Consider the following 60,315-nt stretch of genomic DNA (forward strand, 5'->3'; position numbering starts at 1 on the left):
ACCTTTTCAACAATGAATGCCGGAAGGGTAGGGGACTTGAGGGCAAGTGGAAGTCGGGAAGGAACTCTCCTCCCCACCTCCCATCCCTCCTCCCTCCAGAAGGGCATTTCTGGAAGTCTCCAGTTGGTCCTGGACCCAGGCAGCTGCTCTAAGTCTGCCAGCCCCTCAGCTGTCACTCTGCTCCCAAAATAGCAGTGGTTGGGGGCAGGGAGAGGAGGTTGTTTATCTGGGATGGAGGGGGACAAGGGGCCTTATAACTGTGCCTAGGGAGGGGGTCTCCCTCCTTTCTGGATCTTTCTCTCACTTTTTGTGGTATGAGTGCCTGAGTCTAGGACGGCCCCTGAACAGGACGCTGGGGCAGAGGTTAGTCAGTGCTCCCACGTGGTAATGGCTGTCCAGTCTGGGGCGGAGGAGGGCCGTGAGTATCAATGACAGACTCCAGGGGCACCTGCCCCTATGGCCAAATATGGTCTGGAGCCACTGGCAAGGGCGATAAAGCCTCTTGGGTGGGGGAGGGGACAGACTAAGGCTTGCTGTCTGGGGGTTCACGAGGGAGCTCAGAGAACAGCATCACAGGAGGACAGACCAGAAGCACTGTCTTCTAAGAAAGTGAGGCCACCTGGGGGGGTTCCTCAGACCAGGGAGGGGGAAGGGGGACCGAGAGGAACTTTTAAGTCTTGCAGTGAGAATTCAAGCCCTTGTCGGGGCGCGGGGGGGGGGGGGGGCTTCACCTGTCCTGCTGGGAGGGACAGAGAGGGAGGCACAGGGACTCTAAGACTCCCTCAACCATGCTCTTCTCCAAGCAAATGCTATAAAGTCCTTCCGGGGTAATGGATTTGGGGGTGCTGCCGGGAGTGGGTCCTTTCCAGGCAGAATCCTCACCTTCCATCCAGGTGGGAGGAGACCCTGGAGCTCCAGACCTCAGGTCAGGAGTCCAGCCCTGGGTCTGGAGGGAGGGGCCGGCCAGACAGAGCTGCTCCCATCCTGACAGATGGCGGAGGTGGAAGCCGTGCAGCTGAAGGAGGAAGGGAACCGGCATTTCCAGCTCCAGGACTACAAGGCTGCCACAAAGAGCTACAGCCAGGCCTTGAAGCTGACCAAGGATAAGTCTCTGCTGGCCACGCTCTATCGGAACCGGGCAGCCTGCGGCCTGAAAACGGTCTGGAGCGGGCAGGGTGGGAGGCCGAGGGCCCAGAGGCAGGGGTGTGGAGGCAGTCCCCCAGCCTGATGGGCATCGTGCATTGTTCCAGCCCTCTCTCCTGGACCCCTCAAATTGGAGAAGGGCGCCTCCCACTGCTTTTCTAGACCCACTGCCTGACCCACTCCCCCGGGAGGCAGAAATTCCTCCAGTTGGGAGTCAGCCTAATGAGCACCGGCATCACGCTGGGGTTTTTATGTTATTTCGAGGCGTCCTACTAACAGCCAGGTTAGCTACCGTTTTGTGCCCATATCGCAGATGACAAACTCAGGGCTCAGAGGGCTCCATAACTTGCCAAGATCTCCCAGGAAATTAGCGGCAGAGCCCGGGTTCAAACCCAAGATTGCCTAATGCCAGAGCTCATCCTCTCCTCCATGCCCAGCCAAGGGGCCACCATTTGGGGCCCCTGCCAGCCAACAGCTCTTCAGCAAACCCTCTCTGGCTGCCTTAACCTTGCCCACCTTAACCTTGGCTCCTTCTTCTTCCTCCGCTCTCAGGAGAGCTATGTTCAGGCGGCTACAGATGCCTCAAGAGGTGAGTGCCCCTCCCCCAACCTCTGCCCCCCTCCAGCATCCCTGTTCTGTCTAAGAGGCTTTTTATCAATGGAAGGAATTACAGATCATGTAAATGTCATCCTGGGCATTGTAGGTGAGGCTTCACATGTCCAGAGAGGCAACCCCTAAATTTTTGCATTTTTGCAACTCGCATTATATATTAAATCATAAGTCGAGGGAGATTCTTTTGTACAAAGATGTTTCCAACAATCCTTATGTCGTGGTAAAGATACACCCTCCTCTGCTGTAAAGGGTATGCTCCTCCAGCGACTCCCAGAACAAAGGCATGAGCTCAGTCCACTCTGGAATTAGGCTCCCCGAGGGAAGGAGAGAGGCAAAGGCCGTTCCACGGGGACCAGAGAGAAATGAACGTTAAAATCAACAACGAACAACAACAAAAACCTTTAAACTTAACTTTCACTTCAACTTAGACTTAAACTTCAGTCGTGCCGGCTTAAGTACATCATCAAAATGGGAAGACTGCTCTTGGCTGCAGGTTTTGGGTTCTGATCTGGTTCCTATTCTTTTAGGAGAAAGAGAGATAGTCTGAAGTGAATTCAGAAGGAAGGCAAGCAGCTTGAGAAGGGCCTGGAAATACATCCTCTGAAGGGCAGTTGAGGGAAGCGGCAGTATTTAGCTCAGGGAAGGCAATTCCCAGGTGAGATGGAGAGCTGCCTTTAAATACCTAAAAGTCTGTGTCACAAGGAGGAAGGATTGGATTTCCTCTCAGGGGTTCCAGGGCCGAACTTAGGACAAAAGGGCAAACTTATAGGGAGATATATTTCAGGTAGGAAGAAGGAAGGGCTTTCTTGATAGAGCTGCTTGGCTGCCTTGAGAAGGAGGGAGCTCTCCACGGCTGGAAGTATGCAAGTACCCGTTGGGTGAGCACTTGGCTGGGATCGCGACGTAGCAGAGACTGAATCATCGGGCGCTAGATGAGATGACCCTTAAGCTCCCCTCTGACCTTGATAATATGATTCTTACTGCCTCCCTGAGAAAAGAGAGCCTTGGGCCAGATAGTCCCCATGGGTGGATAATGTCCACTGAAGACACAGAAGCCCTGGAATTGGGGACAGCGACAGGGAAGGGAGGAAGGTGGTCTGCAGCCCAGGACCCTGAGACCCTGTCTCCCTCGTTAGCTATTGATATCAACTCCTCGGACATCAAGGCTCTGTACCGGCGATGCCAGGCCCTGGAGCACCTGGGGAAACTGGACCAGGCCTTCAAGGACGTGCAGCGCTGTGCCACCCTTGAGCCACGGAACCAAAACTTCCAGGAGACGCTGAGGAGGCTCAACACCAGCATCCAAGAAAAGGTGAGTTGGACCCCTTCCCACAAGCCTTGGCCTGCTTCCCCCCACCCCTAGTAGGGACTAGTTAGGGAAGCAGGACATCAGGGGAGGTCTAACCCTACCTCCCCACTCTTGGATGGAGTAAACACATGGCACAGGCAGGCACCATAGAACAGCCAAGCAGATGCATGCATGCAGCCATCTTCGAATGATCAGAGACGCTTGTTCGAGGGTGCAAGCCGGCCAGGACCAGACCATGGGTTTCTTAAATTTCAGGTGGAGGTTTTAAAAAAAATTGTAACTTAGTATGTAAGCAACATGATCTTCCTTCCTTTCTAGGAGGACCAAGGCAGTATTGAGGAAAGGGTATTGCTGAATGATAAAGAGTCAGGAGTTAGTAGGAACAGGAAATCTCTTCTAGGAAAAATGGACCACAGCACACTGTCCAGAGTGCCGACTCGGGGAGTGCCCCGAGACGGGATGGCAAATCAGAACCCCTTGGTGGAAATGAGCCCAGGATGGAAATAGGCAGGACTGTGGACCAGCAGACCAAGTAGTAGGAGGTAGAGAAGGAGCTGGCAAATGGGGTGTGATGATCAGTTAGGTCATTTTCTGGTAGATTCAGAACACAGGAGTTGGGGCTCAGGGTGCGAGGGATGAGACATCCAAACATGACGGTTTTAACTTGTGTGAGGAGATGTTTCAAAACTGCTTCAGGTTTCTGATCCTGGACACCTAATTCTGTCTCAGCCCACGTGTAAGTATATACTAGCTAATTATTAACTAGACTGCAAAACTGGGTAACAATCTGTAGCTTTCTGAGACTTGTGATGACCAAATGGGATAGCGAACTTGACCAGACTATCAGCCTTTTGGGGCAAGGACTTGGTTTTGTTCACCATTCTACCCCCAGCATCTGCAACAGTGGCTGGCACATAATAGTTGCTCAGTAAATGTTTGTTGAATGAATGAGTGACAGTGTAGGGGCCTAGAGGAGATACCCTAATATTTACTGAGCCGCCTGGAATGTGGACCCCTGGCTGCCTCCTTCCCCACTCCCTCCTCTCTCCTCAGCTCCGTGTGCAGTTCTCCACGGACTCCAGGGTGCAGAAGATGTTCGAGATCCTCCTGGATGAAAACAGTGAAGGTGACAAGCTGGAGAAGGTGAGTGCTGGGCAACCTGCCGGCCAGTGCGCCAGAGGGCGCACGCAGGACTCCCCCATAACTGTACTTCCCCTGCAGGCCCCGCCCCTATCTCTGGACAGTGACTCCCTGACTGGTTGCGGGAGGGGGGGGGGCGCGGAAGGTGTCCCCTTGGGAAAAATGAACAAAAATAGGGCAAAGGTTAAGCACTTGGGAAAATTCCCTCATCCTGGCTAAGGGCCTGGAATAGAGTGAGACCCAGGAGGGGTCGTGTAAGTCGTGTAGCAGGGTTGGAGTCTTTATATAAATTTTTTATTATTTCATCATGGATTTTTTCTTTTTTGCATTGTATTGATTTTGATATTTTAAAATATTGCATTAGATATTATTTATCTTCATTGCTGTTTTTGGTGTCCCTATAAATTTTGCACCCAGGGCAAGTGCCTCACTTGTCATAGCGTGGTTTCCACTGTGAGATTGTTACAAATGGCACGTTAAAATAATGTTCTATTCCATTACAAAATATTAAAAAAAATTTATCCTGAAATATGAAAATATTTGCTCATGATGTCATCCTCTTAGCCAAACTTGTTGCCTTTTTTTTTTTTTTTAACGTTCCTGTCTGGTCTTTCTTCAGAGGAAAAAAGTTGAACATCTCTGAATGTTTTATATTTATTTATTTATTATGATTTTTTAAAATGTTAGCTTCCTTTAAAAAAAATTTTTTTTTTAAATTTATTTAATTGACAGAGACAGAGACCGCTAGAGAGGGAACACAAGCAGGGGGACTGGGAGAGGGAGAAGCAGGCTTCCCGCCGAGCAGGGAGCCCGATGTAGGGCTCGATCCCAGGACCCTGAGATCATGACCTGAGCTGAAGACAGACACTTAACGATTCAGCCACCCAGGCACCCCTTTATTAAGATTTTTAATTTATTTATTTGACAGAGAGGGAGATAACGAGAGAGGGAACACAAGCAGAGGAAACGGTAGAGGCAGAAGCAGCCTCCCCACTGAACAGCGAGCCCAATGCTGGGCTTGATCCCAGGACCCTGGGATCATGACCTGAGCGAAGACGCTTAACAACTGAGCCACCCAGGCATCCCTGAATGTTTATATTTGTAAGAATTTGACAGACAGTGCCTGGGGAATTTGTGTTAGTTTTATGGTCAATAAGTCCGTATAATACGCAGATACCTTTAAAACAAACTGTTGTGAGGATTTAGTGAGTTGTTATTGATAAATGTGCCTGGACAAGTAGAAAGCCCTTGACTGATAGAATGGCGATCGCTCTGGTGGGGTTTGCCTGGGCTTCTCTCACCCCCCTCCTCCCCAGCGTCCCACTCCTCCTCTGCTTGCTCGCCTTCTCCTTCTCCTGCCTCATGAGTTCTTCCTGCAACCCCAGTTTCTCAGGTTCTGCTGAGACTGCCTCTCCTGATCTGGGGCCAAGGTATATGTATCCTCACGGCTTTAGGGTGGGAATACATTGAGGAACTTTCTAGCTCAACTGACTGATTTTGGAATCTGGGATCCAGAGAGGTGCCATGACTTGCCCAAGTTCACGCAGCTAACATAGAGCAGAATCAGAACTCAAACCCAGAACTTTCAAGACCCACCTCCTGCTCTCTCTGCCCGCCACCTTCCACCTTCCTGAGAACCCTTGTAACTTCAGATCGTCCTGAACAGGTACACAAACAAACTCCAAATGCAAGACCATATTCAAGGGAGAATTTTAAAGGAAAATAATTCTCCACGTAAAAACACTTCACTTCTGTTAAAAGATTAAATGGAGCATATTAATAATTTAGAGTTTATTTGAGCAAAATCGATTCGAATGGGGTAGCCCCGAAACAGGAAGTGTTTAGGAGCTCTCTACCCGCAGGAGCTGGAGGAAAGACTTAGAGAAAAGAGGTGGGACCAAAGCAACTAAATTATTTGATTTACTATAGCTTAAGCAGTTACATTACTTGGGAAAGCCTAGTTGGCTGTGATTGGTGTTCTTGAGTTTCAATTTCTTTTTTTTTTAATTTTTAAATTTTAAAAAAGATTTTATATACTTATTTGAGAGGAGAGACGGGGCAGGGGAGGGGGAGCGTAGCAGTCTGCTGGATGAGCAGGGAGCCCGATGCAGGGCTCAATCCCAGGACAGCTGAAGGCAGACGCTTAAACTGCTTGAGCCACCCAGGCACCCTTAAGTTTCAATTTCTTAACCGTGAGACATTGGCTTAGGTTTGGGTTTGCTTACATTAGTTTCTAGGGCATTAAAGCCACTCAGTCTAGGGCCTCCTTGTTTAATTCATTTAACGCCTCAATACCTATTTTTAGTCTTTATCCATAAGCATATATACACAGTTTTGTTTTAATGTAAGTGCAATCAGAGTGAACCTACTATTTGGATTCTGTTTATCAGTGTTTGTTTGTTTGTTTTTCCCCAAGCTGCTGGGTCATCTTTTTATTTATGACTTCGTGGCTATATTTTGTTGAGTTTGTCCTTATGCAAGGAGTTTTGTTTCTTCTTTTGAATTATTCTCAGGGGGCGCCTGGGTGGCTCAGTGGTTTAGGCCTCTGCCTTCGGCTCAGGTCATGATCTCAGGGTCCTGGGATCGAGCCCCGCATCGGGCTCTCTGCTCAGCAGGAGCCTGCTTCCCCCTCTCTTTGTCTGCCTCTCTGCCTAGCTCTGATTTCTCTCTGTCAAATAAATGAATCATTCTCAGGCTACATCACTGGGAGTTTGATTACAGGGAAAGAATCCATATGTTTTGAAAATCCAGTCCTGGTTTCTGAGTGGCTCAGTTGGTTGAGCATCTGCCTTCAACTGAGGTCATGAACTTAGGGTCCTGGGATCATGCCCCACATTGGGCTCCCTGCTCAGCAGGGAGTCTGCTTCTCCCTCTGCTCCTCCTCTCTAGCTCTCTCTGTCTCTCACTCGCACTGGCTCTCTCTCAAATAAATACCTAAAACCTTAAAAAAAAGAGAAGGGAAGGAAAGGAAATCCACTCCTTCCACCAACCCCTGCATGGGCTCGCACCGCCACACCTCCTCCATGGCCTCCATTGTGTCCTCCCGCCTCAGGCTGCCAACAACCTCATCGTCCTAGGGCGTGAAGAAGCAGGGGCTGAGATGATCTTCCAGAACAACGGAGTGGGCCTGCTGCTGCAGCTTGTGGACACCAAGAGGCCCGAGCTGGTGCTGGCTGCCGTGAGGACCCTCTCGGGCATGTGCAGTGGCCACCGAGCGAGGGTGAGGGCCTGGGCTGAGGGCTGAGGGTGACATGGGGGTGGGGAGCAGCTGGCAGAAATAGACCCTGGTACAAAGTCTAAGTTGTGTCCCCTTCCCCTATCCTTGACTGCATGGTCATTGTATGGACTATATAATTGTATGCAGAGATGGGTCATCTGCATTTCCCTTTGAGCTGGAAATGCCTTTATGCAAAGATAAGGTTATTGAAAGTGGTTTATGAGGCGGAGCTGAATGCAAAGGCTGTACGGTTGGCATTTTATCTTACTAAATCTTCCAAACCCAGTTCATATCGTGCATTTAGAGGACATTTCAATGCGGACTCACCACATTGCACATGCTCAGTGGCCCCCAGGTGGCAGGTGGCTCCTGCGTTGGACAGCCCAGCTTTCAGCCTCTGGAAAGAGTCGTGGCTTGTGTCGGAGGGCTTTCCCAGACTGTGGAGTCCAGGAGGCACTGGCTGCGGGGGCGGGAGGGGGGGCGCGTTTCCATCCTGCAGGGGCAGGGTGGGGCTGGTCATCCCCTACTTCCTTACCTGCACAGCAGCTGGAAGAGGGACAGGCAGCTGATGGCGGGTTCTGCTGGGGGTTTAGGCCACCGTGATTCTCCATGCGGTCCGGATAGACAGAATCTGTGGCCTCATGGCCGTGGAGAACGAGGAGATGTCTCTTGCTGTCTGCAACCTGCTCCAGGCCATCATTGACTCTCTGTCGGGGGAGGACAAACGAGAACATCGGGGGAAGGAGGAAGCCCTGGTTCTAGGTAGGAGATGGTCTTCTGTGTCTGTCAAGGGGGTGGGGGCCAGGGACAGTCAGTTGCCCCCCTCCGACAGCTCAGTCCTTGTATGTGGAGGTGGTCTGCTTTTATTTTTATATTTATTTTCTAATTATAAAACTAATAGAGGCATAGCAACATCGTTTTCAATAACGTAAAAGTGGAGGTGGGGTGCCTGGGTAGCTCAGTCAGTTAAGCCGTTGCTTTTGGCTCAGGGCATGACCTCAGGGTCCTGGGATTGAGCCCCACGTTGAGCTCCCTGGTCCGAGGAGAGCCTCCTTCTACCTCTCCCTCTGCCGGCCACCCCCCCTGCTTATGCTCTCTTTCTCTTTCTGTCAAATAAATAAATAAAACCTATAAAAAAAATTAAAAAAGTAGAGGCAACTCAAGGGTCCCCGCAGGGGTGAATGGAGAGATAAAATGGGGTCTATACACACAATGGAATAGTATTCTGCCTTCAAAAGGAAAGACATTCTGACATAGGCTACACCGTGGATGAACCTTGAGGGCATTATGAGGAGTGCAGTAAGCCAGGGATGAAAAGATCAGGGCTGCTTGATTCAACTTATGTGAGGTATCTAGAATAGTCCAAATCATGGAGGCAGAAAGTAGGATGATGGTTGCCGGGGCTAGGAGCAGAGGAAATGAGTTGTTTAGTTTTGGTTTTCACAGGATAACAAAGTTCTGGAGATGGATGGTGATGACGGCAGCAAACAATGTCAATGTTCTTTTTTTTTTTTTTTTTTTTTTTTTTCTTAAAGATTTCATTAATTCATTTGACAGACAGAAATCACAAGTAGGCAGAGAGGCAGGCGGGGGTTGGGGGGAAGCAGGCTTCCTGCTGAGCAGAGACCTGACATGGGGCTCGATCCTGGGACCCCGAGAGCATGACCTGAGCCGAAGGCAGAGACCCCAACCCACTGAGCCACCCAGGCGCCCCAATGTCAATGTTCTTAACGACAATGAGCTGGATGCTTACAAATGGTTAAAATGAGGGTTGCCTGGGTGGCTCAGTTGGGTTCCCTGCTCAGTGGGGAGTCTGCTTCTCCCTCTACCCCACCCTTCACTCCCCCACCTCCTTGTGCTCCCTCTCTCTGTGCCAAATAAATAAATTGAATCTTTTGTTTTTTTATTTTTTTAAGATTTTATATATTTTTTTTATTTACTTGACAGAGACACAGCAAGAGAGGGAACACAAGCAGGGGGAGTGGGAGAGGGAGAAGCAGACTCTTCACTGAGCAGGAATGCGGGGCTCGATCCCAGGACCCCGGAATCATCACCTGAGCTGAAGGCAGACATTTAGCGACTGAGCCACCCAGGCGCCCCAAATAAAACTTTTTTTAAAATGGTTAAAACGAGGAGTGCCTGGGTGGCTCAGTTGGTTAAGCGACTGCCTTTGGCTCAGGTCATGGTGGAGTCCCAGGATCGAGTCCCACATCAGGCTTCCTGCTTGGCAGGGAGTCTGCTTCTCCCTCTGACCCTCCCCCTTCTCATGCTCTCTCTCTCTCTCATTTTCTCTCTCTCTCTCAAATAAATAAATAAACTCTTTTTAAAAATGGTTAAAACGATAAATTTTATTCATGTATATTTTACCACAACTAGAAAAAAGTAACAGAGACGTATTGGAAAAATTTGGAAAAATTTAGAAATATGTAAAGACAAAAAAAAAAAACCCTATCTGTAATCCCACTCCAGATAATTATTACCACTGACATGTGTGTCTTTCCAGTCTTTTTTTTTTTTAAGATTTTATTTATTTATGTGACAGAGAGATAGTAGGAACAGTGGGAGCGGCAGACAGAGGGAGAGGAAAAGCTTGAGCAGAGAGCCCAATGTGGGGCTCGATCCCAGGACCCCGGGATCATGACCTGAGCCGAAGGCAGACGCTCAACCAACTGAGCCACCCAGATGCCTAGGAGTCCTAGATTCTTTCTTTCTTCCTTTTTTTTTTATTTTTAGATTTTATTTATTTATTCAGAGAGAGAGAGAGATAGTGAGAGAGCACAAGCAGGGGGAGCAACAGGCAGAGGGAGAGGGAGAAGCAGACTCCCCGCCGAGCAAGGAGCCCTACGTAGGGCAGGGATCTGACTGAGCCAAAGGCAGACGCTTAACTGACCGAGCCACCTAGGTTCTTGATGTGGTTCGGACTTACTGTTGTAATGGTCAGCAAGTCATTCTTTTTCTGTGCTAGAACCACTGGAGGGTCTGAGATGGCCTCACTTGTATAACTGGTGGTGAACTGGAGATGCTGTCCAGGACACCCTGGTTTTTCTATTTGTGGCCTCTCTAGTGGGCAGCTTGGGTGTCTGTAGAGCGTGGTGGCTGCATTCTCAATGCACAAGCCCCAATGTACAAGTGCTTTTAAGCTCCTGGGGGTGCTGTAAGTCCCATGACCAACCCGGGACCAGAGTGCAAGGGCCCGAGAACCCGGACGCTGAAAGGGGTGGGTCATGGGCGGCCACAGTGTTCTTGGGAAGTAGAGAGATGTTGGACATCTTTGCTAAAGAATTCTTCAAATCTATCTCCTTGTAGCTTCCATCCCCCTTTGACTCCAGTTCTGCCCTCTGAAGAATAAGTCTGTTCTCTCGCCCTTATCTGGGAACAAACTATCGTGTCCACTGATGACTTTCCTTGTCCAATTAAATAGCTTCAACCTTCATTTGTCATTAATATGACGTTTTTTGGAGATCCTTCCTTTTCCGCATGCCTCCCTCCCTCCCTGCTTCCCTCCCTCCCTTCCTTGTTGCCTGTCTGCTTGCTTTCCTGCCTCTCTGCTTTCCTCTTTGCCTTCCTCTCTGCCTGCCTCCCTCCCTCCTTCCCTGCCTCCCAGCCTCCTTCCCTGCCTGCCTGCCTGCCTCCCTCCCTCCCTTCATGCCTGCCTCCCTGTCTGCCTTTGGCTCCAACCTTAGAATGAGAACAAAATTCCCTAAGATGTAGAGAAGTCAGACAGGGCAAAAGCAGGAAAAAGCATTTACCTTTAATCCCCCAGGGGGCAGGGAAGATGTGGCATCCCATCTGAGGCTTGAATTCAGGCTCCCAGCGGGTCTGGATCTGCAGGGAATAAGATGTCTGTAGGGAGTATACATTTTTTTTCTGGAAAACATTTTGTTCAATCAGTTTATTAAAAGCTACATGAAGTGTCCCTGGCTCCCTGTCAATCATGTCTAAGAATAGGGAAATTTCTAAGAACCAGAGCTGTTCAGGGATGGCGTGAGCTGTTGTAGAAGTCAGTACACAGGGCTGAGTGACTGGAGGCCCACTTGGGGGTATTGTCTAGGGATTCCTCTCCCTTTTTTGGGGTGAGATGGGCAATACGATACCCTCCTGGGAAATTCCAACATCCAGGAAGCAGTGGATTTCTTGTTTCTGGAGTCCTTCTAGAAGCCTCTGCCATTGTGGGTCCTATAGGTCTGAGACTCCCTCCTCTCTCTTTACCCCTGTCCTCTCCTTCCTCAGACACCAAGAAGGACCTGAAGCAGATCACCAGCCACCTGCTCGACATGCTGGTCAGTAAGAAGGTGTCTGGCCAGGGCAGGGATCAGGCCCTGAACCTGCTCAATAAGAATGTCCCCAGGAAGGACCTCGCCATTCACGACAACTCACGTACCATCTACGTGGTGGATAACGGTGAGGAGGTGGGAGGGTCTGGGGCTCAGAGCAGCCTTTGGAGTGGCACCAGGGTCTTTGGCTCTGAGCAGAAAGCAGAAGAGGTGTGGCCCTTGCCCGGGACAAGGCATTAGCTGTTAGGAACCCCCAGGGGCTGGTGAAAATACAGATCAAGGCACAGCTCTGAATTCAGGACCTGAACAAACCCAGACAATGTCCAAACACACTGGAAAACACCTGGGCAGAGTTACCTCACCAAGGAGCGGTGATGCCAGAGACAAACAGGACTCCCCCGACCATGGGGTAATGTTCCTGAAGTCTTGTGGTTGGTAACATACTCCACGGGCCTTCTAGAAGGGAGAAAGGGCATCATGTGAATTATATAAAAAGCACAGTAATGAGGTTCTGGCGGAGGGTCCCTAAATTGCCCAGCTCCAGGTGTTACCCTTACTCCCAAATCAGATTAAATTGTTGGGGAGTCATTCCCACGGCTTTATAATCTACTGTGGTGAACTCCCACAGGGTTAAGAGCCACAAACCATCCTTCATTTGAAAAGGCTCAGGTTAGCTCTTAACGGTTTGAAATGTATCTTCTTTTGATACTATTTGGTTTTCATAGGTCTCAGCAAAGTGTGCTGTAACAGATTTTTCTAGGGCTTATAAACCTCCTCCCTTAGCACCTCTCCTCCCCCCCCCCCCCACCTCCCCTCCTCAGTTCTGGTTTTCTCTGCATATACTTCAAAGGGGGAACCACAGACCTCTTTCTCTCTGCACTAGGACTGAGGTCCAACCACACAGTTAATGGGAAGGGCAGGTGGGGAGCAATATTTGTTATTTAAGGCACTGAAGTAAAGCGCTCTTGGGTAAAAATAATGTGGACTCGCGAATCCTGTTACACTCGTGAGAAGCTGCCTTGTTGAGGGAGCTCCTTGTACAAGCTGGTCTGGGAGACTTGCACCGGGGAGCCATTGGAACATCCCACCTCAAGGGAGCTTTTGGGTTCAGGGAGGGGCAGTGATGGATGGGGACGAGGTCCAGAGGGTTCTAGCGGAAAAGGAATGGGATGTTCAAGGCAAGGGTGGGACTGGAAGGCAGTGTGGGGGCTGAGGTTGGGGACGGGGTGGGAGGTGGGAGGGTGTATTCAGTGGCTGTCTCTGAAAGCCAGGTTGGGGAGGTTGGGTTGGTTCACCAACCCCCTCCCGTGACTCCCCAGCCTTGCCTGTGCTTCTTTGTGGGTGGCAAAGTATGCAGGACCGAAAATGTACTGGTGAGAGCTTTTAATTCCCTCCCAGTGTCCAGAGTTTCACGGCTCCTGGCATCTGCCTTGAGTTCTCCTCCTCCTGCTAACCTGCACCAGCTGAGGTCAGACCAACTCCTTGCCACTCCTAAAACCTGGCTCTCAAGTCAAGCTTTCAGGGGTCCCAGAGGCAGCATAAAGTAACAGTTAATATCATGGGCTTTGAAGTCAGGGGTGGCTGGGACAGGGTCCTTGCTGTGTCACTTGCCAGCGCGGCAACTTACTTGACTTCTCCATGTCTTGGTTTTTTCCGCTCTGAAAAACGGGAATAATGATTTTTAACCAGGAGGTTTTTGTTATGCAGCTCTTGGCACATAGCAAGCGCTCAGAATAACTTACTACAATTCTTTGTTGAAACAAATTACCCCATCTGAGGTGTCACCACTCTGTCCTTCTCACACCTTCTGTCCTTTTCACAGCTTATTGTAGTCTTTATGTGGCTGCTCCTTATTGCACTGTGAGCTTTCTGAGTAGAACACTGCATCCTTCAGATTAGTATTCACTGCCTAAAAGATGCTAATTTATTTATTCACTTAGTCTTTCATTTATCCAAGGGATAGGTAATGATTGGATTAGCCTAATGGGTCAGAGGAAATCAGTGAAGATTCTTCAACAGAAGAGAGGAGAAGAGATAGTAATTATAAATAGCACATGTAGCATTTACTAACTAAATAATAAATGCTCACTGAGTGATGATGGCATGTCTGGATTGGCCCCAGCCGTACATGATCCCATGGGGTCCTCAAACGCTCTGCGGTAGGTACTATGTTCCCACTTTAGAGATGAGGCACGGGGAAAAGAGAATATCAGATAGTATTTGAGGAAGGTTATACATCAACCTCAGGTTGTTAGCACTGGTACGGTCCTTGGAGATAAGCTCGTCCTAACTTTGTAAATGTGAAAATAGAGGTCCTCCCACAGTGGGAGGTGAATTGCTCACCTGGGGGCAGAGTCAGGGGGAGAACGCGGGTCTCCCGGCCCCGTGCCAGTGCCCTTCCCTCCGGGTAAGGCACATGTTGCCGAAAGGCAGGCTGGAGAGAAGCTGGTGTTAAGACAACCGAAAAAGATGGCGTGTTTGTGCAGACAGACCCCAGCAGATCTGCCATTGTCTGTCGTGCAGGCCTGAGGAAGATCCTGAAGGTGGTGGGGCAGGTTCCAGATCTGCCATCCTGCCTGCCTCTGACGGACAACACCCGCATGCTGGCCTCTATCCTCATCAGCAAGCTCTACGATGACCTGCGCTGTGACCCAGAGCGTGACCACTTTCGCAAGATCTGTGAGGAGTACATCACGTGAGTCTCATGGGATCACGTTCTGTTAGTTATCAATGGCTGTGTAGTCAATCACACCCAAATTTTGCAGCCTGAAGTAACTGTCCCACAATGCAACCGCTGTTTGGGAGTGGCTAGGCTGGGTGGATCTGGCTTTGGGGCTCTCAGGAGCCTACAGTCGCACGTCTGCCTGGGCTGCTGTCATTGGAAGGCTTGACTGGGGCTAGAAGATATCTGCTTCCAAGATGGCGCACTCATATGGCTGGTGTGCTGGTGCTGGTGGTTGACAGGAGGCCTCAGTTCCTCCCGGTGTAGCCCTGTCCACGGGCTGTTTGAGTGTCATCACCGCATGGTAGCTGGCTTCCCCAGAGAGAACAATTCAGAGAGAACAAGGCAGAAGTGGCAGCGTCTTCTATAACCTAGCTTCGGAAGTTGTAAACGATCACTTCCACCACGTTCTTCTTGTGAGAAGCAAGCCATCAAGGGTGGTCTACATTTAAGAGGAGAGGGGTAGGCTCTACCTTTTGCATGGAGGAGTGTCAAAATATTTTTGGACTTATTTTAGACCTACCATAAGCGCCCACGGTTGAAGGAACAACTGTCAGCTTCTCCAAGAGGAAGACCTGGCTCTGTTGCGACCTTAAGCACTCTGTGGCCTTGATGAGCCTAGACAGGAGCCTGGGACCCTCAACAGTGGCGTTCTGGTCTCCCTACCACCACTCTGCCGTCGCTGTGACTCAGATGCTCTTTCTGAGTCTCTGTTTTTCTTTATGTGTCCCCTCCCTTCTCCTCTCACTGCTGCACCATCTTTTAAACCTTTATTCCAATGATCCTTGTGCTTGTAAATTATTCAGACATTTGGGACCCCACCCAACTTTACTGGTAGTCTGGGCTGTGGCTCAGGAAGTTACATATTTAAAAAAGTATCCCAGGAGAGTCTTGGGAGGATGGAGACACTCTGCTTCTCCTTTCTCCCTTCCAGGAGTTGGCAAACTTTTCCGCTAAAGGACCAAAGTAAATATTTTACATTTGGTGGGATGTGTATCTCTCTTTGCATATTAAAAAAAAACCAACAACACAACACACACACACACACACACACACACACAACTCTTTAAACTGTAAAAACCATTCTCAGCATCCCAGATTTGGCCAAGCAGCCCAAATTTGCCAGCTCCTGCTCAATCCCGTGGCTTCCCCTGAGCCCTGACTGCTTCACTGAAAGCTCCTCAGGGCTTCTCTGGTCTTTTTCTACCTCAGCTTTGGCTTTTGTGACTAGCTTCCCGAGTGTCTCATGAGATCCCAAATTTTGAGTCCCAGAAACTGTCACCCAGCCAGGCTTCGGGAGGGCAGAGGTTTTGGGATGAGGGCCCCTGCCAGCCAGCCTGCCTCTGTGCAGGTCTTGTCCCTGCCGGAATCAGTCACTGAGCCTGACAGGTGGGATCACCTCCTGCAGCACAGGTGCCTGAGGTGGCCACCCCCAAGGGCGTAAGCCACCCTGCTTCATCAGTGGCTGGGGCAGGGGCTGGGGTGTGTGCAGTGGGCTGAGAGGGCAGCCCCTGACTGGTTATGAAAGGCTCTGGCTTTCCTGGCATGGAGCGGGCGTCGGAACTGGAGGGGCTCCCTGAGCTTCCAGGGCTGACCCTCTCCCCCACGGGGACTTGCCCAGGTCTCCCACTCGGGCTCGGTGTGGCCTTCTCCTTTCCAGACCACTTTCTTCCATTCATCACACTGTGCACGTCTGGTCCCTCACATCAGACTGACCTGGGGAGATCATGGAAAGATCAGAAGACTTGTCATCTCTGACATTCCCACATGGACATTTTGCTATAGAGTAGATGATGGTCTTTTCCAGAAGCAAGGCAGACCCCTCACTTGCTAGGGGGGGGGCCTGGGACTAGACGGGAGAGTAAGCAGCTCAGGCTACTGCGTGCCTTGGTCACACTGAGAATGATGCTGGGTGTCGGGCACCACAGTATGTCCTTCTGTGTTGGTATGGTTGCTGCACTGTCCCATTAGACATCCCAGCTGCTGGGAAGACTGTTCATGGACAGCTCTCGCTTGTAACCTCTCTTTGGAGCCTCCCTCAGCTGGAGACAGCTGCTTCATCCTCCCCAGGGCAGCCAGCATCCCATGTCCTTCCCTACAGCTGGAAACAGCTCTGGAACATGTTCCCCGCTGTAAGCCTCATCACAGACTGAGGCTTCATGCTGGCTGAGTTGCAGCCCAGTGAATCCCTCTGCCAAGTCATTCTTCCTTTCCTTCTCTGGCATGAGCTGATCTCAAGAGCTCTCCCTAAAAAAGTTGCTGCATGTCAATCCCCATCCTTCTGAGCGTGTTTTTGGGGACACAACCCATGGTATGTCTGTTCTATGACTTACCCTCACCGTAACTCTGATCGGTAGTAGTACTATATACCATCAGTTTCTAGATCAAGAAGCTGAGGCTCAGAGAGGTTCATTGAATTGCCCAAGGTCACACAGCACATGAATGCTTAGATCTGGGATGTGAATTCAGGTCTGTCTGCCCCAAATCCCACACTCTTCCCACCAAACTCAGCCAGTTCCCTTGACCACCTTGCCCTCTGTTTTAGGGGCAAGTTTGACCCCCAGGACATGGACAAGAATGTGATTGCCATTCAGACGGTGTCAGGGATCCTGCAAGGCCCCTTTGACCTGGGCAATCAGCTGCTGGGACTGAAAGGTGTGATGGAGATGATGGTAGCGCTGTGTGGCTCGGAGCGCGAGGTAGACCAACTGGTGGCCGTGGAAGCCCTCATCCATGCATCCACCAAGCTCAGTCGTGCCACCTTCATCATCACCAATGGCGTGTCACTGCTCAAAGAGATCTACAAGACCACCAAAAACGAGAAGATCAAGATACGCACACTGGTGGTGAGTGCCGGGCACCAGGGACACCAGGATGAATGAGGCGTGGCCCCTACCCTCGAGAAGCCCAGGCTGTAGGGGGCCCTTGGACCCACCCACGGGCCCCCGCAAAGCTGGGTGATGAGCAGGAGGCCCTGAGAACGTAGATTCAGAACGGTGGGCCCTACTGTGTAACCCGGGGACCTCTGCCTCCATGTTTTTGAACCATGCTAAGCCTGAGGAGCTTCTGTCCAACAAGTATTTTCAGAGCAGACTCTAAAAAGTCAGTCTGTGTCCTTACTCAGTTTCTGGATGGCACAGGTCACCTGTTTCAATGTTTCTGATTTCATTTTTACAGAAAGTCTTTTCATGGGTCTTTTATTTTGCTTGTAAACCATTATAGTAACAATTTGAGCCACTGATGTGTTTTTCTGTGTATATCATTTTTAAAAAATTTTTTATTTACTTATTTATTTATTTGACAGACAGAGATCACAAGTAGGCAGAGAGGCAGGCAGAGAGAGAGAGGAGGATATATCACTTTTTTTTTTTAAGAATTTATTTATTTATTTGACAGACAGATCACAAGCAGGCAGAGAGGCAGGCAGAGAGAGAGGAGGGAGCAGGCTCCCCGCTGAGCAGAGAGCCCGATGCGGGGCCAGGACGCTGGGATTCATGACCTGAGCCGAAGGCAGAGGCTTTAACCCACTGAGCCACCCAGGCACCCCAGATATATCACTTTTTAAAGGACTAATTATAGCTTCTGCTATCATGAGTTTTCTCTTATGGAAGGCATGTTTTCCTAATAGAGAAATTTCTCTTGGGTAAGGTTCTGCATATCTGAATTCATTGCCCACAAGTCTGGTTTCTGTGCCAGTTTTTGTGCAAAAATAACTTTCACTGTTGTAGTTTCAGATAAGATGAGTATTGTCTCGTGCTTTTTCTTTGAAACAGCAGGCACTAAACATCAGTAGGGTCCAAATTGGCCGTATAAAGCGGCAGGGTACTAGCTTCGTGAGCATCTACCTTATCCTAGAAGCTGAGCTCAGGGGAGGCGTCTTGGAAGAGGTGACACCTGAGTGAGTGTTGTAGTAGGCACAGAGGTTTATCCAGGCAAAGATAAAGGGACAAAGTGTTCCAGCCCCAGGGACCGGTTTTAGTATGGCCTTTTGTCCCTGTGTGTGTCTGATTCTCCGAGCCTCTCCCCACCTGCCCCGCAGGGACTTTGTAAACTCGGCTCTGCGGGAGGCACGGACTACGCCCTCAGGCAGTTTGCGGAAGGGTCCACGGAGAAGCTGGCCAAACAGTGTCGCAAGTAAGGGAGTCCTACTTCCCCAGGCCCGCCACCTCCTCTCGGGGATGTGCTCTAGGGGACGCCACATCGTGAAAGCCCCCCCCCCCCCCCGCCAACTCCCCATTACCCTGACATGGCTTCACTCTCTTGGCCGAGCCCGGCACCCACCCCCAGCACCCTTACCCCCAATTTCCAGGTGGCTGTGCAATGCATCCATCGATACCCGGACGCGGCGATGGGCTGTGGAGGGCCTGGCCTACCTCACGCTGGATGCCGACGTCAAAGACGACTTTGTCCAGGACATCCCAGCCCTGCAGGCCATGTTTGAGCTGGCGAAGGCAAGCGCGGCCCTCACCTCCGGCCTCAGGAAAGGTCTCCTGGGTTCAGGCTTACCGGGCCCCCCACTGAACCTGGGAAATGAGATTCCTGTGTCTTCATCCCGGTTCTGGCCCTCCTTCCTGTGTCAACCAGTTTGGTTATTTCCCCCGTCTAGCCCTCGTTTTACCTGACCATAAAATGGGCTCATGACTCCTCATGGCTTCCAGGCAGCGGGAAGATGAACAAGAGGGTGGTATTTTTTCCTGGGACCCTCAGGAAGTGAGGTCTTGAGGGACTGAGAGGCAGTGCCTAGCCCTTTCTGGGCTACTTCTTCCTTCCCAGGGCTTCCCAGACTCCTTCCCTCCTCTGTGGGACTAATGCCCTGGCTCTTTTCCACCCCCAAACGGAGGAGGAGAGGGAGGGAATTTCCACCCGGGTTAGACCAGAGGTGTCTGGCTCCTACCTGGCCCTCATGGCAAAGCATGACTGACAGAGTGGGCTTTTGAAAGAGGCACAGAGTAAGCTGCGCACTCAGGGGGCCCCCACCCATGCTCTCAGGGGTGCTGCAGCAGGTTCTGCCCACCCTGCCCAGGTAGAGCCTGTCCCCTTCCCTCTTCAGCCACTCACTCTTCTCCAAGCTGGGTGGCGCTGGCCGGCCAGGGAGTTGTCTTGGAAGCAGAGACTTGTTCTCAAGATTCCTTTCTGCCTCACTCCTCCTTGTCCCCCTACCCCGTGACTCTAGACCTCTGACAAGACCGTCCTGTACTCCGTGGCAACCACCCTGGTGAACTGCACCAACAGCTACGATGTCAAGGAGGTCATCCCCGAGCTGGTGCAGCTTGCCAAGTTCTCCAAGCAGCATGTGCCCGAGGAGCACCCTAAGGTGGGTTAGAGACGATGCTGGAGGGGTCTGAGCCACCAGGCTGCCAGACCGGTGCACGGAAAGACAGGGACGTCTGTGTGCTGTGTGTGTGTGTGTGTGTGTGTGTGTGTGTGTGTGTGTGTTTGCTAGGACTTGGCATAGGACACAGAGAGACTGAAGAGGATTGTGGCTAAATTTCCCCCACTAAGTGGCACTCATTCCCTGCCCATTTTGGTTTAATGTTTTTTGCGGGGTGGGGGGTGAGACCATTTATCGTCTGAAAATCAGGTGGAGCCATGATGGACGTTTTGTAATTTATGTGGTTGGTTTCATGGACATCAGACTGTATTTCGTGTGTCCAACACTTATAGAAATTTCGTTTCCTGGATTTGGGGATGTGGGTGCTAAGTAGGAATAATGAGGGGGAAGAGATGCCAGCCAGTCAGCGGTAGCCCAGATGTCACAAGTCCCCTCGGAGCCCTCCCCAGGGATTCCCTGCCCTCAGGGGTGTGTTTTGTATGTGGTTTAAATATGAATGTATATGCATCGTATTTCCAGCCAGTAAAAGATGAAGATTTTTTTCTAATGGTCAGAGTAATATAAACCACATCGCAAAACAAACAAAAAGGTGGACAGCAGGGGAAAGAACACAACCATGCACAGTGACATTACCTCCCCTTGACCGCTATCAGCATTTTGGTGTATTATATCGCCTACCAGAGGCTGTTTTTCTCTGCACATCTTTTTTCTTTTCACAGTTGTAATCAGAATGTTGTTATCATTTTGTGCCCAGTTTTGGGAAAATAGTTGAGGTGTTTTCTTTATTGCTATGCCATTCTTTTTTTTAAAGTTTTTATTTAAATCCCAGTTAGTTTACAGTGTAATACTAGTTTCAGGATTAGAATTTACTGATTGAACACTTCTGTATAACACAAGGTGCTTATCACGACAAGTGCCCTTCTTATTCCCTGTTGCCTGCTGTGTCATTCTCGGAATCAGTTTTTTTTTTTTTTTAAGATTTCATTTATTTATTTGACAGACAGAGATCACAAGTAGGAAGAGAGGCAGGCTCCCTGCTGAGCAGAGAGCCCGATGAGGGGCTCGATCCCAGGACCCTGAGATCATGACCTGAGCTGAAGGCAGAGGCTTAACCAACTGAGCCACCCAGGCACCCCTCGGAATCAGTTTTTTTTTTTTTTTTAAGATTTTTAAAAAAATTTATTTATTTGACAGACAGAAATCACAAGTACGCAGAGAGGCAGGCAGAAAGAGAGGAAGGGAAGCAGGCTCCCTGGTGAGCAGAGAGCCCGATGCGGGGCTCGATCCCAGGACCCTGAGACCACGACCCGAGCCGAAGGCAGAGGCTCAACCCACTGAGCCACCCAGGTGCCCCGGAATCAGTTTTTAAAGTTGCACAGTGGCTCATGCAGGCAAGAGTATATAGCATTTTCTGCTGCTGTAAATTTCAGACGTGGCTTCTAGACATTGCCCATGACTGCCAGCCTCTTCCCAGTCACTTCCAGAATTATCTGTAGAGACTGTTCAACTCTGGGGCTGACTTCGGATTTCCAGCACAACCCAGTCCATTGTTCTGTCAACTTTATCTGCTCCCTATCCCCTCCTCCTCCTGCCTAAGACTCCCAACCCCCCGAATAAAAAGCTAACTTTTGGAAAAAAAAAAAAAAAAGTAATATATGAGTCATCCAGCGTTTTGGATGATCTCTTTGATTTCACTTCTCTGTGAATGAAGAATCTTTGGGATGATTTTTCTTTTTTCTTTCTTTCTTCCTTTTTTTTTTTTTAACTTTGAAACAGATTTTTTTTTTATTATGTTATATTGTGCTGATTTTCTTGCCACACCAGCTGCTCAGGCTCTGTACTGGGAGCGGGGGAAGGGAGCAAGGAAGAGGAGAACATGCCGGACACCCCCTTGGCTCTTGTTTCGGCAAAGGGAATCTGGAAGAGTATATGAGTTTCGAATTACTGCGGTAACAAATTGCCACAAACTTAATGGCCTAAAACAACACAAATTTGTCTTCTTCCAGTTTTAAAACTTCCATGGGTGACCTATTTCCAAGTCAGAAGTCTAAAATCAGTCCCATTGGGCCAAAGTCAAGGGCTCACTAGGGCTGGTTCCTTCTGGAGGCTCCAAGAAGATAATCTGTTTCCTTGTCTCTTTCAGCTTCTAGAAGTCACCTTCCCTAGCTGGTGACCTTAAATCACTCCAACCTCTTGCTTCTATTGTCACATCTTCTTCTATTAACTCTGACCCTCCCGCCTTCCTCTTACTGAGAAGCTCGGGATTATCAGATAATCCAGGATTATCTCCCTGTCTCAAGATCCCTGATTTAATCCTAGCTGCAAATTTCCTTTTTTTGCCATGTCAGGTACGAGTCACAGGTGCTGCAGATTAGGACGTGGACATCTTTGGGGGCCATTATTCAGCCTGCCACTGGCAGTCAGAAACGCACCATCTTTAGTTCCCACTCAGATTGTCCTGGTGCTCAGGCTCCTTCCCCATTGCCACCCTTCCTTCTCCCCAGGACAAGAAGGACTTCATAGATATGCGTGTGAAACGGCTTCTGAAGGCTGGGGTCACTTCCGCGCTGGCCTGCATGGTGAAAGCGGACAGTGCCATCCTCACTGACCAGACCAAAGAGCTGCTGGCCAGGTGGGGCTGCAGCGGGCCAGGGCTGGGGTCTGAGGGGACTGGGGGCAGGAGGCTGGGGGGGAATAGAGGTGGCGGCAGGTGGTAAATCACTGAACGAGTCATTGGTGGGCCTGGAGAGGAGATAGAAGGGGGTCAACATTGAAAAGCAACGTGGCGGGACAGGTACACAGGTGGGTATTTGCACTGGGTGGTCATTGTCCCTCCTGGTTACCTGCTTCCCCTTACTTGGCTTCGCTTTCTCCCCAGCTCCTTGTATCCATGGCAGTGTCTGGCCAAGGTGGCTAATGCTGGGGCAGGTGCAGCACTTCCCAGGGCTTCACCGGGTCTGACGGGCTGGCCCGCCGATGCCTGGGAAGGGTGCACATTATGTGTCCTTCATCTTCGCTCTACAGGGTATTCCTGGCCCTCTGCGATAACCCCAAAGACCGAGGAACCATTGTGGCTCAAGGCGGTGGCAAGGTAGTTGGTGGGACAAGGTTTGCCATCCTAGAAGGTGATCCATTGGGGAGGAGCACGTGTGTGTGTGCACATGTATGTGCGCGCATGTGTGCCCTGCCTGACCCAAGAATAATGTACTTTGTGCCCCAACCCAACCTCCTAGGTGGACCGTGGACTTTGCTCCAGAAGATTGGTCTTTGAGTCCTTGCTTGTCCCCTTTTCAACTGCATAACTTTGGGCAGATTACTCAATCTCCCCGAGCTAGTTTTATCTGTAAAATGGCGGTGGGGGAGGGGGGGTTTGCACAATTGCTCTGCAGAATGTCACAAGGGTTACGGAAAATACACTTAAAGTTTTGGCTCATAGTAGCTGCTCAGTTAAGTGGCTGCCGTGATGATTAGGTTTGACTTCAGTCAGGGAGGAAAAAGTCAGTGTGTTGCTCCATTTATTTCCTCAAAAACCAGCAGTGTGGATGGGTGGTGGCAAGTGTAAGTGGAGACGTGGAGGCGTGCCAGGAAGCAGGGGCGTGAGTCCGTGGGTCTGTATTTAATTGTTCTCTGTGATGCTCCAGGCTTGCTTGCATTATAGAGACAGACAGCAGCTGGAGAGGGAGGATGGGAGGAGAGGCCTCTGGATGTCTGTGGCAGAGGAGTGACCATGCCTTCTCTTGCAGGCGCTGATCCCCCTGGCCTTGGAGGGCACAGACGTGGGCAAGGTGAAGGCAGCCCACGCTCTGGCAAAGATTGCCGCCGTCTCTAATCCGGACATTGCCTTCCCAGGGGAACGGGTGGGTGCCAGGTGCTGGGGTGGGTGGGATGGGGCAATGGGAAGAGTCTCCTGTGTTCCTAGGTGCCTTTCCCCTTCTCACCTGGCCTGGGAGGGAGCACGATGCCATCCCAGAGAGGGCAGTAAGTTGGAGGTGCCTGGACTCCAGGCTTGGCTCTGCCTCTGACTTAACGGGACGGTCCTCTTAGACACTGGGCTTATCTCATCTGCAAAGTAAGGGAAATAATCCTGACTCTCAGGATCATCGTGGGAGCTGCATTGGACCGTGGGTGGGCAAGCACTTTGGAAATTCTAAAGCTGGGCACCTATAAATGGTAGGGTCTGCGGGTACATGCTTTCCACCCGACCCACTCCTTGACCCTTCCACACAGGTGTATGAGGTGGTCCGGCCCCTCGTGAGTCTCCTGGACACACAGAGGGATGGGCTCCAGAACTACGAAGCTCTCCTGGGCCTCACCAATCTGTCTGGGCGGAGTGACAAACTCCGGTGAGAGCGGTGGGGAGGGAGGGAGGGATGGGGGTGGAAGTTTCACATAGAGTATATGCTTCCTCTGAGCACAGGATCAAAGGCAGTGGGTAGAAACCTGAAGTGGGAAGGATTTGAGTTTGCACATAGTGAGTGTGTGAAGGCGAAGGAGATTATCAAGGCAGTTCTTTCTGACTAAAGTAGTAAAAAAAAAATACCCAGGTGGATGGTGGGAATTCCTTCTTGGGAACAAGGGGATGGGGGAGAGAACTGGGTTGTGATTCTTTCAGTTGCAAGGGGCAGAAAACTCAACTGCAGCTGGTTTGAGCATAAAGGGAATTTAGTGACTCATGTAAATAAAAGTCTGTGGTGACCAGATGCAGGTGCGGCTTGATGCAGGCGTTACAAAGCTTTCCCACTTCCCTACTTTCTTTCTTCTCTACCGTTCCTCCTACTTCCCACTTTCCTACTTCTGTCCACTTCTCCGGCCTGTGTTGTCTTAATTCTCAAATGGGCTCTTCCAGTCTGTCACGATCACAAGGGTCATTCCAGACCTCACATCTTCTTGGCTTCATGTCCAGCAGGAGAGAAAGAAAGACTTTTCTCTTCGCAGAAGACTCTCCAGCCTGCTGACATGTTCATCCCAGACCCCATGGCTATGGCCAGGATGCTATACTGTCATTTAGTTTAGGCCCATTGGTGCCCTCCCTGGAGCTGGGGAGCAGGATCGATGTCACCCAAATCATGCTGGCTGAGGATGTGGGAGGGAACCACCAGCAGGGCAGAATGGCCCTTGGGTGGCCACAAACTCCAAATGGTCACTAGGGAGCACTCAGTGGCCTCCGTTCCCCACCTCTCACACCCTAGACAGAAGATCTTTAAGGAGCGGGCCTTGCCAGACATTGAAAACTACATGTTCGAGAATCATGACCAGCTGCGGCAGGCAGCCACGGAATGCATGTGCAACATGGTGGTGAACAAGGAGGTGAGGCCGGGCTCGGGGATGGGGGCAGGCTCGGGAGAAAGGGGAGGGCTCGGGAGGAGGGGGGCGGGCTCAGGAGGGGGGCGGGGAGTGACCTCGGCAGGGAGGACCAAGCCACAGGGCAGGGCGTGGCGTGAGATTTGGGGTTACAGTGATACTAAGGTAGCATTTTGCCAGAGAACCCAGGAACCCCTGTATCTCCCCTGGCTTGCAGCCCCCTTCCCTGTAGGGATCCTGAGAGGAACACATGCACCAAGGAGACAAAGGAAAAACACACAAAATACTATTGTACCGAGCTGGGGGTTTGACCCCTAGCTTGAGCTGGGGACTTGGAAGATACCATTTCCCTAAATTATTCATGTCTGAATAATAATCTTCTCATAGCAGAGAAGGATATAAGACCAGGACCTCTTAGAGACCAAAAGAAGCTAGATCACTTACATTTTATCAAAGCTCCACATGTGTTAAAAAATGAGGAAAAGCAAACACAGATATAAACAATTTTAGGATATTTTAAATGTTAACATCTGATGAACTATTGCTGTTTCCGTGGAAATTGTAATGCACTATAACTGTGTTCTTCGCAGAGGAATTATAGGATTTATAAAAATAAAATGAATTCAGAACAATGCCAATGGCCTTATGGTCCAGTAATGGGGAGAAATTATAACCACATGGTAAATGAGTGTCTTCTTTCTGTCCTGCCAGAACTACCAAGCCTGTAGATACAACCTCATCAGAGGTAACAATAGAGCCAAATTCGAGGCCCTTCATGAACATGAGGGCCAGGCGAAGTGGCCTTTATGGGCCCTCATGTAGGGCTGAGTGGGAGACCTTTTCTCTTTTCTCTCAATTCTTAACTCAAGGTCTTGGATCTTCCCACAAAAGCCTGTTGAAGTAAAATAAAATAAAATAAAATAAAATAAAATAAAAAGACAGGATCTATCAGGGAGCTGGCCTGAGACTGACCTGGGGCGCTGGCAGCCTTGCGGAAGACGGGAGTGGGAGTGTATCCAAAAGAAGCGTAGGGGAGGGGCAGTGGGAAGGGGGAGCAGGCTTCGCCTGGGAAGCCTTATTTAAATAAGCAGTGCTCCCAACAGGATAGAAATTTATTTCTCACTCATATCACTTCTGCTCACATTTGGATCCAGTGGCTTTCTTCTTCTTCTTCTTTTTTTTTTTTTTTTAAGATTTTATTTATTTGACAGACAGAGATCACAAGTAGGCAGAGAAAGAGGAAGGGAAGCAGGCTCCCTGCTGAGCAGAGAGCCAGATGCGGGGCTCAATCCCAGGGCCCTGGGGCTCGATCATGACCCAAGCCGAAGGCAGGGGCTTTAACCCACTGAGCCACCCAGGCGCCCCCAGTGGCTTCCTTCTAAGCAATGACTTGGATCTAGGCTTCTTTGGCCATCAAGAACTATCTGCGCCCCACACCCCACCCAAGAACTGTCTCCCTGTCTGCCACCTGGGAGTGGTCTCCATTTGAATGGGGAGAGAGACCACAGGAAAGGCCCCTGTAGTTCTCCATGGTGGCCTGGCCGTGACACCTATCACTCTCTCTCAGATTCCATGACGAAACTAGTTTATGGCCACATCTACATGCAAGAGATGGGGAATGTAGTCCTTTTGGGGTATCTGCTTCCCAGTCACCACTGTGCCCTTGCACTGACCATCTCTGCCATCCTCTCACCTCTGAGGACCACTGCTCCAGCTTCAGGGAGTTGCAGGGGGAGGGTCATAACCTGGGCAGCTGTGACCGACCTTTGACCTTTTTAGAGCTCCACTTCTAGGAAACCCGACCCAGCAAAATGCCCTTAAATTTGATCAACCAGATTTTACCATGGAGCAGGTCGTGGTGGTGGTGGGGACCAGTGACCTCTGAGACACGTCAAGGCACTGGGCCCCAGGAGCCTCTTCTCCTGGTTTAGGGTCCTTGGGAAGCTAATCGCTCTCTTGTTGAATGGCGCAGCAGCTCTCCATCAGTTTCCTTCTCTTGCCCAATTCCGGTGCCTTCAGGGACTGCAAAGCCATTTTAAGGCAGACCCTGGAGGCCCATCTGTTGTGGGAGAAACATACCAGCCTTCCCCAAAGGGAAGAGAAACACGGCTCTTTGGGCAACATCTCCCATTCGTGGGTGTGTGCCTGCCCTTTCCCCTGGTGCGGGTAGCTGAATGCAAACAGGGGTGGTGGCAGATGCTGTATGGAGGAACCCTGACTCTCTTTAACTTTGTACCTGGAGGAGTTTATAGCCCCTTTATCCAGCTAATCAGAGGAGACTTCCTGGGGGAGGTGACAGGGAGAGCTGCTCAAAGGAAAGCTCTGAAGAATTTTGGGTCAGAGAACATGGCTTCAGATGCTTCTTTCCCTTTCCAGGCTGGCAGGTAGGGGCATCTTTCTCTGAGCCATGTACCCCACCCGTCCCTCCCATAGGTACAGGAGAGGTTCCTGGCTGATGGAAATGACCGGCTGAAGCTGATAGTGCTGCTCTGCGGGGAGGACGACGACAAGTTGCAGAACGCAGCCGCAGGGGCGCTGGCCATGCTGACAGCAGCTCATAAGAAACTGTGCCTCAAGATGACCCAAGTGGTGAGAATGGGTCCCGGGGGGCAGGAGGGGGGCTGCCTTGCATGATCCTCTGTGGGGAGACCTGCCTCCGTGCTAACACTCCCCAGGCCCTGGGTATCTGTTCTTCCCAGCTTAGAAGGAGGGTCTACGTAATCCCTTACATCCATCGTGGGGACGCCCCATGTGAGCTAACTTGGGTCCCTCCCACTGTAGTTTCACCCAGTGACTTTGGTGGTGCTTATGGCTCAGTACTTCGGAATGATAACAAGGAGGACCACACTAACACTAACTATTGCTGTGGGGCCTCCAAGCTCCCCAAGAGGGCCATGGACTTGGTGGGGGTACCGTAGGGAGCTTGTGGTTTGGCAAAGACATGGCAGACCCTCTTACGTGAACGTGATGCTCAGATCCTTTGGTGGGACCGTGGCTGTCTCAGCAAAGTGGCATATGTGCAATCATCAACATGGCAGTGCCAAATGAAAATGTCTTCATTTCACTGAACTGAACCTAGTTTGTGGGCATCAGCTCCACGGAAGACAAAAAACGTAAGCGTCTCCGTTCAAATGTACTCAAGTCTGCTTTAAAGGCAGGCTCTTATTTATTTTTTTAAAAGATTTATTTATTTATTTTAGAGAGAGAGTGCATGCAGTGGGGAGGGAGAGGGAGAGAGAGAACCTCAAGCAGACTCCCCACTGAGCAGGGACGCCAAGGCGGGGCTCGATCTCATGACCCTGAGATCATGACCTGAGTTGAAATCCAGAGTTGGGTGCTTAACCCACTGAGCCACACAGGTGCCCCGGGCAGGCTCTTTTTAATGGTCAGTTTAAGGTGTGTGTCTGTGTGTTTGTGTGTGTGTGTGTGTGCACGTGCATGCACACCTTCTCTGAGTTGCACAGGTGCTTATGCTGTCTGGCACAAGAGAACAAGAGAAGGGTCTTTTTGCCAGATGTAGCTCTTCCTGGTTGGTCCTTGGGGTTTGGCATTTCCCCCTAAGGCAAGTTTCTCAAAGTTGTAAGGTATGTGAGTCACCTAGAGGGCTGGCAAAAATACTTCAGTAGGTTAGGTGGGGTGCTTTCAGCCTGGCGACCACACTTTGAAACCCCCTGCCCTAAAGTGGCCTCTGCGGAAGTAACTGGTCACACGACTTCTGCCGACAGACTCCCACAGGGCACTCTGACTTGCTCACTTCCTGGGCTTTAGGTGCTGCTCGGAATGTTTACATTTATTAAGTTCTTCCAACCTCCCAACAGCCCTGGGTGGTGGGTGAGGTTGTAATTATCCCTACTGACCAGTGAGGAAAACAGTGCAGAAACGTAACTAGCTCAAGGCCACGCCACCAGGTAGTTGGGAAGGGATTGGCGTCCTTCAAGATTGCTGACCCTCTCCTGGACACTTCTTCCTTCTTCCTGAGGGGCTCCGAAATCTTGGCCACATTTCTGTGCCTGGGAGCAATGGCATGGGACTTGTTATATTACCCGTCAGCATGAAACCTTCCCCTCTGTGCCTGCCTCCCCGTCTGCGAGTGGTGCATGTAGGAAGCTGTACCTGTTGACACATGGAGGGTGAGGTAACAGGTATGAGGAAGCAAAGGGGAAATCCTTGGATTAGTGGCTAAAATCATCATCTCTGTCCACTTCTCTGTTGAGCTCTTACTATGCTCCAGCCCTGGTGCTAAGCTCTGTCCATGCACCATATCACTAAACCATCACAATGTGAACAAATAGCTATACCAGATGATGGAGGGGCTCCTGAGACTTGGAGAGGTCAAAAAATGATTTAAGATCATATTTGGTAAGTGACTAATCTGGGACCTGAACCCTGGCCTCTCTGACTCCAAAACCCAGACCAATAACGATGCTACTCTGCTGCTCATGTGTGTCTGCTGAATGTTGTAAGAGTCAAGCCTCCTGGTTCTATTCTTAGCTTCAACTCTGTCTCTTGGGGTGATCAAATGGTCTAGAGTCCTGTGTCCCCATGCACAGTAGTTGGGCTACTTCACAACTGGGAATGGAGAGGAGGGATGGAGGAGGAATAGAGGAGAGGCTGTACTCCAGACTCCAGTGTAAATTCCTCTTGAAGTCAGGACTGGTAGAGTGCAAGCCCTGGGCATGGCTGGAGCTCATATCTCTAAGGACACTTAGGTTGGCAGAAGCAGGCATTGGCCCTATACCCGCATTAGAATCCTCCATTCTGAACACCCTCCATCCCCATTCCAATCAGGCATGCAGTGGGCCTGTCCCTTTGCTTCTCTAGATGTTTAAAAAATAAATGGACATTCGGGTGTTTATTCTCTACTATTTTCATATGTGTGATCATAGCTGAGTTACTTCCCCTTCCTAGACCTCAGTTCCTCCACTTATAAAATGAAAGGGATTGGATTATGTCAAGTTGCTTCTAGTTTTTGGATTCCTGCCCTGGCTCTGGTAAGGAGGAGGACATCTGCGAGCTAGTACCAGTGGGCTCAGGTAGGCGTATGCTGAGTCCCATACACATAACCAAATATGTGCTTGCCTTCTGTTTCTCTTGTCCCAAATGTCCAATCACAGTCCCTCCCCTGATTTCTCTAATCCTTCTTTATCTACGTCTCCCCTCCAGACTACGCAGTGGTTGGAGATCCTCCAGCGGCTTTGCCTGCATGACCAGCTGTCAGTCCAGCACCGGGGCCTGGTCATTGCCTACAACCTGCTGGCCGCTGACGCTGAGCTGGCCAAGAAGCTGGTGGAGAGTGAGCTGCTGGAGATCCTGACTGTCGTGGGCAAACAAGAGCCAGATGAGAAGAAGGCGGCAGTGGTGCAGACAGCCCGGGAATGCCTCATCAAATGCATGGATTATGGCTTCATTAAACCGGTGTCTTAGACAGGGGCCCACAGGGCTGCTGGGGCTGGTCCTGTATTCTGCAGAGTCCTAAGCCGGGAACTCAAGGGGTATCATTTCAGCTGGGGATCTTAGCAGTGACCATGAAGTCTCCATATAAAAAACCAAGACTTGAGTGTTCCGAGTTGTCGACCTTCCCCTTTGCCCTAGAAAAGTTTGGATGTTTCATTGGCTCTCTTGCTGTCTCCTTACAACTATCAGGTTGCAGAAAGTCCTAGAATAATTTTCATCATGATTCGGAAGACAAGTTGGATAATTCTTTCTGTACCCATTCCAAAGGCCAGGATAATGGGCTGAATTCTTTTTATTTTGGGAAATGGGTGGTGTGGTAAGGTAGGACCTAACAGGTGTGTGAATAGAAAGGTTAGTGCTACCACATCTGGATGCTGAACTGTGCTGGGTTTTGTAGAGAGGGAACACCTTTCATGATCGTTCCCTAAATGGAAGTAACCCCAAGGTCCATAGAAAATGGATACGTTGGTGTTAATGAAATTGTGATTTCCCTTAGGGAATGGCGGGCATCTGGCTCCGCGTGTTTAGGAAACATAAGGTTTCTGGGCAGGAGAGCGGGCAGCGGTGAAATGAATTCTGTACACCTGGGTTGCAAGGCAGGTTGGCAGGAGGGTGCCGGTGAGAGCAGCAGTTGGAGCCGGGGTTGGCCTACACCCCCAGAGCTCCCGCAATGTGTGTAGTCCACAGGAGGTGCGGTCAATCAGCTCTGCTTGCAGCCCGCTCCTGAGCCCTTTCCGCCTTTGCCTTCCTGGGCCTGTTGGGATCCCGGCAGAGCGCCTGGCACCGAGCCTCGTACCACATGAGTGTCCAGGAAATACTTGCTCATTTTTGTTTTCCCTGAACCCCAGCACCAGCGCCTTTGATCATCTATCAACGAATCCCAGCTCCCTGGAGGGGCTAGGAAACTCTGCCTTGGACACATCTGCTTTAAGAATTTAAGGGATAAGGGACACCTGGGTGGCTCAGTTGGTTAAGTGTCTGCCTTCAGCTCAGGTCCTGATCCCAGGGTTCTGGGATCCAGTCCCACATCCGGCTCCCTGCTCGGTGGGGAGTCTGCTTCTCCCTTTGCATGCTGCTCCCCCTGCTTGTACGCTCCCTTTCTCTCTCTCTCTCTCTCTCTCTCTAACAAATAAATAAATAAAATCTTTAAAAAAAAAAAAAGGAAAAGAATGTAATCCTTTGTCCATAAGACAAAAGGGGAAGAGCAGAGGCTCCATTTCCTACCTCCTCCCCACCACGCCCACACTCACTTCCAGCCCTGGGTGGGGGGCAGGGCACATCAGGGCAGGTTGAAACAGAAACCCATCTGCTGGAAGCGCCCCTGGGGTGAGGGCAGGAGAGCCCAGGTGCGGAGGCCCCCCAGGGTCACCCACCTTAGCCCCCGCTGTGGTCCTAACAGGCATGGATGCCCAGATCGGGTACAGGCTGCTGTTGCTCGGTGCCCCCACTTTGGTGCCACTGTCGCTGGGCAGCCTCCCCCAGGGGTACTAAGAGTCTGGAGCAAGCTAGTACCTTCACGGAGGCACCAGCGCAGTGGGCGGTGAGTGGGTAGGGAGGTTCTAACAGCGACTTGGCTCAGGGCCTCAAAACCTCTCTTCCTCCCACCCTAGAGGGGTCTAGGGCATTCCCTCCTGATCACTGTTAGCAGGACTGGACCTTGCGGCAGGCGCTGCCCTGTGCACTCCTCTCCCTGCTGGGCATGGTGGCTTCCTGGCTCCAGACTCTGCAGAGACCTCCCCAGAAAGACCACCACGGAGGGCGGGGGTGACCGGGGCCACGGGGACGGATAGGGTGGGTGGAGAGGAAGTGAAGCCAGATGCCACCCCTTGCAAGCCCCGGGAAGCACAGAGCACAACAGAATGGAGGGGGGGCTTCAGGATGCTAAAGGAGAGGCAGTGGCAGCCTGGCCGGTCAGTGAAGGGCCCTTTGCAGGGACAGGTCCAGGGAACCCAGTCAGGCATGAGTCTCCAGAGTTCCTGGACATCCCTCCTCGACCAGGCTCTGAGAGCAGGGGGAGGGGCAGGAGAGGCGTTGCAGGTGTATCTGGTGTGCTACTCACCCACGGAGAGCTTACGCAGTAATCTTTGGTAGGACCGCATAACCTATAAAGGAAAGGAAAGAAAGACCCTATAGACCCTATAACCTGTAAAGGAAAGGAAAGAAGGGAAACGCTCCAATACAGTAAAATACCAAGCCACAATGAGAAGGACACCTCTGTCACCGCCCTTGTCTATTTGGTTCTGCCAGCAGCCACTCTGGCACTGACCTTTGGGGCTCCTAGGTCAGCAGACTGTTTCCCTATCAGTATTGAAGGCCAAAACTTGATCCATCGAAATAGCAAGGCAAGAGACTTCCTCATAGTTCATAGGACCTTTCATAAAATGTTGACAGATTTTGGAGGAAAGAGCCACACTATAAGCCAAGTTTCTGGGAGCCTAGTGAGGTAGGGCTGGGTCCAGCGTCTGAACACATCCCTGAGATTATATTACAAAGTGCTGTGTTTCAGATGATTGCCTTTGAATCACTGCCTTGGAATAACGGCACGGGGAGTGGTGGGTATGTGGAGGGTTAACCCCCAGAGCCTGTGTATCCCAACCCAAACACCAACCAGACTCATGTGGGTATAGCCCCACAGACTGAGACCTGCCTGAAGAAAGATTTCCTCTCCCATCTCTTCTATTCATGGGGGTAGGGGGAGCTAGAAAGGAATCCCCTAGGGCAGCGTCTGAGGCTGGCGTTACTGAAAACTGGGCTGAGGGTATCCCCCAGGGTCTGGGAAGAGAAAGTTCTAGGACCTTCTTTGGGATTGATTGGGCAGCTCATATGAAGTTGGTAGCTGTTTAAAAAAAAAACAGAAACAGAAACACATGCCTATGGTACAGACCCCAGGATACCTATGCACACAGCCAAAAAGCATAGCTCCCGTGACTTTCTGCCTTCTACCAAGTGTGGGGATTTTACACCAACAAATCGAAAGTGTCGGGGCGCCTGGGTGGCTCAATGGGTTAAAGCCTCCGTCTTCGGCTCTGGTCATCTTCTTAGGGTCCTGGGATCAAGCCCCGCTTCATCGCATCAGGCTCTCTGCTCAGCAGGGAGCCTCTTTCCCCCCCCTCACCCCCCCCCTGCCTGCCTCTCCCTCTCTCTCTGCCTGCCTCTCTGCCTACTTGTCATCTCTCTGTCAAATAAATAAATAAAATTTAAAAAAAAAAATTGAAAGTGTCCTCAGGCTTTCCTGGAAGCTTCTTGCTCTAGTGGGGATAACAGTGGTTGATGAACGAGTCGTAACTACCCACGGCAACTGGTTACACTGAGCTTACATATTTCTGTACAACAAAGAAGTGTTGTAAATAAACTCTTAACATTTAAAAAAAAAAAAGGTAATAGCGGTCATGGGAAGGAACGGGGGAGAAGGCACTGCCTTTCAAGCTGGTGCCACCTGCCGTTGGGGGCGAGGGTGGTCAGAGCGTGGGCTGGTTAGCACCAGGATAATTGATTCCACCTGTTGCTTAGGGGTGGGGTGAGAGTGCCTGGTGCCCACACCGGTAGGGAAGGTCAGCCCCCTAGCTTGACAGCAGTTCCAGGGTTAGAAATGTTAATTTAAATGAAACACAAACTCCCCGACTCTTCAGGAACTAAGGAGAAGCAGAGGTTTTATTATCTCCCTGCATATGGGAGACAGAGAAGAGCTCCCCTTCCTTCTTCTGGCTTGAAAAAGCAACTTTGCAAGTGGATAGCCCATCCAGGAAAACAGGCGTCAGTATAAATGTTGTCGGAGCTGTGCCTCATTTAGTTAAACAATGTAAACAACGTATCCAGAGAGCAGACTTTATAGCATTTCGGGATTTACTTTCTTGGGACACGGCAACAGTCTCTGAAGTCCGGGTGTTTATACAGTTCTCCTTTGCTAGAAATAGCGTTTGGAAAGACAGCTCTGCCAAGCTGAGCCATACCTGCCTGCCTGCAGCTGTAAAGCGATGTTATCTGTTTACTTTAGGGAGTTGGTACTTCTCAGGGCCATGCAATTTCACTACTTGCTCTGGAAGAAAACAAATGCCAGATCCCAAAACCTCAAAACTTAGAATATGCAGAAGGACATTGTTATCATTATTCTTTTGATTGTCAAATGTGTGGCCTTTTATCATCCCAAGAATATGGAATGATAAAACACAGATTACAGATGGACACAGTTTATATGGAAAACAATTCTCCATAACAAACAACACATTGCCTACTTCTTTCCAGATAATTATATTATAATAAGAATGTTTATAAATTAAAAAAAAATCAGAGTTGCATATGCACGTACAAGGCTGGTTTAGTATAAAATCAAAAGTTTCCGGGGCACCTGGGTGGCTCAGTGGGTTAAAGCCACTGCTTTCGGCTCAGGTCGTGATCCCAGGGCTCTCTGCTCAGCGGGGATTCTGCTTCCCCCCTCTCTCTGCCTGCTTTTGCCTACTTGTGATCTCTCTCTGTCAAATAAATAAATAAAATCTTAAAAAAAAAAACCAACAAGAGTTTCCTGCCTTCTCCCTTTTCTGCCCTTCAAAGGTGAACACTTCGATATTTCTTTTGGCATACACCTCCGTCTCCAAAAAGCGGTTTTCAGTTTTGTACAGATTATCATCTATTTGTCTCTGAGAGATTAAGTTCAATTACCCTCCCTCCCTAGCTTTCTGTCCCCACATCCTGCCAGTATCACCATTTGGGGTTAGAAAAATATTCAGCATTTGCCTCATTATGACTCTCCAGTCACAGCTGGGCTAGGCGATGCACTACAAGTGCATTTTACTTCTTGTACAAATTTCTGCTTTGCTCAGAATTTACAATCATCTTACTTTTTGTCAAGTTTTCTATGTATGTGACACAAACTTACCTCTAAAGCCTCTGCCTCAAAAGAGGAAATATTTCGTTTTTGTTGTTAATCACATTAAGGGTCAATACATTAAAGTATGCCATCTGTTAACATCAAGTCAAATTTCCTATCTTCAAGACATAGTCCCCCTGAGCCCTTTGCCCTTGCATCCTGACTGGGAACCCTCCAGGGCCACTCCCCAGCTGTGACCCCCAGGCTCTCCCTTAACACATATCCAGGGGCTTTTTTGTTTGTTTTCTTTCTGCTTTTCCCCAGAATACAATCCCCTTGTAAACTGGATTGAACTGCTTGCAGGAGTGTATTGTGGAACCAGGTCCAGGGGAATGCCCGGGGCAGGGGGGGGGGGGGCACCAAAGTTTCCCTGATTCACAGGAAACACACGACACAGGGTTTTATAACTAACTGTTAGGAGGATTGGTGTAGCGTTCCTCTTTTCTTTTCTTTCTTTTTTTTTTTAATAAAGATTTTATTTATTTATTTGCCAGAGAGAAAGAGAGAACACAAGCAGGGGGAGCAGCAGGTAGAGGGAGAACCAGGTTCCCTACTGAACAAAGAGCCCAATGCAGGACAGGATGCCAGGACCCCAGGATCATGACCTGAGCTGCAGGCGGACCCTTAACCAACTGAGCCCCCACGCATCCCAGCTTTCCTCTTTTCTGAGGCTGACAGCAGCAGGGCAGTTTTGCTTCCACAGATATTTTTCATCCCTGGAGAGTGATTGTAAAGATCACTGGTAAAAGGTGTCTCTTTTGGCGACCTTTGCTGCCGACCCAGTGATAGGGAGAGTCCTGAAACACCTCTGCCACCCATCTGGTTGTTCAAACAGCTGGTGATGGAAGTTTCCTCCTCCAGGTCTGTAAGCCGCTCAACACAGAGAACTCCCCATTTAGTGGTTGTGCCAAAATTCACTGCTGCTCATTCTCTGTCCTGGAATCCTCACGTCTCCCGCACTTGGCAGCCCTTAGCCCTTCCTCACCAACGCTGAGGTCTGCCGGTATACCTACTGGCATTTCTTTTCTCATTATCCCTTTTGGACAATTTTCAAAAAAGAGAGCAGAGACATCTTTGATGAAGTTCTAGAACCTGGGTGAGGTTCGGTGGGCTGCGGTCCGGAGCCGATGACCAAGAAAGAATTCTTGAGACATCTTTGGTGCAAAATGGTGGTTTATTAAAGCACCGGGACAGGACCCGTGGGCAGGAAGAGCTGCTGCCCTGGGGATGTGAGGAGTGGTTGGTTATATACACAGGAGTTAGGTAGGTGAGGACAAAGGGGATGATGTTAGTCTCTAAGGAATTTTGGAAGCAAGGTCTCCAGGACCTTGAGGGGCTAGCTATTGTTGGGAGAAAGGTTATCTATTACTAGTCTTGTGAGACCCTTTAGATGTATATCAGTGGGCCATATGCTTGGAAATGATTCGACACTGTCTTGAGACCTAGAGATAAGGTTTCACATTTCTCCTATCAAGTGTCCTTGTTAGTGAGATTTGGATTTAGAAGAAATTTAACTTTATTTAGGGCCTGAGGAACTGAGTTATCTGCCTCTGGAAGTTGTGCTATTGATAAGGTAACTTCTTTATTGTAAATCTCAAGGACATTTGTAAACCAAGGGAGACTCCTGCCTTGCAGGATTGTGATCCCTGCAAGTTAACGATTTGTTTCTCATTTATGGCAGTCAAGGGTGCCTGAGGAATGTCACACACATTTCCCAGGGGAGTGGGTGGAGAGGGGGGTGCAAAGTGCCAGCTTTTGCTTTGTCCTCAGCCAGCCTCCTGCTCCCTCATCATTCCCCCCTGAACAATTTTGACCCTTAAATCTTTAAGGTAGTTGAAGGTGGAAGGTCTCATCTTCTGTAACTTCTTCCTGCTGAATAGGGGCGTAGAGCTGTCCCTACCTACTCGGGTCAATATTGATCAGTGGAGGAACGTATAAGCGTATAAGGGAGTTACGAAAGGCAGAGGCAGCTGAATCCAGCGCTGACAGTGAAGAGGTGTCTTTATGCGTGGTAAGGATCATCTGTCGTGGTGAAGTCATTGCAGCAATGGAGTCTCGGCACCAAGTAGAGAAACATTGAACAAAGCAACACATTAAGATTGATAAGGCAAAAAGGATGAGAAGTCCAAAAAGGAGATTTTTAAATGTTGGCCATAGCCGTCCCTCAAACCAGGAAGCTAACCAATCACCGAGAGAGAGGGATCTTGTAGAGCCTTAATCTGGGCATTCATATCTTTTATTAGTCCTGAGACATTTTTGTGGTAGTCTGGGATGTATACGCAACATTCTGTTTTGATAATTGCACAAGTGCCACCCTGTGCTGCTGTCAGGACATCTAAGGCCATCCTATTTTGTAGGACTGCCTTGCGTATCTGTGAGACTTCAGTATTAAGTAGGGAGATGCTATTTAGTGAATCGTTGAGTGCCTTTGTAGTATATTTATTAAGGGCGTCTACATGGTACATGACATCCTCTAGTTCCACAGACGGAACAAAAATGGATGCTAAGTGATCATACCATTTAAAAACAGATCGTGTGGATCTTTGTTTTAAATTGGGGAGATTAGCTAGAGTGGTGATGGTTTTAGTAATGCACCCATGAATCCAGGCAAATCCTAAAGTACAGCGACCTATCCACCCTGGAGGAAGCCAGGGCCACAGGTTAGTTCCACATGTCCAGTGGGTTCCGTTTGGAGCTGGCCATCTAATGCCAGGTCGCCTTGCCCAATCAGTAGCAAACCAGTCAGTAGCCTGGAGTCCTATTATTTGGGAACACATTTCTAATGATAGCCATCCTAGATGCTGTGTGTTATTTGCCCAAGTATCATATGTATGATTTCTTTGTTCCCAGCATAAAACTGTCCTTTAACTGAGCTGTCCAATAGTGGGTGTGAGTCACAAATACGTATCCCAGATTTGATATATACCATCCTTAGTATAGCGATAAGGAGGGTTTTGTAACTTAGGCCATATTTGATTGGGGAGTTATGGCTTGACAGCAATCCCCTTTCCTTCCAAATAGCTCCATGGGCATGTAGTACCAGGAAGGCATATTTGGAGTCAGTGTTGTTTATTTTTAGGCTTTGGCAATTGCAAAGTGCTAGTGAGCACCATGACATACCTAGCTTCTCTTATTCTTTCTATGAAAAGTATTGTCATCAGTAACCAACTGTTGTCATTTGTATTTTTAACAGGGACATCTTAAATCTTGCCAAAGAGAGTAAGCAAGATCAATAACCACTGAACAGTTTCTGCTCTATAGAGAAAGAAGTACAGTGGTCAGGTTCAGGCATATGGGTAACTAGGTTTAAAGTTTGACAAGTTTTAAGTATTATTTTGGGCATATCTGTTAGTGTAGCCCAGTATTTAATAAGTTGACCTCTATTATCCATTGGCTTCTAAGACATATCTGGACCTGATGTGAAGTCATTACAGTCAGGGACTCTCCTTTTTATGAGGAGGGCTGTTCTATGCTTAGCTAAAGCATTTGTTTGCAATTGCACCTCAACAGAGGTGGCTTCTAGGATAAATATGACTAAGGGATGAAACCATTAAGAAGCCCTTTGAGTGGTCCAGCCTTAACAATATCCTAATTACAAAGGATCACTGGCAAGTGGGAGAAAACTTGTCAAGAGATAAGGGGAGTTCCCCATGCATCATCCAATCCAATCATAAAGAAAGTGAGTTCATCCATTATCTCCACAAGTCCATAGTTAATCCTATGGAGTGCGGTATGATGGCTTTTAGGCAATTTCATTATCCCAGCCACACACAAGGTGATAGTTAAGTTATACAATTGTTAGGAAATCAATTCCATTTTCTAGTTGTTTAATCATGTGCCATGGGGTTCTGCTAATATCTCCACAGAATAAAAAAACAAGAAGATAGTCTAAATGAGCTATGTGCAACTTCTCTGAAGTTTACCTCAAATTGTCTAGCTTAGGTAAACAAACATTTAAGGACAATTAGATCTAGAATTTAACATCCATAAAGGTGGGTTATTAAAACATAATTTTTCTCTCTAAAATAACCCTCATCTCCAGGGATAGCCAAATCAGGACAGTCATTTGAAAAACAAGTCCAGTTTTAACAAACTTGGCCTATTATTTACATAAGCTCAGCAAGAACAGTGAGTGTGATCATATAGATCTTTTAGAATCTGCTTTGCTGGAACTTCTTATAAGGAATCTCTAGGTTGAACTTTTAGTAGCCTCTCTGGGCCAGAAGCCAAGCCACGTACTTGCCATCAGACATGCCTGCCATACCTGTTGATTTGGGCAAATGCCTCTTCTGAGCTTCCCAAAGTATCCTACCAGGGAGTGACATTCTTTACTCACCTGGTGAGGCTGCTGGGAACTCTGTAAGCAAGGTATCAGGCCAACAGTTCCAAGGGGCTTTACGGCTCCAGGTTTCACAAAGTCAACCTTAGTTCCTTTAAGCTCTCTGGTCATATCTGAGTCTTTTCAAATATGACATTCCAGTCAAAGCCTTGGTAAAATAACCAGTTTCCAATGCTGTCCTGTTACAAGGAGAACAGATTCTTATTGAACTTATGAAAATGACTGATTGCCATGGAAGAAAGAATACTTATTGGGATCTTTTGGTTTCAGAGGGTTCAGATAGAGAGAAAAGCTGAATGCTTTGATTCCTTTACAAAGGAGTACTTTTACAGCTCTGTAAGTTACAGATAACTTAAGAAAAAGTTTCCTTAGTCTGGAAGAGCAAACATTAGAGAACCAGCAATGTCTAAACAAGACAAAACATTAAGAGACACAACACTATAATCTTTTAGTTCATTTAGTCCCATGTTACTAAATCTGGTGAATGCAGCTTTAGTTAGTTTTGGAAAACCTTACCCATTTCAGTTTTAGGATTTTCAAGTATATCAAATATCTGTATTTGTTCTGAAAGTCCTTTATATGAAACTCCTTTAAGATAAAACTCATTTTACAAGAGAAATAAAACAATTATAAATGACAAAAACTCAGAATGGATATGGTTAGAGCTGATGAGACTAGAGTTTACACTTTAGCTGGCAAGGAAATCAGGTTATTTCTGTGACACATAACATTTCCATAATTACAATATCAAGTGATGATTTCTCAAAACATTAAAAACTTTAGGAAATGCATAGAATCTCTAGGATAGTTATAGCATTTTCCCAAATGTGACCCAGGGTTTATCATTGGTTTAGCAGTACTTCATGAGTAACTTAGCATACCAAGGGAAAGCCTGAGTTAAAGAGATTTACAACTTAAATCTTGTCAACATTTGCTAAAATCTTATAAAGTTTTAAAGCACATGCCTAAATATAATTAGGGATGTTAAACACCTGATAAGACAAAACATAGAAACTGGGTTTTCTGGGCAGGCAAAGAGAAAACCATTTACATTTTCTTAACAGCAGATCAATTAACCTAAGAAAACTTTATCCTTTTGAACAGAGAGAATTTCAGTCTTATACCAATGTACCTTTAATAAAACACATTCATTTCAATCTTAGTCTGTCCTGACCATAGCTAAAATTCCTTTTCTGAAGATTTCCCTTCACAAACCTTCTACAACTTTCCTTTGCATTCAGGTTTTGTCCCAAGTCATTTCCTTCCAAACAACCATCTTATTTAGGACAAGTTTACCTTTTACCTTTAATAAAATGCATTTCCATTCCTTAAATCTTTCTTACATATCATCTACTTTTCCACAGAGTTGTTTCCCTTATTTTCCATCGGTCTTAGTTACACTTAGCATTTTGTACTCTTCAAAACACCTTAATCAGTTATTAACCAATTGTGAACTGTTGTAACAGAATTCTTTAGATGGCAAATTTATCAGTTAAGCACAAAACATGTTTACCAACAGATTTAAATACTCTAGTTTCTTTGCAGTAAGAAGTCAAAAGCACAAACCTACATCCAGTAATTAATGACTTAGCATTTTATCCTGTTTGGTTAAGACCTAGATGTCCATAATTTAATTCCATTTGTCATTCAACCAAAACTTTAAAGTTTCAGGTTACCAAAGACTTTGAAAGCTACATCAGCAATTACCCATTAAAACTTTGAGACAGACGATTAACCATCAGTTTAGTCATTTCTTTGCTAACAAATTTAAACAAATAACACAAGCTCATTTGATCTTCAGTAAACTTCGGAAGTTTCATATTTACTGCTGATAACTTAAAAGACATGTCTATCTTAATTAAACCAACAAACTTAACTTAGTTCCAATACTGATTTACGTTCCACCTGGGCCCACTCCACTTTGAATGTTTACCTGAGACACGGGTGGGAAGATCTGGAGTGGGGGTGTTAGGTCCAGGGGGTGCTCTTCTTGCTCCTTGACAGTGAGGAGAGAAGGAGCCGTGGTGCATGATCTAGAGGCTAGTCATGCAGGCTGCACGCACATTGGTGCACAAACATGAGAAGGGGGAAACAGAGGAAATAAAGTGCTGCCAGGAGGCAGAGAAAGGATTCCCGGTTTTAGAGCTCATCAGCCCCAACAGAGGAGCAGACGCCATGTTTTCCCACCAGCAGGGGGGAGGGGTTAAGCAGTCCAAGTCAGGCCAGAGAAAACAGGGAATTTCCCCGAAACAAAGGGAGTTTCGGCAGCTGCTTGGGAATATTCCTTAAGGTCTCTGTCTCGAGTTGAGACTAACCCCAGTTGGCTCCAGTTATAGCCATTAACACGGGAAATGAGTGAGGGAGAAGCCCCCACATCTATTAGGAGAAACAGAGAGAGAGAAAGTCAGAGTCCCCTTTGCTAGGGATGACCCAGCAACCTGGGTTTACTAGAAGGAGGCTTATTAACAGAATTATCATCCAGTATGTCAGGAGGAAGTTTACTAGCTGACTCATTCGGGCAAACACATTCAGCAAAAGCCCCTTAGTTAGGGGTCCTGGTGCAGAGCAATGAAGGCCTAGGTATGAGCAATGAAGGTATCCTAGGTCCATTTGCCCTGTTCCCATTGAGGCCATGCAGTGTTACAGGAGCTCAGTCCTTTTCCAAGTTTTGCAATCCAAATTATTTCCAGTGGGTTAAAAGGCACCCCAAGGTAGAGTCCTTGGGAACTGAAGAAGCCTATTGAGGCCATGCTCCCAGAAAAGTAAAGAAGGTCCATTACCAAATCCCCCCTGACTCCTGGGTGGCGTCCCACACAGGGTATGTCAGAGGTTCTCGTGTGTCAAAAGCGACCAGAGGCGTCCCTCAAGATGTCGCTATTGATCACCATCCTGCCTTCCCCGGGAAGGCATTCCTGCCGTTAAAGGCCCTGGAGGGTTGCCGGCGTCCCTCCTCTTCCCCATCACATCCTAGGCTGCTGATGGGTGCCTGGTGAATGGACCAAAATACTGTGCCATGCCATCATCTGTACTGAAAACTGCATACTGTTTTGCCATTTTAACCCATGGAAATCCTAGAAAAGTTTGGCAAGGGGAAATTACCCAATTCCGTAGCTTTAAGTAGTCTGTAGAAGACACTGACAAGAAATAGTAAAGACTGAAATCCATCATGGTCTATGCGACATTCCAACACATGTGGTCCTTGCAGCCAACTTCCCCAGGAAACGGTCCCCGGTTGCATTTTAATTCAATCGGGTACTGGTTTCGGCCGGCTCCCAGTGGAGGTCTCTCGGCCAGAAGTGGCTAGACCAGGGATGTGGAGGGGATCACATTAGATCAATCAGGAGGAAACCTCACACGGGAGTCTTAAGATTGGCAGCCGTCCTGGTGACTTAGGTGGCTGTCCTGTGCCCAAGAGAGACAACTTTATATAAGAACAGGAATAAAGAGAGGGCATCAAGTTTCTGGGTCTTATTGCCATTCCGGCCGGGGTACTAACTTGCAGCCAAAAGGCAGACGCTCTCCTCCCCGTAGAGCAGCCACGGGCTAGAGGATTACAGCCTGAGCAACTGACATGCAAGTGTTCCAATAAGACCATACTCCTTGAAAAGCCCCTGAAATGAGAGTAAAGGAAGAAAAGAGAAAGTACTCACCAATTTTGCACCGAAGCTCAGAGTCCAAATGTAAAGACTCACAGCCCCACGTTGGGCGCCATATGATGAAGTTCTAGAACCTGGGTGAGGTTCGGTGGGCTGCGGTCCGGAGCCGATGACCAAGAAAGAATTCTTGAGACATCTTTGGTGCAAAATGGTGGTTTATTAAAGCACCGGGACAGGACCCGTGGGCAGGAAGAGCTGCTGCCCTGGGGATGTGAGGAGTGGTTGGTTATATACACAGGAGTTAGGTAGGTGAGGACAAAGGGGATGATGTTAGTCTCTAAGGAATTTTGGAAGCAAGGTCTCCAGGACCTTGAGGGGCTAGCTATTGTTGGGAGAAAGGTTATCTATTACTAGTCTTGTGAGACCCTTTAGATGTATATCAGTGGGCCATATGCTTGGAAATGATTCGACACTGTCTTGAGACCTAGAGACAAGGTTTCACATTTCTCCTATCAAGTGTCCTTGTTAGTGAGATTTGGATTTAGAAGAAATTTAACTTTATTTAGGGCCTGAGGAACTGAGTTATCTGCCTCTGGAAGTTGTGCTATTGATAAGGTAACTTCTTTATTGTAAATCTCAAGGACATTTGTAAACCAAGGGAGACTCCTGCCTTGCAGGATTGTGATCCCTGCAAGTTAACGATTTGTTTCTCATTTATGGCAGTCAAGGGTGCCTGAGGAATGTCACACACATTTCCCAGGGGAGTGGGTGGAGAGGGGGGTGCAAAGTGCCAGCTTTTGCTTTGTCCTCAGCCAGCCTCCTGCTCCCTCATCATCTTTGCGGTGGGTTCTTAGAGGTGCCTCTTCAATGAGCAGCAAAAAGAAATGTTAAAAAAATCTTCGATTGTTGACCTGCAAGAAAATAAAAAATAAAAATTTTTTAAATTTAAAACCTACATTGACAGTCTAGGTTTACCACCGGGAGTGTAAGGACCTATTTAGCCAGAGGCTTCCATCAAGGTTAAACAATAACCTTGTTGTTTAACCCTTAAACTGTCCCTGCTCCCCTTCCCCCAGGGGACTTATTCAAAAACAAGTGCTGGAAACCAGCCCCAGGTAACAAAGCCCAGATACAAGGGTGGGTCAGGCCAGGTGGAAACATCCGATCAATGGGGGGTTGCATTCTGTCTCCCTAGTTACCAAGGAGTATGGGCCCCGCCCTTTGGGAGCCTTTTGGGCGCCAATTCTAACAAAGGTGATAGGCTAGGTCAAATGTCTACTGTAGGGTAAATTGTAATTCAATTGGTCACTTATGTGTGACCTAACATGACTGGAGTTTCCTCTGTTGTGTTACAATCTCATTGGCCACCTGTGTGTGGCCGGGCCCAAACACATGGCCTTTGCCCTTAAAAACTAGTCTGTGAAACGGAGAAAGGTCGCCCTGTCTTGTAAGAGGTGCGGACTGAACGTTCCATTTGATTCTTGATGCTTGGCGCGAAATAAAGCTTTGCTTGACCTTCGCTTTATATCAGTCTCTCTCCTTTAATCATGGACCCATTATTGGGGGACCTATCAAGAGAAAATAAAACAAACTGGAAAATGTAGGACACTGAATGTCAGAAACTTTTTTATTTTAAACTGATTTAGACAGAGGAAAGTTGTAAAAATAGTACTGATGAGGGAACAGAAGGCTGGCTGAGGACAAAGCAAAAGTTGACACCCTGCAACCTACCCCCACCCCCACTCCTGGGTGGGACATATGTGACATTCTTTAGGAATCTCCCAACTATCTTAATGTTAATACCTTCCTACAGGGAAAAATGACCTTGACAATGACAAGTCCTCAAGGCCTCCAGTATCTTAGTAGGTCCTCTTTAGCAAGCAAAAGTTCTATTGAAACCTCCCTTTTCCTTCCCCCACTCCCAAGGTACAGAACCTGCCACCCCTCACAACCCCGAAGCTCTTTCTGCCCACGGGTCCTGTCCTGGTGCTTTAATAAACCACCATTTTGCACCAAAGATGTCTCAAGAATTCTTTCTTGGTCATGGGCTCCGGACCTCACCCCACCAAACCTCAGTTATATTCTAAAACTTCATCAATACCAAGCTCCTTAGGTTCCTCACTCTGTTTCCCCTAATATGAACATCTTATAAAAATCATACTAGAATGAATAAGAATAGGACATGAACATCAGTACACCTTATTAATTGAATTATAGACCTTCTTCAAATTTCATCAATTTTTCCATTAACATCTTGGTGTGTGTGTGTGTGTGCACGTGAAGGAAAGAAAACGGTGGCATGGGTGGGGTGGAGAAAAAGGGTGCCTGGGTGGCTCAGTTGGCTAAGCATCTGGTTCTTTATCTTAGCTCAGGACTTGAGCTCAGGGGTTCCTGAGTTCAAGCCTGGTGTTGGGCTCCATGCTGGGTGTGGAACCTACTTAAAAAAAAAAAAAGGAAAAAGTAGGACTGTGGAGGGGAGTGGTTTGCTCTCCACCACTCTCATTATCTGGATGATCCTTAAAAAAAAAAAAAGATTTTATTTGTGTATTTGACAGAGAGAGAGCTCAAGTGAAGAGCTCTAGCAGGGTGAGCGCCAGAGGGAGAGGGAGAAGCAGACTCCCCGCTGAGCAGGGAGCCCCATGCAGGGCTCTATCCTAGGACCCCGGCATCAAGACCTGAGCCGAAGGCAGACACTTAACCAACTGAGCCACCCAGGTGGCGCTCCCCTCCTTTAAAAGATATATTTATTTCAGAGAGAGAGCGCCCAGCAGGGGAGGTGCAGAGGGCAAAGGGAGAGTCCTAAGTACACTCCCGGCTTTGTGTGGGGCCCCACACGGGGCTCAGTTTCACAACCCTGAGATCACTACCTGAGCTGAAACCAAGAGTTTGGAGGTCACCCAGGTGATCACGGATGATCCTTCTTTATCTACTATTTTTTTTAAAGATTTTATTTATTTATTTGACAGATCACAAGTAGGCAGAGAGGCAGGCAGAGAGAGAGGGGGAAGCAGGTTCCTTGCTGAGCAGAGAGCCAGATGTGGGGCTCGATCCCAGGACCCTGGGATCATGACCTGAGCTGAAGGCAGAGGCTTTAACCCACTGAGCCACCCAGGCACCCCTATCTACTGTCTATATCTTTGAACTTTGGTTTATATTTTCTATTTTCTTATCCTTTCCTGCTTCTTTCTGTAAGAGGCCCTCGATCTGTGATCTAACTCAGGAATCAGTGTTTTATCTCCCTCCACTCTGTGATCTCATCTCTTGTGTTCTTTATTATATTTTCCCTTTCTGAAGGTTCCACTTGGTTCTTATTATTTCCATTCTTGTTTCATATTGCTAATATCTTCTTATGTCTTTTGCTATGTTTATTACATATATTTCTTTTTTTTTTTTTAATTTATTTATTTATTTGACAGAGAGAGAGAGAGATCACAAGTAAGCAGAGAGGCAGGCAGAGAGAGGGGGTGGAAGCAGGCTCCCCGCCGAGCGGAGAGCCCGATGCGGGGCTCGATCCCAGGACCCTGAGATCATGACCTGAGCCGAAGGCAGAGGCTTTAACCCACTGAGCCACCCAGGTGCCCCTATTACATATATTTCAAATTCTTGGTCCGACTACTCTAATAACTCTGCCTCCAGTGGTACCTAATCCCTTTCATTGACTTTCTTGGTAAGTAGTCTGGTACAAGGGTGTACTGTAATTTTGGTGAAGGGGCGAGTTCCCCTGGAAGTACCAGACACTCTGGGCTGGGATAGTGCCAAGATCCAGATCCTAGTTCACATCAGCTGTATGAACGCAAAGAGAGTGAAGGAAACCAGCGTTGGCGTGAACAGAACCAGATACCAGGAAATCATGGTTAAACACTTCCGTTTAGTATCACTCTCCCAAGCGAAGCCACTCTTCAGGGCAGGGCTTTAATCTTCAGTGTCCCTGAAAGATTGTGGAGGGGGGGCACCTCCTGTTTAGTAAACCATTCTCTCTGAGGGCTTGGAGAGGGGAGGGTGGAGTAATGGAGGGCTGAGGCAACACACTCCCTGATTCATCATTCTTAACTGCCCTGATTTTATCTTGTGGACTCCTCAACCATTGCTCTTGGCAATCATGTGTATGGGGCAAGGTGGAGAAGGCTAGGTAGAGCCCAAATCTCTCTCTCCTTTCTCTCTCTCTGTCCCACTCTCCTATGTATCTATCCACCCGTTATCTATCTATCCATCCATCCATCCTTCCATTATATCTATCTATCTATCTATCTATCTATCTATCTATCTATCTTTCCATCCATTCATCTATTATCGATTTATCTAATTTTTCCCCTCTAATTCCTCTAATTACCTTCTACAGTTATTCTAGGCCCCTCTGTGTCAGGCTGAGGCAACCTCTACACACACACACACACACACACACACACACACACACACACACACACAGGTTCAAAATAGCCTTCTCCCAGGGGTTGCTCTCAGACTTTTCCTGGTCTGTTCTAGGATCCATGATGTTTCTCTCCATAATTCCTCCAGAGTTGATCTTGATGATAGGAGACAGAAGCCAGTGCTAAATTACCATCTAGGCAGGGATTCTAGAAATTGTATGATATTTTAAAGAGTTTAAAAATTCTCTTCTAACCCCAAAAGGCCCAATTCTCCTAAAAAATACTTTGGTGAGTTTTCTGATTTTTTTTTTCTTTCTTTCTGCACAGATTCATCTGAGTTCCTGATTTTTTATTAAATTGATTTTGGTTTTGTTCATGCTTTGAAAATCTCTCCACTCCATTTAATTTCTCAAACTCCTTTGTTTTGTACTTGGATGGAACAAAATCTCTAACTCTTTATTTTTAGAAAAAAGTTTACTTATCACCAAATTAGTAATTTTCCTTTAGGCCTAAAAGGATAAGAGATGGTGAAAGAGTCCACTGAGGCTCTTCTGACAAAAGACAAGACCTTTTATACATGGAAGAGAGTTTCCAGTTTGCATGTAGTTTATTTGGCAATGAACTAACATGAAATATGCTTAAATTAGAGGTTCCAATACACAATGAAAAAACTTTAAATCTTCGAAGGCTGGATGTCTCAACTGAGACTTTTTCAAACATCCTTTAGTCCTTCTTCAAACATCCTTTAGTATACAAGGTTGTCACAAATGTAACTTCATGAAGGGGTTTTCCATCAGGGTTTGTTGTGAATGTTCTGGCCTTCATTTTCATGTATACTTTGAGAATTCACCTACCATGATATCCTGACACCCACTACCCTCTTCTTCCAGCCTGTTAAGGTCACTGATGGCTACAGTGTACTGTATACAATTTACCAACGAATACTCTTTAGTCATTACTTTGTTGCGCTCCTTTGATACTGTTGACCAATCCCACCCTGAAACACACCTGCTTGCCTGGGCTTCCTTGATAGGACTCTGTCTCTCTCATTCTCTCTGTCTCTCCCCAACTCATGCATGCTTGCTCGCTCTCTCAAATAAATAAATAAAATCTTGGGGGGGGGGGGAAGGCTTTCTCCTTCTGCCCCTCCCCCCCCTAAAATAAATAAATAAATCCTGAAAGTTTTTTTCAAAAATCTGTTGCTGTTGCAAAAAGTAAAAAAGAAGAAGATGGCAATGTGTTTTTGCCTGAAAAGTGAATATTATGAACAAGTTGCTCAGGTTGGAAACGAAGACTGTGGAAGCACTGATAAGGCTCTATGCTAAACTTGTGGCTGCTATGGCTCTCCGTCACCTAGGAAAAGTCTGACCAGCCGCAGTGTCACTGAGTATAGAGCCCAGGGTCCGTCTCCCTGGGTCTCTCACGGGGACATGACATGGCACCCAGCCTCCAACCTGACTGTGACTTCAGCCTCACGTGCTGGCAGGTGTCATTGACACAGGGCAGTGATTCTCTTTAATACAGTGTTTCTCTTTCCATGAGAGACTGCCTGAACCTTCCAAGGTGACATGTCCATTTATTTATTTATTTATTTATCGAGATTTTATTTATTTATTTGAGGGAGAGCACACGAGAGAGCACAAGCAGGGGGAGCAGAAGAAGGAGAAGGAGAAGCACAGTCCCTGCTGTGCAGGGGGCTCCATCCCAGAACCCCGGGATCATGACCTGGGCAGAAGGCAGATGCTTAACTGGCTGAGCCACCCAGGCACTCCGTGATACGTCCCTTTAATCCCTTTTAAGGTGGTTTGTCCCTTCTCTTTAGCTTGCTCCCTGCTTAGTGTGTTGAAGAAAAAAAGATGTAAAGAGTGCATTAACCTTGTGTGTGTGTGTGTGTGTGACCAATAGTGGCTCTCGTTTCCTACTCTTGGACAGAGCAAATCAAGAGTTTTACTTTTAATCTTGAGTAAATACACAGAATGAATCACGATCTGCCCTCACTTACCTCCTACCCTAAATAAGCAAACAGATAAAGATGCAAACTTAGTAGAGAGGCAACATTTCACCAAACCACTACTCCCTCCTTCCAGCCTTCCAGGACCTTCAGATCAGGAAGGGGCATGGGAGAGTAGGACTGGGACCAGAAATGAAGATGTGGTACCGTGTAATTATGATGCCAAAGTGCGCGGAAGCTGAGGTCTTTTCTGGGAGAAGTTGTGGAGACGTGGATAATTTGGGGACCAAAGGGAATGGACAGGAAGGTGAGAAAGAAGGGCGCAGTTCATATAGCAGTGAAATGAATGATCTAGATACATGGGTAAAATTTAGAAAAATCTAGGTAAATCTTTAAAAACAAAACGTTAAGGAGTTGGAAGCAAGTTTTGCAGATTACATACAACAGGATACTGTTTACATATGGCTCACATGGAAATGTGTAAAACTCATGTACAAGTGACATCTTCACATCATAAAAGTATACAGAATTTTATGAGGATTGTAACTTAGAATGTAGAAAACTGTATTTGTTATCAGGTGAGGAGGGGACAGGTGGCATGAGGGAATGAGACCATGGGAGGTACGCAAAAGTATTGCTAAAGTTTTGTCTTTTAGCTGGCTGGTGGGTGTTCAATGTATCATTATTATTTTTTTAAGATTTTATTTACTTATTTGACAGAGAGATCACAAGTAGGCAGAGAGGCAAGCAGAGAGAGAGGGGGAAGCAGGCTCCCGGCCAAGCAGAGAGCCTGATGCGGGGCTCGATCCCAGGATCCTGAGATCATGACCTGAGCTAAAGGCAGAAGCTTAACCCACTGAGCCATCCAGGTGCCCCTGTATCATTATTTTTGTACTTTCCATGTACCTTAGATATCTGAAAATACATTTAAAAATTAGGGGCACCTGGGTGGCTCAGTCTGTTAAGCATCTGTCTTTAGCTCAGGTCATGATTTCCGGGTCCTGGATTGGAGCTCCACATGGCTTTGGGGGACAGGGGAGAGAAATCCCTGCCCAGCAGGGAGTTTGCCTTTCCCTCTCCCTCTACCCCTCCCTCTGCTATCAATCAATCTCTCTCTCTCTCTCTCAAATAGATAAATAAAATCTTCTAAAAAATTACAAAAGCAGAATCCCAGAGATGGCCACATGTGGTGTCTTCCAGACTGTTCCCTCCTCTTTGATTTTCTGGTAACTGGCCACTATCCTCCTCTCCCTGGCCTGCCTTTACAGATTACCGTGTTGGAAGGGACCACATCCTTTCTGGGCACAAATCTGAACGCGCTTTGGCAGCGAGGTAGACTCACCAGAGACCTGTAGTCCTACAATGACCTCCCTCCAGCCCCTTGTCTCAAAGCCTTGGACTCTCCCCGCCCCTAAAGTGTTTGGTTGGGCCTGATCCCTGACGTGGTCTGGAGAAGTCCCAAAACAGCAAGCGCCCCGGGGCCAGACTGTGGCAGCCCAGGAACCGCCTTCCCCAGGCACCATAGGTAGCATCAGTGGCTTCAGCCCAAGAGACCTCGAGCTCTTGGGGAGAAGGTGGGAGAGTGTTTGCTGGGGGGGCTCAAGCCGTCCTTCAGGCTGGTGCGGGAGTTGAAGTGGAGAGATAGAAAAACAAACATCTATTTACCAGAATTTTAAGAGGGCGGAGGAAGACAGAAGGAGGTCACTCCGGGGGAGGAGCAGTTGAAGTCAGGACTGGACTGAATGCTCCAGGGCCCCCCAAGTGCTACTTATGCCCCTGGGGGCGCGGGCTCGGATCAGTCCCCGGCATCCGACTCCTCCCCCCAACCCCCGGCCTGCTGTGCGCCTCCTTAGGTGTCCGGCACAAGGCAGTGCCAGCCCTGGGGTCCGGGGAGTCCCGCGCGGAGCCAGACCCGTCGAGAGCTCCCAGAACAGATTCGGGAATAGAATTAGTAAGAATGAACTGAAAACAGACGGTGTTGCCCAAGACCTGGGTATGAAGTCTGCAGGGACAGACGAATCTAAAGGACAATTTCTCATTTCTTTCCCCAAAATACCATCGTCGGAGGCTGCCGGGGCTCCCCCAAGCGGCGACACCCGCGGCCGTTCTCGGGGTCCGGTCATCACCCCCTTTACAAATTAAAGCACCCGCAAAAGGAGGCAGAATCAAATTTCTCGAATTGGGGTGGGGTGGGGGGATGCGAGAAAGCGGAGGCTTAATTTTCTGCTTCCCGCTCGACGCAACACTCCCTCCTGCTCACTTCCCGGGAACAGAGCCGGGGCCGCAGATGCCGCAAGGGGAAGAGGAATTCGGGGGCTCAAGCGTTGGGAGGAGACACCTGCGGAGCGCGCCGCGGGAGCCTGGGCCGCTCGGGGAATGGCTGGAGCCCGGCTGGGGAGGACTAGTGCACGTGGGGCTGCACCCGGATCTCCCTCCCCAAGTGGGGTGTATCGGGGGAGGTGAGAACTGCAAGCTTTAAAAAAATTAATCAGAAAACATACAGAAGCAATAAAGAAGATACTCCTCTCCCTCCAAAAACAAACAAATAACAACAAACACCCCCAAAACAAAAAACCAACAACAACCCCACCTGTATTCAGCAAAAGTAACCAAGGTGTTGTACTTGGGGAACCGGTCTACAGAAACGGTACTGGTGGGCTGTCCCCCTGTTTCCCGCGCGGTGCCCCGCCCTGTGAGGGATCACTTAGTTCAGCTGATATAAGGCCCGGGGCACTGCACAGCCAAGGTCTCGGTAGTGGACTTTGGGAGGCTTTGGGACCTTCTGGAGTGAGGAGCTCTGCACAGGAGAAACATTGGCGGCAAGGAGTCCCCCGCGCTCGTTTGCACACATCTTCCAAAAGCTCGGCTTCTTTCCCTCCCCAAGGCTGCGCCGGTTCCCCGAGCTCCCCTGGGCTCCTTTCCCGCTCGGGAGGTTTGGTCTGCTGTCCCTAGCAACTTCCAACGACAGGAGAGCAGTGGGGGATCCGGGAGCTGGGAGGCTGCGAAACGCCGGGGGAGCAGGGGAGCGGGGAGAGGCGCGCTACCGCAGAGCCTGGATCTGTCCAAACCGCGCTCGGTAAAATTTTCCTTAAACTGTTCAAGAGCGCGAAGAACTTTCGAGGAAAGAACCAAATCCGTTTTCGGGACTCCTGGAGGTGAAGCCAGTGAGGTTGTGGTCTGGGGATAAATAGGGTCAGTGTCCTTTTTATGACAAGAGGCTGTGTTCCGAGGATGCCTGGAAGCCCCTGGCTTGCAGTGTCAGTCTTCAAACGGTAACAGCATCGGACAGGGTGGGAGGACTCCCAGAAAGCTCCGCGAAGCCGTGTATTCCCAATTAAGTGGCTAATAGAACGCCCGTGGGTTTTGCCCACAGAGGCCAGGCTGCGGGGAGGGCCTCCATTCCCCCTTTGCACACGACTGTCGTAGGACCCAGAAGGGAATCCTTGAGGACCAGTGATGGAGGGAGGGGGTGCCAGACACGGCGACCCCCCACTGATGGCAGATCTCAGAGCAAAACTTCTACAGGGAGTTGGGGGCCTTGGCTAATGTTGGCGAGGCTATGCCTGCCTTACAAGGAAACAGAAACAGGTTGCTCTTCAGTCTGCTGGGGCCGGGGTGGGAAGGTGGGGAGGGGTGGAGAGTTCCTGTGGCCAGATGAGCAGCTAAGCCTGAGTGTCAGCCCTTCGGAAGTGTTCCTTAAAATATCACAAGACGTTTCAACTCTTTTGTTGAAATAAGAATAAAAACAATCACAAGTTTTGGTACCTACTTGCAAATCAACGAAGAGTGAAATATGACCATCCGTTCCTGGCCTGATTATAAAAATGCACAGGTGGTCATGCCTATCAGAAAATAGAAATCAATGTCAGTATTATTGTCATAGCAACAATATACCTTAAGTATATACCTTAAGTATAGAACCATTCATAGTTATAGTATCTCTTCAGGCTGATGGACATGACCATGGGCCAGAGGAAGTCTCTGAAGACCAGAGGTCTTTGAGGAATCCCCTGCTAGGGAAAAAAAGAAAGAAAGAAAGAAAGGAAATCTACAAGGGCAACTTGATGAAATGGAATACTTCCTGCTTTTATGCACCTGTATTGGAAGGGAGAACATTTTTTTCTTACTTTGTTGAGGCCATTTTCACTGGCAGTTAGGAGGTCCTGCTCTTTTCCATCCAAGCACTAGATTGCCTCTGACAGGGGACTTGGCAGGATTGATAAGTACAGAATCATAAGTTGCAAGGGAAAAGACAGGGTAGGATGGCAGTTACTAGCAACTGAACATGGGACATACCAAGGTGTCCATCTGGAGTATGCACAATTTGGGACTCCAATACATAATCCTATCAAAGATACAGTTTCTGTGGAAAAAATTCAGTAATAGTTGGCACATCTCATTGTTGTTTTATTTTTTTATTTTAATTTTAAATTTTTAAAAGATTTTATTTATTTGATAGACAGAGATCACAAGTAGGCAGAGAGGCAGACAGACAGAGAGAGAGAGAGAGAGAGGGAGGAAGCAGGCCCCCCCGTGGAGCAGAGAGCCCGATGTGGGGCTCGATCCCAGGACCCGGGGATCATGACCTGAGCCAAAGGCAGAGACTTTAACCTACTGAGCCACCCAGGTGCCCCTCATTGTCATTTTAATGGGCATTTCCCTAATGACTGATGATGTTGAACAATATTTCACGTACTCTCCATATATCCATATATCTCCATGTACAATATTTGCTCTCCATATATCTTCTTTGGTGAAATATCTGTTCAAATCTTTTATCCATTTTTAAGTCGGGTTCTCTATTTTCTTATTCTCTCCTTCTAAGAGTTCTATATCTAATCTAGATACAAATTATTTATCTGATATATAACTTGCTAATATTTTCTTCTGGTCAGGGACTTGTATATTCATTTTCTTCACAGGTGTCTTTCAAAAAGATGTTCTTAAAATCCCATATACATTAATTTTTTGCTTTATGTAGTGTACATTTAGTAACATCTCTAAAAAATGTCTGCCAAACCCAAGGTAAGAATATTTTCTCCTATGTTTGCCTCTAGAAGTTTTGAGGTTGAGAGGCTAAATATATAAACGGACATGGGCCAAACCATACATAAGCACAGAACTCTTTTTTTTTTTTTTTTTTTTAAGGGAAAGAGAGGGCATGTGAGGGGGTGGGGAGGGAAAGAGTGAGAGAGAATCTTAAGCAGGCTCTGCCCCAGCACAGAACCCCATACGGGGCTGGATCTCACAACCCTGAGATGGTGACCTGAGCCAAAATCAAGAGTTGGTCACTTAACTGACTGAGCCGCCCAGGCAACCCTAAACACAGAACTCTTGACCCATAATGCTGCAGTAACCACCTCTGGAAGCCAAACCACAACCCTTGCAGCAAAAGTGGTCAGGACTTGATTTTTTTTTTTTTAATTTTAAGATTTATTTATTTGTTTGAGACAGAGAACACACGCCCAGGGGCGAGGGTGGGGCTGAGGGAGAGAGAGAGGGAGAAACCCAAGCACACTCCGCACTGAGCACAGAGATGACCAAGGGCTCCATCTCAGGACCCTGTCCTGACCTGATGCACACAACCAAGAGTTGGTGGCTTAACTAACTGCACCACCCAGGCGCCCTGGGACTTAGTTAATAACTTCCAGCTTCTCTGATAGTTGCCTCAGCTTCCAACTCAGAACGAAACAAAGAAAGCTAAACAGGCTTGCAAACCAGTCACAGAAGATGTCCCACTTCTAGTAAGTTCATTTCCAGTTTCCCTGGAACAACAACCTCAAATCAGAGAATCCCTGAGCCTCCTCTCTCTTTCTGTCTCGCTATAAAGATTTTGCATTCCTTTGCCTGCTTTTGAGTCTCTGCCATCACAAGTGATGGTGCCTGATTCCCTAGTTACAGTGAGCTCTGCAAAAATAGCCTCTCACTATTGTCATTTGGGCAGTATTCACTTATGTCCACGTAGTCTTAGGTTTTACACTTAGGTCTAGGATACATTTTATTTCTTTTATTTTTTTGGTGTGATTTTTATTTTTTATTTTTAATTTATTTTTAATTAAATTTTATGTTTTCAGTGTTCCAAGATTCATTGTTTATGCACCACACCCAGTGCTTCATGCAATACGTGCCCTCCTTAACACCAGGCTCACCCATCCGCCTACCTCCCTCCCCTCCAAAACCCTCAGTTTGTTTCTCAGAGTCTACAGTCTTTCATGGATCGTCTCCCCCTCGGATTTATCCCACTTCACTTTTAGGACACATATTAAATACATTTTTGTAAATGGTGTCAAATATGAATTCATTTCTTTCATATGTGGGTATCCAATTGTTTGAATCCTATTTGTTGAAAAAAATTACACTTGTTATCCATATATATGTGGGTCTATTTCCAGACTCTTTATTCTATGAATCTATTTATTTGTCTTTATACTGTTTCTACACTATCTTGGTTACTGTAACTGTATAATAAGTTAATTAATTGAAATCAGTTGATGTTAGTATTCCAGTTTAATTCTTCTTTGAGAGTGTTAAATCCCTAAAATATCTTATCTATTTACCCTTGTAGTCACCATTTCCAGTGGTCTTCTTTGCTTTGTATGTATTCATTACCCAACAAGCATCATTTTCTTCCTGACTGAAGACTTTCTTCACCATTTCATACATTGAATTCTTCATAAATTCTTTCAGCTTTTATGCATCTGAGAAAGTTTTTAGTTCACCTTCTTTTCTGATTAATTTTAAAAATTGAGATGAAACTCATATAACAAAAATTAACCATTTTAAAGTGAACAAATCATCAGCATTTAGTACATTCACAATATTGTACAACTACCACCTCCATTAAGCTTCAAAACATTTCCATCACACCCAGGTAAAACCCCAGTGAGCGGTTATTTACCATTTCCCTGTTCCCCGAGCCTCTGACAATCAACTATCTTCTTTCTGTTTCAGTGATTTCGTCCATTCTGGCTATTTCTCATAAATGAAATTTTCTAGTATGTGACTGCCTTAGATCAGACTATGACAAAAATAGTCTGCTAGTCTGCATAGACTGCTATGACAAAAATACCATAGATTGGGAGGTTTACACAAGAAACGTTTATTTACCACAATTCTGGTGGCCAGGAAGTCTAAGATCCAGGTGCTGGCAGATGTGGTATCTGTTGAGGAGACTCTTCCTGGTTTGCAGACAGCTGCCATGGTGGAAAGAGCGGAGAGGAAGGCAGCTCCCTTGTGTCTCTTCTTATAAAGACACTAATCTAATCACGAGGGCTCCACTCCAATCGCCCCTAGTTACCCCTTAAAGCCACACCTGTTAATCCATTCTAATAGGGGTTAGGGTTTCAACGTATGAATTCTATGGGGACGTAGACATACAGTCCATAGTGGTGACCTGTTGTGTCTGGCTTCTTTCACTTAGCATAACGCTTTCAAGGTTCATCCATGTAGAAGCATGTATCAATGACTCATTCCTTTTTATGGCTGAAAAATATTCTATTGAATGGATTGTAGCACATTTTGTTTATCCATTTATCTGCTGATAGGTATTTGAGTTATTTCCACCTGTTGGCTATTGTGAATAGTTCTTCTAGGAACATTCATGACCTATTTGAGTCTAGAGGATTTGAGTACCTGTTTTTAATTGTTTGGTATGTACTTAAGAGTAGGATTTGCTGGATCATATGGTAATTCTATGTTTAACTTTTTGAAGACTCTCCAAACTACTTTCCACAGTGGCTGCCTCATTTTACATTCCTACCAGCAGTGTATACTGATCCCAATTTCTCTAAATCGTCACTGACACGCGTTATTTTCCTTTTATCACCACCACCATCATCATCATCGTTGTCATCATCATCATCATCACCATCCTAATAGGTGTGAGGTGGTATCTCATTGTGGTGTGGTTTGCATTTCCCTAATGACTAATAGTATTGAGCACCATTTCCTATGCTTATTGGCCTTTGTACTTCTTCTTTGGAGAAATATCTATTCAAGTCCTTTGTCCACTTAAAAAATTGGATGGTCTTTTTGTTGTTAACTGATTGTTACCTGAAAGATATTCTCCCTGGGTATAGAACTCTAGGTTCATAGTTTTCTTTCCTTCTTCCCTTGGTTTAAAGATGTTTATCCATTATCTTCTTGCTTTGTTTCTGACAAAAAATTCTAATGTCATCCTTTGTTCTTCTGTGTGTAATGTATCTTTTTCCCCTCGTTGCTTTGAAGATTTTTTCTTTAGCGTTGGCTTTGATCAACTAAATTATGATGCACTTTTGGTGTAGTTTTGTGTGTGTTTCTAGTACTTGGAGCTTGTAGAATATCTTGGATCTTGATCTTAATTTTTTACAAGTTAATCAAATTTAGAAAATTTCCAGTCATGATTTCTTTTAAAATGTTTTTGTTGGGGGTGCCTGGGTGGCTCAGTGGGTTAAACGTCTGCCTTCGGCTCAGGTCATGGTCTAAGGGTCCTGGGATCGAGCCCCGCATCGGGCTCTCTGCTCAGCGGGGAGCCTGCTTCCCCCTCTCTCTCTGCCTGCCTCTCTGCCTACTTGTGATCTCTCTCTCTCTGTCAAATAAATAAATAAAATCTTTAAAAAAATAAAATAAAATAAATGTTTTTGTTGTTTTAGACAGGAAAGTAATCTGGTCCCTGTTACTCTGTTCTGTCCGGGAATGAAAGTCTCCTATATGCAGTTTTGAAAGTCATAGTTTCATAAGACATGGTGAGAAAATCAGTGACCCTTTACTCTGCCTCCTTCTGCTCTCTAGGCAACCTTTTGCCTCTTGGGCTTTTTCTTTCAGCAATTTTAAATATATTTCTAAACAACATTCTTTTTCTTTCAGCAATTTTAAATATATTTCTAAACAACATGCTCATGCTCACACACCTCCCCTGCCCCGATTTAGATATTATTTCTAGAGCTGATGATCTCACTCCCCCACACTTCACTGCCCTTTCACACTGCACCACCCCTTCTCTCCCCACATCCCGCCAGTACGATGATATCATCATTTCCAATCAGAACAATATTCAGAGTTGATATTATTGTGACTATATTTTGTTTACAGCTATGCCATATCATGGCTTATGGTTATGTTTTCTTTTCTATGCTTTTTCATTTTAAACTTAGAGCTGTTGTCTTATCTTTGCGTTTTCATATTTTCCTAAGTCCCTATTACTCCTCCACTCCCAGACTCTCTACCTCTTCAACTGACTAACTCTTAAGTTGTCTGACAGTTGCATGGTCTCACCTGCCACCCACTGACAGCTGCTGCCATCTTGCTCCCATTCTGGCTGGTGATCCTCTAGGCCTGCCCCAAGGCTGTCACTCTGGGGTCTCCCTTCACACTTGTCCAGGGCCTTGTGTTTGCTTCTCTCTTGGGTTGCATCTTTTGTTCCCTGCATCCAGCTTTTGAAGAAGGAAGTTGGGGGGAGTGTGAGATAGCATGAGAGCTTGGTTCACAGTGAGGTATCCCTTGACAGAGGATTGTGTAATGATGTGTGAAGTGGTCTAGTTGCTCCTTCTCTTTCTTCAGTTGCCACAGGTGAATCAAAGATTGGCAGCTTGGAGATGTGCATCGTTCCCTTGCCCTTCTGTCCTGTGGTGTGTCTGCCCACTGTCACTCAACTCGACCTCATGTGAGGCTCCTTGTTGACAGGTGAAGTTTAGGAAGTGTCAAAAGCCCACCTCTACCTGCCAGTTTGGTTGATCCAAACAGTCAATAATTTGTCTGTTAGTTTCAAACAAATTATATATATACTTAAATTTAATTTAGATATATTTTTTCAAGAGATGAGTACTGCTTGGACCAGGGAAAGCTAAAGGGTCTGTTCTATAGCAACAATGACAAATCACCAACTCAATCCAATTTGCTCCTTCTTTAAATTGGGCTATAAAATAATCCAAGAATTGCCCAGGTCTCAGTGGGGGGAGAAGAGGCACCAAGAAAAACAATAAACATCAGCACACCCCAGAGACACCTCTAATAGTGAAAACTTTCTATTTGCGTTCCAGCTCCAGTCTTCAGGTATCTACAACTTCTTGTTTTCTGCAGGTGATCTGGGAGACACTGCCTCTCAGAGATCTTGGCACAAACGGTTACTAAAATCACAACACAAAAATAGCCTCTTGATCATTTCTCTGGTGGTAGTGGGCTTCCAGTAGACTTAGCTCCTCCTCCCATCCTCCATACTTATTTCATGCATAAGCCTGGCTTCAAACTCTGGGCATAAAGGAAGTGACCAACTTCAGAAAAAGTGGCCTCAAGCTGTCAGTTTTCCCACTTCCCCTATTCTTGTCCCATTCTAATCCTATCTCCTTGTTATTTTAGGAGAACCTTTCAGGCAGAACTAGGACAAGTGCTGAGAAGATGAGTGCCAAGGTGGATTTGGAAACAAACTTTGCCGAATGTGTCTTAAATGCAGGAAAAATCATCCTTGGGAATTAACAAAGGAAAGAAATGAAGCCTCAATAGCAAAAGAGACAGAATAAAATCATCATGAATGCAATATATGCTCTGCTTAATGCTGGTGGTGGAGGGCTCAAGGCTGAGATTGAGAACAAAAACTATAATTATGGGGGCACCTGGGTGGCTCAGTGGGTTAAAGCCTCTGCCTTCAGCTCAGGTCATGATCCCAGGGTCTTGGGATCGAGCCCCGAATCAGGCTCTCTGCTCAGCGGGGAGCCTGCTTC

General features: G+C 47.6%; 1 protein-coding gene across 1 annotated transcript; it reads left to right on the forward strand.

Annotated features, from left to right (window-relative positions):
* The first annotated feature begins 404 nt into the window (after positions 1-404).
* UNC45B (unc-45 myosin chaperone B) lies at positions 405-31,652 on the forward strand. Its single transcript, XM_080826963.1, has 20 exons — positions 405-609; positions 992-1,159; positions 1,696-1,732; positions 2,892-3,067; positions 4,118-4,207; positions 7,257-7,424; positions 8,015-8,183; positions 11,652-11,822; positions 14,219-14,390; positions 16,963-17,263; positions 18,457-18,551; positions 18,727-18,868; positions 19,591-19,731; positions 22,254-22,381; positions 22,774-22,840; positions 23,493-23,606; positions 23,977-24,092; positions 24,939-25,056; positions 27,484-27,639; positions 30,214-31,652. The coding sequence occupies exons 1-20, from the start codon at positions 457-459 to the stop codon at positions 30,472-30,474; spliced, it is 2,943 nt and encodes a 980-aa protein (XP_080683089.1). The 5' UTR covers positions 405-456; the 3' UTR covers positions 30,475-31,652.
* The last annotated feature ends 28,663 nt before the right edge of the window (positions 31,653-60,315 follow it).

Source organism: Martes martes (genome assembly GCF_963455335.1).
Source record: "Martes martes genome assembly, chromosome: 16".
In the NCBI taxonomy this organism is placed as follows: Eukaryota; Metazoa; Chordata; class Mammalia; order Carnivora; family Mustelidae; genus Martes; species Martes martes.

Excerpts from the sequence above, each read along its gene's own strand:
- UNC45B (XM_080826963.1), top strand. The coding sequence starts at position 457 with ATGGCCAAATATGGTCTGGAGCCACTGGCAAGGGCGATAAAGCCTCTT. Across the intron at positions 1,733-2,891 it reads GGCTACAGATGCCTCAAGAG|CTATTGATATCAACTCCTCG; the intron begins GTGAGTGCCCCT and ends CTCCCTCGTTAG. Across the intron at positions 4,208-7,256 it reads AAGGTGACAAGCTGGAGAAG|GCTGCCAACAACCTCATCGT; the intron begins GTGAGTGCTGGG and ends CTCCCGCCTCAG.